Source organism: Bos indicus, chromosome 7, assembly GCF_029378745.1.
Source record: "Bos indicus isolate NIAB-ARS_2022 breed Sahiwal x Tharparkar chromosome 7, NIAB-ARS_B.indTharparkar_mat_pri_1.0, whole genome shotgun sequence".
Classification (NCBI taxonomy): Eukaryota; Metazoa; Chordata; class Mammalia; order Artiodactyla; family Bovidae; genus Bos; species Bos indicus.
The window spans coordinates 35,468,439-35,540,527 of record NC_091766.1 but is presented as its reverse complement, the minus strand read 5'-3'; positions in this window follow the sequence as shown (position 1 = coordinate 35,540,527).

Genomic DNA, 72,089 nt, shown 5'->3' with positions numbered 1-72,089 from the left:
GGAGTATAAAGACAGTTTATAACAGGCAACTATATTCCTAAGACATGGCAGCTTAGTATCTGGTCACCAAAGAAAGAAAATTTCATTACCAGGGGATAATTGCTTCAAGAGTTTCTCAGCCTAGGGGAATATTATCCTAGCATTTCACAGTCTCAAAATCTTCTTTAATGTGTCTTGGGTTGGTTTCCTGAGAAATAGACTCTGATACTGCTATTTGCATGCAGGAGTTTTGTTGGGAGGTGATGTAGTGAGTCATTTAATCTACTTGTAGGACATATATTTTTAGCCTTAAAAATGCATTCCAATATGCATTGTGCATGTGAGTGCATGCCAAGTTGCATCCAACTCTTTGCAACACTATGAACTGCAGCCCACCGGATCCTCTGTCCATGGGATTCTCCAGGCAAGAATACTGGAGTGGGTTGCCATACTCTCTTCCAGGGTATCTTCCCAACCAGGGATCAAAGCCCTGTCTCTTGCATCGCCTGCCTTGACAGGCAGGTTCTTTACACTAGCGCCACCTGGAAAGCCCATAGAGTATACCTAGAATGGTCAAATTCAAAAGTGTCGGAAAGTACATTGGGAGATGCCAGGGGCCAGGATGTGGGTGCTGGTGGTGGGGAAGGGGAATGGGGAATTAGCGTTTATGGGGACAGAGTTTCAGTTTAGGAAGGTGAAAAATTTGGGAGATGGGTGATGGTGAGAATTGCACAACAATGCGGATGTACTTAGTGTCACTGAACTGTACAGTTACATATGGTTAAAATAGTATGTTTTGTATTAGGTGACTTTTGAAAGTGGAAGTGAAAGTGTCTCAATCATGTCTGACTCTTTGCGACCACATGGACTATACAGTCTATGGACTTCTCCTGGCTAGAATACTGGAGTGGGTAGCCTTTCCCTTCTCCAGGGGATTTTCCCAACCCAAGGATCAAACCCAGGTCTCCCACACTGTGGGCAGATTCTTTATGAGCTGAGCCACAAAGGAAGCCCAAGAATACTGGAGTGGGTAGCCTATCCCTTTTCCAGATCTTCCTGACCCAGGAATTGAACCAGGGTCTCATGAATTGCAGGTAGATTCATTACCAACTGAGCTATCAGGTAAGACCCAGGTGACTTTTACCCCAATTTAAAAACAAAAATTAAAACTAAAAAAGAGAGCAAAACAAGGCTGAACAGAGGAAGAAATTGAAACATGACTGGATTTACAAGTGAGGCCTCAGTCAGTTCTCCAGGCTGGGGAACTAGTGTAGCCTTTAAGAATTGTCTCAAACAGTCAGCACTTAATACCTTTCTATTAATCAGTCAGGGACTTTCCTCGTGGTCCAGTGGTTAAGAATCTACCTTGCAATGCAAGGGATGCAGGTTCGATCCCTGGGTCAGGAAGATCCCCTGGAGAAGGGCATGGCAAACCACTCCAGTATTCTTGCCTGGAGAATCCCATGGACAGAGGACCCTGGAAGGCCACAGTTCATGGGGTTACAAAAGAGTCAGACACAACTTACCAACTAAACAAAAAATCAAACAGTCATAAGGGTATAATTTTGGGACAGGCATCTCTCCGACAGAGGACAAGCATTGAGGAGAACTCAGCTGTAAGTAGTCTACAGACAACAAACCTCCCTCCCTCACAGCTGAGGAAATGAGTGTCTTGGTCAGGAAAAATGCATGAGGCAGCACTTCACAGCACCCAGTAGACAGGATGTCTTGACTAGTGGGAAGCGTACTGCCTGTGATAAATATCTCTGTCTCTCTGATATTGTCATCTCTCAAATTAGACTGTGATGAATATATATATATTATAAAGAATAGTTAAAATCCCATGAATTTTATCTTTTGGGAATACTTGGACCTAAAGGGCCATGTTTATGAATGACAGACAAGATGACTGCCCCCATAATATGGAGAGGAAATAATGTATTGATGAGGAAGAATACAACATTTGCTATATTGTCTTCAGTGAATTAACTGGCATGAAAACTTTCACATTAATTGAATAAAGTTGACAGCAATAAAAGTATTATTTAACAGTGATGAATGTTACAATGAACTGTGTTATACAGTCCTGGGGACTTGGATAAGTTCTATCATAAAAGCCTGCTCTCCAGGGGAAGTCATCTGTTCTCAATAATAATGGTTAGCAGTGGGTATCAGAACTCTGAGGACAACTCTCCAAGCCTCTATGACCACAGGCAATATAAATATATGAAATATGACATTGGGGATATTACCTGTACATCATAAGCAACAGTATTTAGTCATTCACTAAGTGAACTTCCTGCAGTGTATCAGGCAATATATGTGTGTGTGCTCAGTTGCTCAGTCCTGTCCAATTCTTTGTGAACCCATGGAATGTACTAGGCCAGCCTCCTCTGTCCATGGGTTTCTCCAGACAAGAATACTGGAGTGGGCTGTCATGCCCTCCTCCAAAGTATCTTCCAGACCCAGGGATTGAACCTATGTCCCTTATGTCTCTTGAACTGGCAGCAATTCTTTACCACTGAACCACCCGGGAAGCCCAGCAGGCAATACATGGATGCCTAAAACAAGATCTTATGGTAAAGTTAATAAGTTCAAAATTGTGTATATATACATAGATGTTGTGTGCATATACAGACATACACAATATTTATTTGATTCTAAGGATTTGTGATGCAAAAAAGTTTAAGATCTAGAGTTACAAAGATAAATATCATGGCCCCTGCCTTTGGGTCCACTATCTCAGTGAAGATACTGCTACTGAGGTGTGCTTGGTCAACACATGCTCTAAGAATGGAACACAACTCCATAAGAGGGCAAAAGGACCAGGAGTTTTAGTTTGTAATTTAAAGACACGAATCCTAGGCTTTTCACTCCTGGCATGAACATGGACAGCCTCTTAATCTTACCGAGTTTCAGACCATTTGTGAGAAATAGGAAGACAAGTGTCTGCCTCATAGGACAGACTTCAGTATGTGCCCAGTTCTGTATGGTGCCCGGTATAGAGTGCAACACACTAGATATTAGCTAGTATAGTAGTTATTGAGGTTTTTACGGTCTCCTCCCTGCCTCTATCAACACTCATTTTTAACATGCAACAAGTTCTCAGGAATAAAAGTAGGGTGAAGTGAAAAAGAAGTCGCTCAGTTGTGTTTGACTCTTTGTGACCTCATGAACAATACAGTCCATGAAATTCTACAGGTCAGAATACTGTAGTGGGTAGCCTATCTGTCTTCCCAACCCAGGAATTGAACCAGGGTCTCTTGCATTGCAGGTGGACTCTTTACCAACTGAGATATCAGGGAAGCCCAAAAGTAGAGTGAATAAGGGCAAAAGAAACAAGAAAACCATCCGGGTCTCAGAGGGCAAGAGTACAAGACCTGCACCCATGCTAATATTATTTCTCACACAAAATATGTCATAATACCTTCTAAGTTATGTAAAGCCTAACATGGACTAAAATCAGTGTGTGTGTGTGTGTGTGTGTGTGTGTTAAGTTGCTTCAGTCGTGTCTGATTCTTTGTGACCCTATGGACTGTAGTCCGCCAGGCTCCTCTATGTCTATGGGATTCCCCAGGCAAGAATACTGGAGTGGATTGTCATGCCCTCCTCCAGGGAATCTTCCTGACCCAGGGATCGAATTTGAATCTCTTATGTCTCTTGCACTGGCAGGCAGGTTCTTTACCACTAGCACCACCTGGGAAGCCCAAAATCAATATAGTGTACTGATATAAAACATAATACATATTATAATTAGAGCCCTCTGGTTGTCAAGGGGTATCAATTGGTGGTTAGAAGAAGCTAAGAGAAAAAGACTATTTTATTACTAGATCAATACTAAAGTCAACCATAAGTCAGATAGTGAACAAAATTGAAAATATAATGAGTAGGTCATAACAGCAGTCTCTTCATTGATATAAGCCTTTAAAATGGAGGCATTGTCCCTTTAAAGAAGAGACAGCGCTAAAGTCTTCCTGTCCTCTTATGAAATGTACAAAGATATACTAAATGGATTCTTCCAGTATGCAAAATCTATTACTTCTAAATATTAAATCACTGCCAATTCAACAATGTTTATTTTGAATGCTAAGAGCATACCATAGCCTATTTGCAATAGTTTAAATCAGCTTTTCAGAATCTTAAATTATTTCATGTCCATGTTCTGCCCAGTGGGATTGGTGTGGGAGAAAAGTAGAGAATGACTGTACTTGGGGAGGACAAGGAAAGGGAAAGGAAGAAAATTCTTAAAGTTTCATGTGTCCTTGGAGGGGCTGATTTCAATCATGCATGGTAGTCTGTCCAGTACTGAATCCATTAGGACTCTTGATTGCCAGCAACAGGAACTAAATCTGATGGATTTAAACAGAATAAAAAATTAAACTATGTACAAATAAATATAAATATTTTATATTTATACATCTATTCAGGGTAACTCACAGACTCAGAATGGCTAAGGAAACATGAATACATGCAGCTAGAACCCTATGAAAAATCATACCGTAGGATCAGTGTGGTGAGAACACCCCTGCAGCTACCTCTGGGCTCTAGACACAGACCCGGCCCAGTACCACCCCTTGAACAGGATGCTGTGGCTGCTTCCACATGACCACGCTTGGAAGCTGGAGGTGGATTTGACATCTCAATGTTCAGAATAAACTGTCTCCTGCTTTTGCCTTTTTGTACAATTAGCTTCGGATTCAGATTCTGATGGGTGAAACCTGCCTAAAGTATTGAAGATCTGCACTCTCCAGCTTATAGATGGGAGGTGGGCTCTGCTTCCTAACGTGACATATGGCAGAGAGTTTAGCAAATGAAGGAAGCAACTGAGAGACTAGAAAGTGAAAGAAGATGATTTTCTTTCAAAGATTTCTTTCAACGATTTCCTCTTGAAGGCCCAAGGAGAAGTACCAGTTGCCAAAAGCCTTCCCTCCCATGACTTCAAAGTTATTTTTTTTTCTATCTCTTCAGCTGTTAGAATATTTCTAAGTCTTACGTAGATCATTTTGATAACTAGTGTGTTTATGAAATTATCTACAGGTTTTAGACAGTTTGGTTTCTTTAAATTTAAATGCCTTGTTGAAGGTTACACACCCAATGGTGAAGAGGAATCAGATTTAAGGCACAGATACTGGCTTCCCTGAATTTAATGCTAAAGACATTATGTCCTCTTTGTGTTTTCTAAGGATAACAATTCATTATTCATTCAAATTGAATTGTTCTAGTGAACAACATGAAAATTATCTTACTTCAGCTATTCACAGCAAACTAAAAAAGCCAAGTGGGACTTCTATTGAATATTATAAGGGACAGATTCCAATAAAGCCCTTATCTCTTGATAACATTCACTAGTAACTCAATTCAGAAATTACCTAACAAAGTTCAGCTGTGAGGCAAGGCATTCAAATGAATTGCTCAAGCATGACCAAAAAGACTTGTGCCAAAAACTGATTCATGACTCTCCAGGGCCTCTCTGAGTAATTTTCTTTGCCTATCACTATGATATATATATATATGTGGGGGGGGGGGTGATATATGCTATCTGATGTGAAAGCCCCAAAGAGTGGATGAGGACCTAACACCTGGTACATCTGTAGTGTTGTAGCCACAACAGGCAGAGGGGTCAAAGGAACCAGGTCAAAGAAATGGTCCTTTGCTTTTTCAGGCTGTGGTCTGTTTTGGAATTTTCTTACCGTTGTCTGCTTTTGTCTTAGAGAATATTTTGCTAGTGTAGGGAGATTAATTCCTAAATTTTAGAAAAAAAAATGTTTCTTCTAAATTTTCATGACTAGCTTTTATTTACCCTTCATACATGAAAATGTGTGTATATGTGGAAGGTAGGCTGCCTTCTGTATGCAAAAGAGTCCTTCACAGAGTTCAACCATCTATCTCACCAGAAGATGGCATTGGGGTTAAAAGCAAGAGATTCCTACAACTAATGGGTGCCATTTTTTCCACATGGATGTGTATCTCCTTTGTGAACCTAAGCTGTGTGTCTAGGAAAAAGAAGTAGGGATCAGACAGCATGGAATTAAGGAAATCCAGACTCGGAATGTATCATGCTTGTGTGCTAAGTTGCTTAGGTCATGTCTGACTCTGTGACCCTATGGACCATAGCAACCTACCCTCTAAATCCAGTTTCATTTGCTACAGAAACTATACAACAATTCAGGAGACAAAGAGGCCAACTCTCTGCCCTGACTTTTCCTGTAATGTAGATCAACTGAAAATTTAACAAGCTATCCAGTAAGCAGGCTGACCTAGGCAGATCATTTAAACACTCACAGGTAGCCCTAAGGATACCGATTTCAGTTCTAAAAAGTGGCTTCCTAACAACAAAAGCTCCTCAACAATGGAGTTGTGAGCCCCTGACCCCAAAGGCATTCTAGCAGAGAAAGGATGGCAGTAGGTTCCACATTCTACACAAGGCCCTCAGTTAATGGATTAATGATGGATAGCAGTCAGTGGTCTGCAAAATGCCTTCTAACCTCAAGGCCCAGTGATTCTAAAAGCCAGCTATAAGAAACAGAGTTGCAATCACACCAAACAGCTGCCAGATGAAACAGATAATGAAGACAAACATCGATGGCAGGGTGGAGCCTGAAGAGCACACTCTCAGAATCAATACCTCAGTTACTGAATGATGGGTGGCCAAGATACTTGCCAGGGAGTTGCTGGCCTCTCCCAGGCAGGTCAACCTCTCTGACTTTTATGTATGTCTATTTGGCAGCTGTCTTAATGTAACTACTGCAGTACTTCATTTGTAACTCTTTGATTTAACTTGAACAACAACAACAAAAATGTATCATATCTGTATAAATTTACCTCTTCTGCTAAGAAATTTTACAAAGGAGCACTGTATTCCTAATTATCCTTATAAATAGCTGTTGCTGTTAAGTCACTTCAGTCGTGTCCAACTCTGTGCAACCCCAGAGATGGCAGCCCACCAGGCTGCCCTGTCCATGGGATTCTCCAGGCAAGAACACTGGAGTGGGTTGCCATTTCCTTCTCCAATGCATGAAAGTGAAAAGTGAAAGTGAAGTAGCTCAGTCGTGTCCGACTCTTAGTGACCCCATGGACTGCAGCCTACCAGGCTCCTCTGTCCATGGGATTTTCCAGACAAGAGAACTGGAGTAGGGTGCCATTGCCTTCTCCTTATAAATAGCAGTACCATCTAATGAGCTCAATGCAACACTGCAAGCTTTTAGGGATGGCTTGAGAGGGAGATGTTTACAAAATAGGATTTATTTCAGTATCTAAGCTCTTACAAACATTGAAATATGTGAGGATCATCTTTTTAAGTAAAAAAAAAAATTAAAATTCCTGTCAATTTACCTCTTTCTGCTTTCACTGGTTGTCCGTTTTTTGTGTGTGTGCCTATATGATTTACCTTTTTTTGTTTTTGATATTGAGTTTGGTAGAAAAGAAGGACTAATGGGTATTATGGGCTCAGAGGGAATTTTATCACCCTGGGCATCCAGTAATAAAACTTTTTTTTTTTTTTTTCCCCTAGCAACCATTTCTTTCCTAAGTAATAGTCAGAAATGAGACATAACTAAAAGGAGGCCACCCATTTTGCCTTCAAACTCTTCCAAAATAGCTCTGATTGCTCCTCCAAACCCAAGCACTTCCTTGGAGTAGGAGTTGCTTTCGACTTGCTTTGATGCAACATTCAAAATCATTCCAAGTTTCATCTGTGAGTCTGAATTTTTAATCTACTGTTAATGCTTCAAATATTTTTTTTCATTCATTAGGCAACATTTTCAAACCACATTTCCCTGTAATTTTTACCTCATTTAACATTATTACTTGAAATTATTCTGGGATGTGGCTAGTTGCAAGAATTTTCCATAAAATGATGTTTTATTGCTCTGCTCAGTTAAGGACACAGGTGATCTTAACAAAGGGAATGCAGATTATAAGCAACATGAAGTATGGAGTCAAGCATATGTGAGAATAAACATATTCATAATGTATAAAAATTCCAACACCATATTCTCCATTGTTAACAGAAATAAAAACTGTGCAAATATTATTCTCATAAGCAGATTACAAAAGACAATCTGTTCCCTCTACCTTCTTCTCTGCAAGACCACTCAGTTCCATTTAGCTGTTGGAAACCCCATGAACACCTTGCGGGATGTTCATACAAAGTACCTGAAATTGCCTAATTCTTTGTCACGTACACCTGTTTCAATTCTGTATTTGAACTTGAAACTGCTTCACCAGGAGTTAAGGAAGAACTAGGAGAAATAAGATAGCCTAAGTCATGTCAAGCCAATTTAATATAATTGGAAGGTAGGCATTAGCCCTAGGATCCAGGGATAGCTATAATTGGAAATAATTCAAAAATTTGGAATAAGAGAGAGAGAAGGATTTAGACACAGTTCAGCTGAATCATTTCAGCCTGAAATGTCGGCATTTGTAATAACTGGAAGAGAAATAGGTTAGGGATTGGGGGAGGGTGGGTGGAGAAGAGCACTTTCTTTGTAGTCATACACACAGCCAATAGGAATCAGCCCTCTGCGCTCTCTTAGACAGTGAGCTCTGATTAACTGGGATATCTCTCTGCACCTTCCTTGAGGGACCCACAGAGGCACTGTGGAATGTACTTTCATTATTCACCCTTTTCTTCTGCACAAGCTCCTCTGTCAGTCACACATGGATCTTCTCACTGACTGCCTATCTCTATGGCATCACAGTTAACTTCCATTTTGTCCCAACTTCAGATCACTGCGTAGTCGGTACCTCTTAATTCTTCTCTGACTCAAGTCTACATGCATTTGTTGGAAGATTAAATGAAAAAATGAATGTAAACGACTGATTCCAGCACCAGCAGTGAGGGACTAGGAAAAGCTAGCTTTAATCAGCAGTACCAGCACTCTTCTTCTTCCTTCTGCCTTGAAAATACTCCTTATATTAGTGAAAATATTCCTTATATTATTGAAAATATTAATGTTACTTCCATTCATTAAGATACATAGATACTAGAGTTCAACTTACTTATTTACTAATAAATTTTCTGGGACAGCTGAACCTCATGGGAGAAGTGGGAGGAAATGACGTACAGTATGTTGTTTCCTTGCTAAGTCATGACTGACTCTTATGTGACCCCCATGGGCCCACCAGGCTTTTCTGTCCATGGAATTTCCTAGGCAAGTACTGGAGTGAGTTGCCATTTCCTTCTCCAGGGGATCTCACGCACTCAGGCATTGAACCCGCATCTCCTGCATTTCAGGCGGATTTTTTACCACTGAACCACAAAGGAAGCCCAACATACAGTGTACCTTGGAAAAAGTACCAAAATCTTTTCCATAAAATTAATTGGAAAATAAAATTGAGAGACATTTTACAGAAGGCAGTGTCACTTTATGATAGAAAGCATCTCTTTTGCAAAAACAGCCTCACTTTTACTGTTTTTAAAATATTTTTCTTTTTGATTTATTTCTCATATTCTCTTAATAGTCTTAAACCAATCATTTGCATCAGCAACTCTTGTTACCACAGCCTTCTGTAAGAACTAACAGGCTAATTTTTAATAAATCTAGAGAAAAGAATGGAATTCTGGACAAATCCACAAAGGAATTAAAGGGGAAATTTCCTAGAGTATTATCAAATGTATTTGAGACTTGAAATTTTAAGTGTGGTCCATTTTATCCACTATCCTTCAAGTTTGCCTTTAGCGAGGCTACTGTCACCAAAGCTTTAGTAGTGGGCAATTCCAGACAAGTTTGCAAATCTGCTGAGGTTTATCTTTGGCACATGTGTCTTCCACTTTAATTGTCTCTTCTCTTTGTGGTCACTTCTCACTCCTAAGTATAGTAACTCAGTCGAATAGTCATTTTTGGCAGTATCAGATCAGATCCGTCACTCAGTCGTGTCCGACTCTTTGTGACCCCATGAATCGCAGCACACCAGGCCTCCCTGTCCATCACCAACTCCCGGAGTTCACTCAGACTCATGTCCATCGAGTCAGTGATGCCATCCAGCATCTCATCCTCTGTTGTCCCCTTCTCCTCCTGCCCCCAATCCCTCCCAGCATCAGAGTCTTTTCCAATGAGTCAACTCTTCGCATGAGGTGGCCAAAGTACTGGAGTTTCAGCTTTAGCATCATTCCTTCCAAAGAACACCCAGGACTCATCTCCTTTAGAATGGATTGGTTGGATCTCCCTGCAGTCCAAGGGACTCTCAAGAGTCTTCTCTTTACATTAGAATTTTAAGCCAGCAAACTAGTTTTCTGAATATTTCAAATTCAAACTCTCCAAAATAGAGGCTCAGATTGATTTTGATAATGCCTATTACAAGCTGTACAGACTTCTAACATCAGGTACCAACTTGTCAATTCACTGGACAATGCAATAGACGTCCACCTTAGGTCATATGCTGTCTTTGACCCAATAAGCTGTGAAACAGGAGAGTGAAGATCTTAATGACTTCAGAGTGAAGAAGGTTAGGGATTTTATTTCATTACAAAGATGAAGGATGGTATCTCTGTAGCAGCTTCATTAATGCTTGTCAAGACTTAAAGACAATCAAGATGTCCTTCAGTAGGTGAATGGATAAAAATAAACAAAAAACTGGTATCGCCACATGATAGAATAGGAAGGGGTACTCAGGGATGAAAAATGAGCTATTAAGCCACCAAAAGTAATGGAGAAAACAAATAAATATTGCTAAGGGACAAAAGCCTATTTAAAAAAGGCTACATAACTGTGTAAGTCCAACTATATTACATTATGGAAAAGAAAACAATGAAGACAGTAAAAAGATCAGTGTTTGCCAGGGGCTCATATAGATAAAGGATGAACAAATCGAGCACAGTGGAATTTTGGAGCAGCAAGACAATTATTCTGTATGATTCTGTAATACATAGTGGATTATATGTCATTATCAGTCAGTTAAGTTCAGTCGCTCAGTCGTGTCCCACTCTTTGCGACCCCATGAATCGCAGCACACCAGGCCTCCCTGTCCATCACCAACTCCCAGAGTTCACTCAGACTCACATCCATCGAGTCAGTGACGCCATCCAGCCATCTCATCCTCTGTCGTCCTCTTCTCCTCCTGCCCGCAATCCCTCCCAGCATCACAGTCTTCCAATGAGTCAACTCTGCATGAGGTGACCAAAGCACTGGAGTTTCAGCTTTAGCATCATTCCTTCCAAAGAAATCCCAGGGCTGATCTCCTTCAGAATGGACTGGTTGGATCTCCTTTCAGTCCAAGGGGCTCTCAAGAGTCTTCTCCAACACCACAGTTCAAAAGCATCAATTCTTCGGCCCTCAGCTTCCTTCACAGTCCAACTCTCACATCCATACATGACCACTGGAAAAACCATAGCCTTGACTAAATGGACCTCTGTTGGCAAAGTAATGTCTCTGCTTTTGAATATGCTGTCTAGGTTGGTCAAAACTTTGCTTCCAAGGAGTAAGCATCTTTTAATTTCATGGCTGCAGTCACCATCTGCAGTGATTTTGGAGCCCAAAAAAATAAAGTCTGACACTATTTCCACTGTTTCCCCATCTATTTCCCATGAAGTAATGGGACCAGATGCCATGATCTTCATCTTCTGAATGTTGAGCTTTAAGCCAACTTTTTCACTCTCCTCTTTCACTTTCATCAAGAGGCTTTTGAGTTCCTCTTCACTTTCTGCCATAAGGGTGGTATCATCTGCATATCTGAGGTTATTGATATTTCTCCAGGCAATCTTGATTCCAGCTTGTGCTTCTTCCAGCCCAGCGTTTCTCATGATGTACTCTGCATATAACTTAAATAAGCAGCATGACAATATACAGCCTTGATGAACTCCTTTTCCTATTTGGAACCAGTCTGTTGTTCCATGTCCAGTTCTACCTGTTGCTTCCTGACCTGCTTATAGGTTTCTCAAGAGGCAGGTCAGGTGGTCTGGTATGCCCATCTCTTTCAGAATTTTCCAGAATTTATTGTGATCCACACAGTCAAAGGCTTTGGCATAGTCAATAAAGCAGAAGTAGATGTTTTTCTGGAACTCTCTTGCTTTTTCGATGATCCAGTGGTTGTTGGCAATTTGATCTCTGGTTCCTCTGTCTTTTCTAAAACCAGCTTGAACATCTGGAAGTTCACGGTTCACGTATTGCTGAAGCCTGGCTTGGAGAATTTTGAGCATTACTTTACTAGTGTGTGAGACTAATACAATTACATTAGTTCAAATCCATAGAATATACAACACAGAGAGTGAAGTCTAATGTAAACTATGGACTTTTGCTAGTAATCATGAATCAGTATAAGCTCAACAATTGTAAAAAAAAAAAAAATTGTACCACATAAGTGCAAGATATTAATATTAAGAGAAATTCTGGCAGGGGAAAACTAGGAGGCATATGAGAACTCTCCCTGCCTTCTGATCAATTCTCTAACTGCTCTAAAAAATAAAATTATTAATTAAAAAAAAAATTAAGGCAGGAGACAGAAATAAGTCCACAGTGACCAGAAGGGAAATATAAAAGACAAGACAAAAGTCTGTAAAAAATTTCTTTAAAACACTACTTTTTTCTATAGGTCCCAGTTTCTTAATAAAAAGTACTGAGTTATGCAACCAATGTGAGTTGTTTTTTTATTTTAAATAATACATGTAAAGCCAATCACATTTCATCATTCCCCTGCTAGCAGATAAAAGTCTGAAATAATATCTAACCATCCAGCAACTTTAAACCAAGAATCTAGCAATAAGCAGAACTGCTGAAACATTAAAATGTCTCAGGTTTCTTTTTTTTTTTTTCAGTTAAAAAAATAGGTTGCTTTTTATCTGAAAATGTAATGGAGTACATAATCAAGCATAATTTCCTAAAAGGAAAATAATGAAATGGCATATATTAATCCTAGAGAAGCTATAAAATATCTTTAGTTGGTCAAGACTTGAAAAAGGCACTGCTTGTGAAAAGAGAAAAATAAGTCTTTAAGTAAAAAAACACAGAAGAAAAACACCACCAGAAAGTAGCAACACTCAGATTTATTTTTTTTATTTTATTTTTAAACTTTACAATATTGTATTAGTTTTGCCAAATATCGAAATGAATCTGCCACAAAACACTCAGATTTAAATGCAGTCCCCTGTCTCACAGTTCGGATCTCTTTTTACCACATCACAAGTGGAAAATAAGGCTGGAAGGATGGTACAAACCTATGAAAAGTAAATACAAATAGAAGAGTCTTAATTACAGAGAAAATAGCATTTTGAACAAGGTTTTTATAAGGAGAGGTCAGGATAGACTGGAGAACAGAAGTCAACCTTGACAAGTACCTACTTGATACTTTTATTTAAAATTAGAACTTGAAATAAAAAGAGGCCACATTAAAAAAAAAGATTTTGAAATATATACCAGTGTTTTTCATCCATGAAGAGATCTGGGAGTTCATGAAAGTCGGCAATTACTATTTGTCTGAGACTTGAAGAAAGTACTCTAGAGCTTATGTAAGAAGTGCCTTTTGAAATGAAGTTGAGTCAAGAGAAGTAATAACTTGCAGGATACAAGAAGTCCTCAAAAGACATATTAAGAAAAATCTTTTGTAACAGAACATAAAAGAGACTTTCTTAGCCAACAGATAGGACAAATAATATTTAGAGAAAGGAAAAAAAGAACAGGATTATTTCCCATCATTTTATTACATAAAGGATATAATATCATGTAGTCTAGCCAAATAAAAAATGTAGTTCCAGAGAATATCTACATAGAAGGGTCTGAGGATTGACAAGATGTTGGAGTGGGGGTGTGGTGGGTATGACTATGTTTTATACAGGATGATATAAGAAGAAAAAAATGATTATCCATGCGAAATAGTGATCTTTCAATTATTTTGAGACAGTCATTAAAAATTGATACTAAAGTTAACTGGCTTTATTCAGTTCAGTCGCTCAGTCATGTCTGACTCTGTGACCCCAAGGACTGCAACAAGGCAGGCTTCCCTGTCCTTCACCAACTCCTGGAGCTTGCTCAAATTCATGTCCACTGCGTCAGTGATGCCATCCAACCGTCTCATCCTTTGTCACCCCCTTCTCCTCCAGCCTTCAATCTTTCCCAGCATCAGGGTCTTTTCAAGGAGTCGGTTCTTCACATCAAGTGGCCAAAGTATTGGAGTTTCAGCTTCAGCATCAGTCCTTCAAAAGAATATTTAGCACTGATTTCCTTTAGGATGCACTGATTGGATCTCCTTGCAGTCCAAGTGACTCTCAAGAGTCTTCTCCAACACCACAGTTCAGAAGCATCAATTCTTCAGGGCTCAGCTTTCTTTTACTCCAAATCTCACATCTATGTATGACTACTGGAAAAACCACAGCTTTGATTAGATAGACATTTATTGTCAAAGTACCGTCTCTCCTTTTTAATATGCTGTTTAGGTTGGTCAACTGGCTTCATTACTGACTGACAAAAACAATTATGGATAAGACTAAAGCAGACTTTCAGCTTCCATTTAGTTCATGGTAAAGTAGAAAAGTATTCAATATCACAGTAATCCAAGTCTATGCCCCAACCGGTAATACTGAAGATGCTGAAGTTGAATGATTCTATGAAGACCTACAAGACTCCTAGAAATAACACCCCAAAAAGATGTTTTTTTCATTATAGGGGACTGGAATGCCAAAGTAGGAAGTCAAGGGATACCTGGAATAACAGGCAAATTTGGCCTTGGAGTACAAAATGAAGCAGGGCAAAGGCTAACAGAGTTTTGCCAAGAGAACACACTGGTCATAGCAAACACCCTCTTCCAACAACACAAGAGAAGACTCTACACATGGACATCACCAGATGGTCAATACCGAAACCAGAATGATTATATTATTTGCAGCCAAAGATGGAGAAGCTCTATATAGTCGGCAAAAAAAAGACTGGGAGCTGACTGTGGCTCAGATCATGAACTTCTTACTGCAAAATTCAGACTTAATTAATGAAAGTAGGGAAAACCACTAGGCCATTCAGGTATGACCTAAATCAAATCTCTTATGATGATACAGTGGAAGAGACAAATAGATTCAAGGGATTAGATCTGATAGGCAGAATACCTAAAGAACAACGGATGGAGGTTTGTGACATTGTACATGAGGGAGGGATCAAGATCATCCCCAAGAAAAGAAATGTAAAAAGGCAAAATGGTTGCCTGAGGAGGCCTTACAAATACCTGAGAAAAGAAGAGAAGTGAAAAGCAAAGGAGAAAAGGAAAGATATACCTATTTTAATGCAGAGTTCCAAAGAATAGCAAGGAGAGATAAGAAAGCCTTCCTCAGTGATCAGTGCAAAGAAATACAGGAAAAAAATAGAATGGGAAAGACTAGAGATCTCTTCAAGAAAATTAGAGATACAAAGGAAACATTTCATGCAAAGATGGACACAATAAAGGAAAGAAATGGTATAGACCTAACAGAAGCAGATGATATTAAGAAGAAGTGGCAAGAATACACAGAAGAACTATACAAAAAAGATCTTCATGACCCAGATAATCATGATGGTATTATCACTCACCTAGAACCAGACATCTTCCAATGTGAAGTCAAGTGGGCCTTAAGAAGCATTGCTATGAACAAAGCTGGTGGAGGTGATGGAAGTCCAGTTGAGCTATTTTAAATCCTAAAAGATGATGCTGTGAAAGTGCTGTACTCAATATGCAAGCAAATTTGAAAATTCAGCAGTGGCCACAGGACTGGAAAAGGTCCATTTTCATTCTAAACCCTAAGAAAGGCAATGCCAAAGAATGCTCAAACTATTACACAGTTGCACTTATCTACAGTAGTAAAGTAACGTTCAAAATTCTCCAAGCCAGGCTTCAATAGTACATGAACTGTGAACTTTCAGATGTTCAAGTCGGATTTAGAAAAGGCAGAGGAACCAGAGATCAAATTGCTAGCATGTGTTGGATCATCAAAAAAGCAAGAGAGTCCCAGAAAAACATCTATTTCTGCTTTACTGACTATGCTAAAGCCTTTGACTGTGTGGATCACAGCAAACTGTGGAAAATTCTTAGAGATGTGAATACAAGACTACCTGACTCCTGAGAAATTTGTATGCAGGTCAAGAAGCAACAGTTAAAACTGGACATGGAACAACAGACTGGTTCCAAAGAGGAAAAGGTGTACGTCAAGGCTGTATATTGTCACCCTGCTTATATAACTTATATGCAGAGTCCATCAAGCAAAATGCCAGACTGGATAAAGCACAAGCTGGAATCAAGATTGCTCAGAGAAATATCAATAACCTCAGATATGCAGATGACACCACCCCTATGGCAGAAAGCAAAGAGGAACTAAAGAGCCTCTTGATGAAAGTGAAAGTGGAGCGTGAAAAAGTTGGCTTAAAGCTCAATGTTCAGAAAACGAAGATCATGGCATCTGGTCCCACCACTTCGTGGCAAATAGATGGGGAAACAGTGGAAACAGTGAGGGACTTTATTTTGGGGGGCTCCAAAATCACTGCAGATGGTGACTGCAGCCACGAAATTAAAAGACACTTGCTCCTTCGAAGAAAAGCTATGACGAACCTAGACAGCATACTAGAAAGCACAGACATTGCTTTGCTGACAAAGGTCCATCTAGTCAAAGCTATGGTTTTTCCAGTAGTCACGTATGCATGTGAGAGCTGGACTATAAAGAAAGCTGAGCACAGAAGAATTGATGCTTTTGAACTGTGGTGTTAGAAAAGACTCTTGAGAGTCCCTTGGACTGCAAGGAGATCCAACCAGTTAAAACTCAAGGAAATAAAAAAAAAAAAAAAACACAAGAACAACAAACCTTGGGTCAGAAAAGATGCCTCTTGGTGATGCTGCCTGGAGCAGAAAAGCAAACACAGTTGTGGAGAAGGCATGAAACCTGGCCTGGAACTCTCTTCCTTCAGGAGCAAAACCCTTGAGCAACTGGGGCAAGGGCATCAAAAAATTGTCACCCAGAAGATAACTGTGAAGAGTCACTGTGGCTGGGGCAAGGGCACAGGTTTTAAAACCTCTGTCTGTGGAGAGAGGCAGATGACTACCCAGGACCTAGACTGTTTGGGAGAGGCAGGGTCACTGAGAAAGTTCCACTCCCAAGGCCAGGGGACAGAGAGGCTGTCTAAGACTATGGATGGAGAAGAACAAAGAATAGCACTCCCTCTCTTCCACAACAGCCTCTGAAGGGTAGGGAAGCAAAGTCTTCTTTCTCAGGTGACTTTCTTTTTTTTTTTTTCTAATTTTATTTTATTTTTAAACTTTACATCTCAGGTGACTTTCTATCGGTCAAGATGGATTTAGAATTTTGTTTTGAATTCTCTTGTGATTCCCACAGCACATTCTCTTGAATATTCATGGTATGGACTCATCACTGATGTGGAAAGTGATCTAAGTTTTAAACACAATCTAGTCATTGGACATTAACAACTTGGTGACTAATGAGTGCATTACCTATTCCACTGCTATACAAAAGTAAGCAAGTTCCAAATCAAACAAAATAAAATAAAAAACAAAATGAAATAACATGATAGGTCTGCTTATTTAGTTATACATTGAAACTTACACTAAAAAGAGAGTTTCTCAAATAGGAGCAAGGACAGCTTAGTTGAATACGTGTATAATGTGCCAAGGTGACTATTTTGAAAGTCAGCTTCTATTTGGACATACATGTCACGCCATTCTCATCACTGTGTTATTGAAACTTCATCCATTTCAACTACTGAGTGTAAACAGTTTGGAGGAGGGTTTTGTTAGCTTTGCTGTTAACAAAAGTAACCACCTCTGACTACCTCAGCTAGTGATCAGCCCTAACTCCTAGATCCCTCCACTGTACTTGTTCACTGCCAGTGATGCCCATTTTGCATCTGTGTTCACTCTCTGCCCAATTACCCAGGCTAGTGGAGGAGAGCAGTGGCGCAAATCATCTCAGAGAGCAGCTGACCATAAAACATTTCCTTTTTGTTTGTTTGTTTTGGAATACATGAAAAACTTTGCAAAGAATATGCCTTCATATTTATAGCTGACTTAGGCTAGCATCAGAGAGAGAAAGAGAGAGAGTGTGAGTGTGTGAGTGAGTGTGTGTGTGTGTGTGTGTGTGTGTGTGTGTGTGTTCTTACAGGCACTCCTGAGCCGTAGGAAGTCATCCAAGAGCAAGGAGGGCAGTGAAGCACAGCTGGTTCAGTGGGTAAGAGTCGGTCAGTAGGAAAACTCTCCAAGAATATCTAAAAATGAGAGTTGCTTTATGTAGTTTTAAAAACTTTGTTTTTATTGCCACTGATATACTGCCTACTTTACATTTTCCTATTTGTACATCATATACTTTAGCCAAACTGGAGTACTATCTTTTTTTTTTTTATTCATGAACTTATTCATTTGTTTATTTAATAAAAATATATTGAGCACCATCTGTCAATAATTACTCTAGGCACTGAACAGAATAATAATAAATATTATTATTTAAAAGTGCTCTGATATACTTCTTTGCTAAAATAATTCCTTATGCCTGAAATTCCCTCCTTTCTGCTCTGGACTCTGAGGCGTCTCCCTTACTTTTAAACACTGATTATTTCCACTTGGGTATCACTTGGTTCAAGAGATGGGGCTCCTCCCTGAGGTCTAGGAGTCAAACATTTGATCCCAGCAGGCACCCTGAGGGAATCCCAGGCCTTAGGCAAGGAATCTCAGGACACATGTCCTGGTCTGCTATGCACTCTGAGGAATGACATCTGGAGCGTGGAAACTGCTACAAAGGCTCAACCACCACAAGAGAGACTGATTACCTGCAGCCAACACTGATCCATGAAAAGCAAGACTAAAATGAGGAGGTTACTTTGAGACTTTGATCAAGCATTTGTTTCAGTGCTTTTTAATGACATGAGCAAATTATCTTGTTTTATTATTTAAATCACTTTAAGAAAGGTTTTCTGTCACTTGCAAATAATGATGTTATAATTGAAAAATACTCACTGCCCTGTAAGATAATACTGATACTTCAAGAGCCATCATAAAAGTTTTCCTGATCCCTGAAACAGAACCCAGTATACTTCCTGTGAAAGGCACTCATGGCCCCACAAACAAAAACTGGAATATGCGCTCCTCCAGTAGCACAACATTTGCTGAAGCCTTGACTTGAATCAGGGGCCTTCCCCGGTAGCTCAGTAGTGAAGAATCCACCTGCAATGCAGGAGACACATGAGACTCGGGCTCAATCCCTGGGTGGGGAAGATCCCCTGGAGAAGGGCATGGCAACCCCCTCCAGTATTCTTGCCTGGAGAATGCCATGGACAGAAGAGTCTGGTGGGCTACAGTCCGTGGGGTTGCAAATAGTCAGACACAACAGAAGCGACTTTAGCATAACATGACTTGAATCAAGGTGAGATGTAGTTTTTCTCCACTGAGCTTTCCTGACACTTCACATGAACCTCTCTTATTAGGCATTGCATTCTACTTTGTTTTAAGATTATTTCTCTGTTTATATTCTTCCTCCTTCTACACTGTAGTCCTTTAATTGAATTGTCCCTGCTGAATTTCATTTGTTTTCTTTTCCAGCTTGCCTCAGTACTTTTAAATTTTAATGCCAATGTCTGTGCCACCAGACTCTCCGCTCAACATAATGTCATTAGAGAAACAGAATAGCTCATTGTCTGTGTCATAATCCAAGATCAATACTTATATAGAGGGTAGAGTAAAACTCTCACTAAATTACACCTCAGAGTTAGCTATTTAAATATTTCATTTTCACTTTAGGTTTCCTGCAACTGAATCAAAACAGAGAAGCACGATCAAAGTTATTCATATTCCTGAAATCAGAGAACCTGAGTTTAAGGGCCAAATCCATTACCTACTAGCTATGTGGGTTTTAGCCAGACACTTCTCTGAGCCTCACATTACCCAAAGAAATGGAGACTGTACTTGATTACTCATTTATTTTGTAAACTATAAACATCTTCCAATTCGAATGCCTTCACCTTTATACTCAACAATATTTGTTGAACTTCTAAGTGCCTAGTCAATGTGAAAGCCATCAGGGATACAAAATAAATGCTGTCAATTACTCCATTTTGGGAAAATAGCAATTGAAGGAAAATTAAAATTCAGAGAGTGGCAACTTGGAAAAATTTCTACATTGGTGATGACATGGACTGCTAGCTATTCATACATTAAAAAAAAAAAATCGATTTCTTATTATGGTACACACAGCAATACCACATTTCCAAACCTCACTTGCAGGTAGGTGTGACCATAAGACTGAGTAATAAGATACGGAAGCATAAGTGGGAAAGGTACATACCATTTCCAAGTCCAGTAAAGTAAGAAGTGGATATACATTCTCTAGCAATATTCCTAAACTGTTAACTGAAAATAACAGTGAATCCCCAGGGGATGGTGGCACCAGGCATAAGTTAGTGAAATCCTGAATAGCTGACTCATTTCATGTAAGAAAGGCATTCCCTATTCCAGGACATCTGGCTTAAATCATTAGGTAATGGAAAAACAAATCTCTGCTGTGTTTCAACCATTAAATATTTGTTGTCATTTTATTACTTAAGACTAACTTGCCTTAATCACTATCCTAGGACACTGATCTTTGGTTTTGTTGAATGGCTACCCACTCCAATATTCTTGCCTTGAAGAGGAGCCTGGTAGGCTACGGTAGGCTACAGTCCATGGGGTCACAAAGAGTTAGACATGACTGAGCAATTAACACTACTTGATTGGCAGTTCCTTCTCATTCTTGCTTCCCTGGTGCCTCAGATGGTAAAGAATCTGTCTGCAATGTAGGAGACCAGGGTTTGATCCCTGGGTTGGGAAGATCCCCAGAGAAGGAAATGGCAACCCACTCCAGTATTATTGCCTGGAGAATCCCATGGACAGAGGAGCCCAAGGGCCACAGTCCATGGGACGCAAAGTCAGACTCCACTGACCGACTAACACTTTCTCAGTCTTTTCTCTGGTTCCTTCAAATCTTTAATCTTTAGATTCCAAAATGTCTCTTGTCTGTAAACATTTTCTATTTATAACTTTTTCCTTGGTGATTACAGGATTTTGGCTTTCACTCTGAGTTAAGAAAGGAAGCCATCCAATTGTATGGATTTAACTACCATCTCCATGATAGTCATTCTTAAATGTTTCTCTCTAGCAAAGACCTTTCCCTGAAGTCCAGACTCAATTATCCAACTGTGTACTTGACATTCCTACTTGGGTAAATCATGGTCATCTCAAACTTAGCATGCCCCAAACTGACCTCCTTATACTCTTTCCCAATCCCACCCCCTGTCTTTCCATGTCAATTGCTTATGCCAAATTCTCATACTCAACTCTCAGCTATATTATTTAAATATATGGAGAATTTAACTACCTTTTCATCACCTTCATCACCACAACCCTAAACAAGCCAATATCACCTCACATTAGATTATTACAGTAGCCTAAGTAGTCTCCTAGCTTTGATCTTTGCCCTTTTACTGTGTGCTCTCAATTTAACAGTGCAAGCCATTCTTTGCTTTCCACTTAAAATGTTTCATTGGCTTCCTGTTCCAAAGTCATACAGTGGTCTCCATGTCCCTATAGTTGGGTCTTTTACTATATTTTTAACCTCATTTTCTACTCTTCTGCCCTTATTAACTATTCCAGCTTTCCTTGTTTTCTAGTCACTCCTCAAGCACTCCAGGTCTCCTTATCCTTCAAGGTCATTGCAATTACTTTCCTTTGTGCCTGATCTGGTTTTTCCCCAAGATGACATGCTTCATTACTTTCTTTAGGCCTTTACTCAAAAGTCACCTCTATCCTATCTAAAATTGTAACCCCAAAGAGTTCTTATCACTCTTCTCTAATTAATCCTTTTGGGTACTTCTGACTAGCCATCATTTTATGTATTTTATGTATTACTTTATTGCCTATCTCTGCTATTCGAATATGGGTTCTAAGAGGTGGATTTTTGCTTGTTCTATTAACTTTTGCATCATCAGAACATAGTTTAATGTCTGATACATAAGAATAGTTCAAAGGATATTTGCTGTGAATAAATAACTGATGGTGATGCTTGCTCCTTGGAAGGATAGCTATGACAAACCTAGACAGCATATTAAAAAGCAGACATATCACTTTGCCAACAAAGGCCCATATAGCCAAAGCTATGGTTTTTCCAGGAGTCATGTACCGGATGTGAGAGTTGGACCATAAAGAAGGCTGAGCACTGAAGAACTGATGCTTTTGAACTGTGGTGCTGAATAAGACTCTTGAGAGTCCCCTGGACTGCAAGGAGATCAAACCAGTCAATCCTAAAGAAAATCAGTCCTGAACATTCATTGAAAATACTGATACTTAAGTTGAAGCTCCAGTACTTTGGATGCATGATGCAGAGAGCTGACTCATCGGAAAAAACCCTGATTCTGGGAAAGATTTAGGGCATGAGGAGAAGGGGCCAACAGAGGGCAAGATGTTTAGCTGGCATCATAGACTCAATGGACATGAGTTTGAGCAAACTCTGGGAGATAGTGAAGGATAGGGAAGCCTACTGTGCTACAGTCCAAGGGGTCGCAAAGAGTAGGATATGACCTTGCAACTGAAAAACAACAAGAGATTGAGATACAGAAATAAATTCAGAAAAGATTGGGATGATGCTGACACGTGAATTTTTTCAGAGTTCCTTAATAACCTACTTCCTTTCTCCCTGGTGTTCCACCTGAGGAGGAAACATGATTTCTTGACTGACCACCAAGAACTTAAATGATCCAGTCTGAAAGTTAGTTCCTCGGAGTGTGAATACTGAGCAATAGAATATGGGAAACTATGGAGAGAATCAGGTGTTTAAATTCCTCCTCTGTTCTCTCTTCTGTAGAGCACTTCAAGGCATGACTTCAACTTGCAACATAATCAGAGAAGTTCTGCAGGCCCAGGAAACACACTTTATGAAGGATTTGCTATCCCCCTTTCTAGTCTGTTGCAAAGAAGGTATCAACCTAACAATGCCTCTCATCACTTGGTTTACATATTTCCTTACCTTGTGCTCCTTTAGTCCTCATCCTCACCATCCTAGACTTGCATTTCTCAAATAAAGTGCTAATACTTTAGTCCTTGTGTCAGGATCTGCTCTCTATAGCACATAAATTCTAATGTTTTTAGTTGGATTTTGGATGAATTTGGTGTTATTCAGTCCCTAGGTCATGTCTGAGTCTTTGCGACACTATGAACTACAGCACACCATGCTGCCCTATCTCCCAGGGATCACTCAAACTCATGTCTATTGAATTGGTGATGCCAGCTGACCACCTCATCCTTTGTCACTATCTTCTCCACCTGCCCTCAATCTTTCTGACCATCAGGGTTGGGTGAATAGTGTTGGGCTTAGGAAGAGGGTTAATAAAATCCATATTGATAAGATTCTGCATCAAGAGTGATAAAAACTGCAAATAAATAGTCTGCTCTGGAATTCAAAGAAGAATGTTTGAATGAGAGGTACAGATCTAGAAAACATGGGCATAAAGATTGTGGTAGACCCTTGCATGCTATGGACTGAACGTATGTGTACCCACAAAATACATATATTAGAAACCTAATGCCCAGTGTGATGGACTTGGCATGTGGGGCCTTTGGGGGGTAGGTAGGTCAGGAGGCTCTGTCCTCATTCATGGGATTAGTGCCTCTATTACAGAAATCTGGAGGGGCTCCCTGCCCCACTCCACCATAAGAGGATACAGTGAAAAGTTTTCAGTCCAGAAGAAAAAATGCTGGCCTGCTGTCACCTTGAACTCAGACTTCCAGCCTCCTGAACTGTGAGAAATAAATTTCTGTTGTTTATAAACCACCTAGTTTACGGAATTCTGTTACAGTAAAGCAAGCAGATTAAGACAGGATAAGAAGAGACACTGTCTATGGCACATGAATTTGTAAGAACTGTGTAGATATCAGAGAGGAATTACTCAAAATATAGAATAAAAATAAAAGAATGGTTCAATAGAAGAGGAGAGAGTTGCAAGAAGGACAAAGTGTACAATAGTGTCAGATGTGTTTGAGATGTCAAATACAGAAACAAGTATAAAATGACAGATTTTGCAATTAGTCTGTTGTGGTTGATATTGTTGGGTGCTCTTTTCACGGAATGGAAGTGTCAGAAAGCAAACTGTAGTAGGTTAAGCAGTGTCAGAGAAGTTGCAAAGTAGAAATTATACATTCCTCTTATAAGAAACATTATTTGGAAAGGAAAGAGGTCACTGGCACTTTCACCTTAGAGAAAAATTTCACTGCCAGCATGCTTTTCTGAATGACATAAAGCAGCAGCGGCATTAAAAAATCATGCAAAGGTTATTAGAGATAGCATCCTTCTATAGCTATTGCTAGCAATAAACCCAGTGATTTTGTTAGCTAGAAGAAATTACAAATCACATATAAGCATTACACTGAGGTTATTGGATATGTTGATACTGTTGCAACAAAGTAATATGGAATTAGTGATTCTCTTTATACCAAAAAATAATGCTAATCCTGGAAGATATTATTTCTACAAGGTACCACAAAAAATTCTATAAAACTACTTCCATTGTCACAGAACAAATCAGTCATTTCTGACCGAGCTACAATAAATATTTATAGGTAATGATAGAGAAGAGGGGATATCATTAAATTCCCAAACCATACAAATCTGTTCAATAACAAATTTAAATCCAGCAGTAGCCATAACCATAAATATACAGTTTATAAAGGCTCCATACTTAAAGTCTGATATGCAAAAAATTTATTCAGGGTGATTAAAAATTTTAAGCTGTTACTAGAAACAGAAGCAGAAGATATTAAGACGAGGTGGCAAGAATACACAGAAGAACTGTACAAAAAAGAGCTTCATGACCCAGATAATCACGATGGTGTGATCACTCACCTAGAGCCAGACATCCTGGAATGTGAAGTCAAGTGGGCCTTAGAAAGCATTACTATGAACAAAGCTTGTGGAGGTGATGAAATTCCAGTTGAGCTATTTCAAATCCTGAAAGATGATGCTGTGAAAGTGCTGCACTCAATATGCCAGCAAATTTGGAAACTCAGCAGTGGCCACAGGACAGGAAAAGGTCAATTTTCATTCCAATCCCAAAGAAAGGCAATGCCAAAGAATGCTCAAACTACTGCACAATTGCACTCATCTCACACACTAGTAAAGTTATGCTCAAAATTCTCCAAGCCAGGCTTCAGCAATATGTAAACTGTGAACTTCCAGATGTTCAGGCTGGCTTTAGAAAAAGCAGAGGAACCAGAGATTAAATTGCCAACATCCGCTGGATCATCTAAAAAGCAAGAGAGTTCCAGAAAAACATCTACTTCTGCTTTATTGACTATGCCAAAGCCTTTGACTGTGTGGGTCACAATAAACTGTGGAAAATTCTGAAAGAGATGGGCATACCAGACCACCTGACCTGTCTCTTGAGAAACTTATATGCAGATCAGGAAGCAACACTTAGAACTGGACATGGAACAACAGACTGGTTCCAAATAGGAAAAGGAGTATGTCAAGGCTGTATACTGTTACCCTGCTTATTTAACGTCTATGCAGAGTACATCACGAGAAACGCTGGGCTGGAAGAAGCACAAGCTGGAATCAAATTGGGAGAAATACCAACAACCTCAGATATGCAGATGACACCACCCTTATGGCAGAAAGTGAAGAGGAACTAAAAAGCCTCGATGAAACTGAAAGAGGAGAGTGAAAAAATTGGCTTAAAGCTCAACATTCAGAAAAGTAAGTCCCATCTGGTCCCATCACTTCATGGGAAATAGATGGGGAAACAGTGGAAACAGTGTCAGACTTTATTTTGGGGGGCTCCAAAATCACTGCAGATGGTGACTGCAGCCATGAAATTAAAAGACACTAACTCCTTGGAAGGAAAGTTATGACCAACCTAGACAGCATATTCAAAAGCAAAGACATTACTTTGTCAACAAAGGTCCATCTAGTCAAGGCTATGGTTTTTCCTGTGGTCATATATGGATGTGAGAGTTGGACTGTGAAGAAAGCTGAGCACCAAAGAATTGATGCTTTTGAACTGTGGTGTTGGAGAAGACTCTTGAGTGTCCCTTGGACTGCAAGGAGATCCAACCAGTCCATCCTAAAGGAGATCAGTCCTGGGTGTTCACTGGAAGGACTGATGCTAAAGCTGAAACTCCAACACTTTGGCCACCTCATGTGGAGAGTTGACTCATTGGAAAAGACCCTGATGCTGGGAGGGATTGGAGGCAGGAAGAGAAGGGGACAACAGAGGATGAGATGGCTGGATGGCATCACCGACTCGATGGACATGAGTTTGAGTAGACTCCGGGAGTTGGTGATGGACAGGAAGGCCTGGTGTGCTGTGATTCATGGGGTCAGAAAGAGTCGGACATGACTGAGCGGCTGAACTGAGCTGAGAAACACTCTAAATCAAGAAAGTGATGACTCTGATGCTGCTTAGTAAAAGAAGTATGGTAACATAGGACTTATGCTGAAGATGAAGCTCCAATACTTTCACCACCTGATGCAAAGAACTGACTCCTTAGAAAATACCCTTATGCTGGGCAAGATTGAAGGCAGGAAGAGAAGGGGTGACAGAGGATGAGATGGTTGGATGGTATCATCAGCTCGATGGACCTGAGTTTGAGCAAGCTCTAAGAATTGGTGATGCACAGGAAAGCCTGGCATGCTGCAGTCCACAGGACTGCAAAATGTCTGACACAACTGAGCAACTGGACTGAACTGAATATAGAATCAAGACTATTAGGTAATGACCTGAAAAAAAAATGATAATCAAAAAACAGCATCTGGATAAATTGAAGACAAAGACTCTTTAGCCATACATGGATTGCTTTCACCAATAAGAAGATTGGAATTCATATTTAAGCCACATTACTTATTATTTGGTGGGTATGTTAATAGAGATGTAGGTCTCCAGGCATTTCCCTTAATAAAAATAGTGCAAGCTCTCATCAGACTCCATAGGAAATCCAACTTTGGATTTCCCTCTCCACATATTTCCAGGAATCCTTATGGAATTTACTCAACATGCATAAACACAAGAAGGTGTAGCTTGTCCTTTCCACCACTGGTCTTCCTGAAGACACCTATTAAGAGATTCTCTGTCAATCGTGTCTTGACGTCATACACCGGTCATCCCAGACTGCCATCATTCCTTCTGTATCATTTTACCCAAATTTAGACACAGATGTCTCCCTAAACTTCGATCAGTCTAGATTTAAAGTAAGACTTGATTGAGAAGTTTAATAAAACTTCCCTGACACTTCAAGATAAAAGGAGGAAATTGAACCTCAGGAAGGAAAATTGGAATTATGATCAGAATTCACAGGTCAAGATACTTCCTTAATATCTTACTTCTGAACCCCTAGTTTATTAAACCCTATAGGGGTCACTAACAGACAAATCTGGGGCTATGACTCAATGAGCCTCCTCACCTTGAAGTCTAGACCTTCAACCACACTGAGGCCCTCACAGAAGAAAGTTATTTGTTCCTAAAAATAGATTGTTTATAGATGCAACACAAACACCTTTTTACATCTTCATTTTCTTGAAATTGCCAATGCCTCTGGTTTAATTAGCATAATGGAAAAGTCCATTAAGCTGTTTTTCCTAAAATAAAGGAATTCTGCCCTCAAAGGTGAACTCAGCTACGTCTTTGCTCTCATCATTATTATTTTTTTAATGGGGGCAAGGAAGTTCAGTCTCAGCTAGAGCAGGCATTACAGCACTATGAAATTTATTTCTTAATTATTTTTCAAACATCAGAACTCAATGTATCAGATATGTGGCAACGGAGGACAGGGACTCTAGAGATGGGGAATAAATGAGATATAGGCAACAAAACAAAGGCAGCAGCTTACTACCTGGAAAAACTTCTGGGTTGCAAGGCCAACAGAGCGGACACAAGTAGATGCCACTGGTTTCCCTGAATTAGAAAACATAACAGAGCTCAGGAACTCAAGGTGACCAGAGTTCACAAGGCAGAGTGCCAGTCTCACTCTAGACACCTTATTTTGGAACATAAGCTTCTGTATAAACATCCAAGCATCTACTTCCGGTTTTATCCCTGTGGGAATTGTCCCCTCAAAATTATCTTTTAGGCAAGCCAAACTACTCGCAGTTCTCTGAGCATTACTTTTTCTCTGTCTTCCCAGTGAGAATTTTTCACACTGCCCACTGCTGGATACCTTGTGTTCACAAGCGAGTATTTACTCAATGGCCAAATCTCGACTTAAACAGTAATACTTCAAAGAAGTCTCCTCTAATATCCTACATCCACCCACTCCTAAAATGCAAAATACCATTCCTCTGAACTCCACTATAGCTGTGGTCCATTAGTTACTGTTTCCCCACAAAACATTAAAGTCCAAATTCCAAGTGCCCAGGTGATCCCAATATAATCACGAGAGTCTGAAAAGTCCCATGGACGGAGGAGCCTGGTAGGCTGCAGTCCATGGGGTCGCTAGGAGTCGGACACGACTGAGCGACTTCACTTTCACTTTTCACTTTCATGCATTGGAGAAGGAAATGGCAACCCACTCCAGTGTTCTTGCCTGGAGAATCTCAGGGATGGGGGAGCCATCTACGGGGTCGCACAGAATCCGACACGACTGACGCGACTTAGCAGCAGCAGGATGGTCAGAGTCAGAAAAAGTAATGCGATGATAGAAGCAGGAAGACAGAGAGTGAAACTGGAAGATGCCATGCTGCTGGCTTTAAAGATGGAGAGTAGAGCTACAAGCAAAGGAATGCAGGCAGATTTTAGAAGCTAGAAAAGTCGAGGAAATGGACTTTCCCAATGATCTACATAAAGAATGCACTCTGTCAGTGTTTTTTTTTTTTTTTTTTAATTTTATTTTATTTTTAAACTTTACATAATTGTATTAGTTTTGCCAAATATCAAAATGAATCCGCCACAGGCATACATGTGTTCCCCATCCTGAACCCTCATTTTAGGACTTTAATATGGATTTTAGAACCATAAGAGAATAAATTTAGAATAAATTTTAACTCAGTTAGGTCACTGAGTTTGTGTGTTTTTTTTTTTTAGCAGTAATAGGAAACAGATAAAATAGCCTATGGTCATTTCTCTTACAATGTTTAGAATGCATTATCACTGCATATCTTTGTTTATACGTATGTCTTTTCTAATGAAATATAAACTTTCTAAAAAATTCTATTGAAGTATAGTTCATGTACAATGTTGTATTAATATCTGCTGTACAGCAAAGTAATGTAGTTATACATATATATTTTTTTCACATTCTTTACATTATGGTTTATCACAGGATATTGAATATAATTCCAGTAGGACCCTGTTGTTTATCTGTCCTATATATAATAATTTGCATCTGCTAATCCCAAACTCCAAACCTCCCTTCCCTTATGACCTTTACCCCTGGCAACTACAAATCTGTTCTCAAAGTCTGTGAGACTCTTTCTGTTTTGTAGATGTGTTCATTTGTGTCATATTTTAGATTTCACATTAAAATGAGTGTATTTTAGGGTATTTGCCATTCTCCTTCTGACCCACTTTTCTTAGTCTGATAATCTCTAGGTCCGCCCATGTTGCTGAAATGGCATTATTTCATTTTTCATGACTGAGTAGTATCCCACAGTATGTATAAGTGTGTGTGCATATATATATAAAGAGAGAGTCACATCTTCATTATCCATTCATCTATTGATGGAAAGTTGGGTTGTTTCCATATCTTCGCTATTGTAAATAGTGCTGCTATGAATATAAGGGTGCATATATCTTTTCTAATTATACTTTTGTCTGGTATAGACTCAGCAGTGAGATTGCCGGATCATATGGCAACTCTTAGATTTTTGAGGAACTTTCACACCATTTTCCCTAGTGGCTGCACCAATTTACAGTCCCACCAACAGTGTAAGAGGCTTCCCTTCTCTCCACATCCTCTTTAGCATGTATTATTTATAGACATTTTAATGATAGTCATTCTGATTTGTGTGAAGTGGTACTTCATTGTAGTTCTGATTTGCATTTTTCTAATATTAGTGATGTTGAGCATATTTTCATGTGCCTATTGGCCATCTGTATGTCTGCTTAGTTTTTCTGTTCATTTTTCAATTGGATTTTTAAAATTATTGAATTGTATAAGCTGTATCTATATTTTGGAAATTAAGCCTTTGTCTATCATATCATTTGCAAACATTTTCTCCCAGTGCAAAGATTGTCTTTGCATTTTGTTTATGGTTTCCCTTGTTGTACAAAAACTTCTAAGTCTGGTTAGGTCCCATTTCTTTATTTTTACTTTTATTTCTATTGCCTTCAGAGACTAACCTAACAACACATCAGTACTGTTTATGTCAGAGAATGTTTTGCCTATGTTTTCTTCTAGGAGTTCTATGGTGTCACATCTTAAATTTAAATCTTTAAGCCATTTTGAGTTTATTTTTGCCTGATGTAAGGAAGTGTTCTGTGTTCTAACTACATCGATTTACATGTGGCTGTCCAAATTCCAAACATTAATTACTGACGAGACTGTCTTTTCCCCATTGTAAGATGTAAAATCAGTTTTTGGAGTATCATTCCAGGGCAGCCCTAAATGAAGAAATGTTATAGAATCACAGAAATATGTATTTTTGAAGAATTTTTTTTTAATCTATAGAAAACAGGTGTGTGTTAGTCACTCAGTAATGTCTGACTTTTGTGCAACCCCATGGACTGTAGCCCACCAGACCCCTCTGTCCATGGAATTCTCCAGGCAAGAATACAGGAGTGGGGTGCCATTACCTTCTCCAGGATATCTTTCTAACCCAGGGATTGAACCCAGGTCTCCTGCATTACAGGCAGATTCTTTACTGTCTGAGTCACCAGGGAAGCTAATGAGAGGTGAACAGGATAGGAAACAGGTGAGAGGCTGTAAATCCATGCTGATCCCAGCCTGAGCAAATACTTCATGCCTGAGAAAAGAAATCTAAGCACTGGATTGTGAGCTGAACTGGGCAGCCTCCTACTGCTGTCTGTCTGTAGATGGATACTTTTCTCACACATCCTTACTACCCAAGCCCAGCCATCACTCCCTGCCTGTGAGCCACTCACCCTGCCCCAACTGTGGTAGCTGCCACCAGTGACCTATTAGTTAGTTCTGTTGTTCAGTCATGTCCGACTTTTTGCGACCCCATGGACTGTAGCACACCAGGCCTCCCTGTCCATCACCAACTTCCAGAGTCCACCCAAACCCATGTCCATCGAGTCAGTGATGCCATCCAACTATCTCATTCTCTGTTGTCCCCTTCTCGTCCTGCCTTCAATATTTCCCAGCATCAGGGTCTTTTCCAATGAGTCAGTTCTTTGCATCAGGTAGCAAAAGTATTGGAGCTTCAGCTTCAGCATCAGTCCTTCCAATGATATTCAGGACTGACTTCCTTTAGGACTGACTGATTGGATCTCCTTGCAGTCCAAGGAACTCTCAAGAGTCTTCAGAAAACATCAATTCTTTGGCACTCAGCTTTCTTTCTCACATCCATACATGACTACTGGAAAAACCATAGCTTTAACTAGACAGACCTTTCTTGGCCTCTGCTTTTTAATATGCTGTCGAGGTTTGTCATAGCTTTTAGGAGAAACAATGGAAACAGTGACAGATTTTATTTTCTTGGGATCCAAAATCACAGATGGTGACTGCAGCCGTGAAAAATAAAAGACACTTGCTCCTTGAAAGAAATGCTATGACCATTTAATTTGTCTGTCATCAGAGAGAAGAGAAAAGGCTGATGCTAAACAAGAAATGCTAGGAGAGAGAAATCGTTGAGGTTGTTTGCCTGTGACCATCAGCAAATGAGACTTTGTTCCCCTTCCAGGGTCTTACTTTGGAATATAGTGGCTCTATAGTGTCACTGCCAAGAAAGGAGAGTATGACACCCTTATATTTTTCTAGCTTCAAAATCACTAGGGAAGCTGAAGTTGTAAATAAAAAATCAGATTTAAATTTTATTCAGCTCATCACTCCCCTTATTGAAGGCGTTAGCAGAGATGACTTTCCAGTCAACTCAGTTTGGATCTGTAAGTGCATTTTCTATGGAAATATAATCTTTACAGTCAGGTTCAAGATGTGATAGCAAGATTCTAGCCACAGTGTCTGTAATGGGTTGAATATATCTTTACTGGTTGATCTATGAATCTCACCATCATTTAAAACATTTTGATGGTACATGACTTTGGGTCTCAAACGGACTACTGAAATATCATACTGCATCTAGCTCAAACAGAGTCTTAATTTCTAAGTAACTAAACACACATCATGCCAAGTAAACAACTTTGGAAAAAGCATATGTTTTTCATTCATCAGAGGCTCAAAATTTGAGCAGAATAAAATTTAAATCTGATTTTTAATTTACAACTTCAACTTCCCTAGTGATTTTGAAGCTAGAAAAACATAGGGGTCTCATACTCTCCTTTCCTGGCAGTGACACTAAAGAGCTACCATATTAGTAGACCCTGAAAAGGGAACAAAGTCTCATTTGCTGATGGTCACAGGCAAACAACTTCAACGATTTCTCTCTCCTAGCATCTCCTGTTTAACATCAACCTTTTATCTCCTCTCTGATGCCAGACAAACTAAATGATTTGGGCTACCACTTGCTATTGAACATCCAAAGAGATTAAATTTCAAATATTCACAAGAGATTGATATTGCTGGAAGAAAAACTGGAGCCAATAAATTGCTAGATTGAGTTTATGGCTCCATATGTAATGTCATCTAAAAGAGTATGCGACAGTTTGCAAAACAAGCAGGCTCCAGGCAGCATAAGCATTTGGCTCAGGCATTTTAACAAGAACGCCAAAACTGGGTTCTTGCATCGGCAGTGCCTCCAACCCTCTCATGATTCTATCACTATTTGGGTGTCTCTCTTATTGTGTTCTAGCTAGTAAACTCACAGCAAAGTGACCCAGCTTAATAGACTCATTCAGCAGTTCACGGCTCAAGAAAACCCCAAATGAAATTACATGACATTTGGAGTAAACATTACAGATTCACTTAGGCAAAATAAATCAGTCTGATATTTCAAGACTCCCAGTAGTTCTAATTCAATGGGAAAAAGAAAACAGAAGGAGCCTGCCATCTCTGTTTCTCATCAGATTATGTACAGGTAGTTGGCATGAGTCACAAAGAAGGCAATGGCACCCCACTCCAGTACTCTTGCCTGGAAAATCCCATGGACAGAGGAGCCTGGTAGGCTGCAGTCCATGGGGTCGCTAGGAGTCGGACACGACTGAGCGACTTCACTTTCACTTTTCATTTTCATGCATTGGGGAAGGAAATGGCAACCCACTCCAGTGTTCTTGCCTGGAGAATCCCAGGGATGGGGGAGCCTGGTGGGCTGCCGTCTATGGGGTCGCACAGAGTCAGACACCACTGAAGCAACTTAGCAGCAGCAGCAGCAGTTGGCATGAGTCAAGTCACTCCCTTTTTTAAGAAGCTGTTAATCATCAAAAAGAGAGAGAGAGATGGTAGTATTTTGAGTACTTTTCCACAACAATTACCTTTTCATTTGTAATTTCAGAAACTAGTTTTCTCTCTCCATCATACAGGTGAAAATGTTTTCCTAACTCAGACATTCACAGTGAGAAGCACAACTTATGTTCTAGTAATGTAATCCACTTATAGTATAGGTAATAGATTTGTTCTAGATATAGATATACTGTCAATAATTAAAGCAAACAAAAATATCATTCAGGCTGACTTTGCTTGGGATTTGTGCTAAAGTATTCTAGGCTTTTATGGTCATAGAGAAATCACTACACTGTTTATACGAATAGATTTTTAGTCACTGATCATATTAAATAAATAATTTCCTAACTTTTCAGAATAGAAACAACTTCAGCAGGACAAAACCCCTTTTCTTTGTCAAGGATACTACCTCACATAGAACAGTGTATGCATTGCTCCTGGTAGCCTCTCCAGGCCCTTCTCTCAGGCCTTGGGAAAGAAAGCTTTGGGCAGGATGTAGCAGAGAAGAGACCAGCAGCTGGAGAAAAACAACCCTCCTTCTTGAGGCTTTGTCTGTTTCTTCTTTGCCCTCTGTCACGTCGGTACATAATTGACAGCAGGTAGCATTCCACTGAAAATGTTCCGACAAGACTGGAGTTGGTGGTAGTAACATAATTAATTCTACCCAAGGTTCTAAAGCCATACAGTTATTCAGGGCACAAAGGCAATTCAAATGTTTTCCTTTTCCTCTTCATTAGTCATACTATCTCATCTTTCAGCGTATTAATTCATCTCGTTAAATTATAAATAACATATGCTTATTTTGGTGTATTTTAGAAAAGGCACTGAACTAAGCAAAACTGATCTGTCCACTTTTTTTTGGAAGGAATCTCTGTGTCCATTTAGACTTAATCTTGTCCTTTTTTCCATTCATATTCCTTCTTCCCTCCTTTCCTTCCTTCTTTTCACAAACATACCCCAAAGGTATCTTTACTCTTACTTCCTATGTCTAACATTTAAATTCTTATATAGTTAGACTGGGTCAAAATAGAAGTAGTATGTAAATATTCTGAGAATTGGAGAGCTAATTAAATGTATGTCAAAGAAAATAATCTTGTAAAAAAGGAAAGTACCATATCCTTTATGGAGCTCTAGCTTCAGAATTGTTTTAGACATCTAATACTTTCAGCTCATAAATTATCATAATACCAAAACAAGCCTGAATTAAATTAATTCTTACTGTTCTATGAATATCTTACTTTCAGAACTGAAACTTACTTAATATTTTTGTTTATAGTAAGATTTTGTATTTTTCCTAATATCATTATTTTTAAAATATTAGTGCTTATGACATTCTAATCTATAGGAAAATTTAATCTCAACTATATTTATGATAAAACTATATTTTTGGAGAAATATATCCTCTTTTCATATTCTCCTACTCTGTGTCATCAATTGTATGGAACCTGTGGAGGCAAGCCCTAAACATTTTCTCAGCCCGTCTAGATAGAAATGTGAGAACTTCTTTCCATATATTCATATTCATATGCCCTATACATACTTTCTGGTATATTTATAATAAAACTGGATAAAGTTTCTAATTCTGCCTTCATTTCCCTCTAAATCTTGATGAATGGATATAACACTTGCACCCTAAAAAACATGAACTGAGTTATAACCTAGCAATATCACCTGCATTTTGTACACAGCAATGAAAAATGTCAGAATTCAGCTGTAGTGCTAAGTCTGCTAACCTGTTAGGTTAGTGTTAAGAAAGGCATTTTCCATCCCAAGGCCTGAGTCTCCTGATATATTAAATAAGAAAATTTTAAAAGCTAGTTTCTACATATACTTTCAACTCACAGATTTTAAGCCTTTTCTTTGTTTTATTGTGTACTGTGGTTTCATTTTAAAAATCAATGTTATTAAAGTATGAAGCAAAAGTTGCTCAGTTGTGTCTGACTCTTTGCAACCCCATGGACTATATGGTCCATGGAATTCTCCAGGCCAGAATACTGCAGTGGGTACTTTTCCTTCTCCAAGGGATCTTCCCAACCCAGGGATTGAACCAGGTCTCCCGCATTGCAGGCAGATTCTTTATCAGCTGAGCCACCAGGGAACACTTTACAAATGCAAAAGTACTGATTTTAAAATGTATCATTCATGAATTTGACTGATATATAGATATATATAACTAATGTTTCATAATATATCATATATATATATATATAACTAATGTTTCAAACAGAAGAAATTTCCAGCTTCTCAGAAAGTGCCCTCAGGGCCTTTTCTGGTGACTACTAAGCCTTCCGTGTGGCTGCCGGCAATCATTCATTGATAGCCCCTCTGACTGTTCTAGAAGAACATGCATATGTAGTCATTCAGGATGGCTTCTTTTGTCTGAATTATACTCAGTATAATCTATTTGAGAAATGTGCATATTCTTATGAGTATCAGCAGATTATTTTTTATTGATGAATTACATTCTTTTTTGTGTATTTACTATATTTTGTTTAACCAATTGTCTGCTACTCTGAATATCTGTATACAAGTTTTTGTGTGGACATATGTTTTCATTTCTGTTGGTCCTTTATCTAGGAGCAGAATTGCTGTAACTCATTATAATTCTAGGTTTAATCATTTGATAAACTGCCCGACTGCTTTCCAAAGTGACTATCACATGATACTTCCCAGTTTATGAGGGTTTTAATTTCTCTATCCCCTTGTCAAAATATGTTATTGTCTTTTTTGAATTGATATCTCATTGTGGTTTTGATTTGCAATCCTCTTATGTCTAATGATACTGATATATTCATGTACTTACTGCCATTTTTATATATTCTTCGGGAAAATATATACTCATGTTATTTGTCCATTTTTAGTTGTGTTATTTCTTTTTATTTTTGAGCTACAGGAATTATCTACATCCTTAACAGATATGTTATTTGCAAACTACTCTCCTATTCTGTGAGTTGTATTTCACTTTCTGGATGGTGTCCTCTGAGTCACCAGAATTTTTCATTTTGATGATGATCAATTTATTTTTTATTTATAAATATGGGCTTTTGTTGTCATATCTAAGAAAGCATTACATCATACAAGACTATGAATATTTATGCTTATATTTTATTATAAGACTCTTAGAGGGTTTTATCTCATATTTAGGTCTTTGATCCATTGTGAATTCATTTTGGTATACGGTGTGAGGTAGGGGCCCACTTAATTCTTTTGTCTATGGATGTGCAATTGTCCCAGAGCTCTTTATTGAAAATACCATTCTTTCTCTGTTGAACTGCCTTGGTATCCTTGTTAAAATCCTTTGATTGTAAATGTGAGGATTTATTTTTGGATACTCAATTCTGTTCCACAGCTCTACATGGCGTATGCTATAACATACTATATTGATTGCTGCACTCTTATAAGTTATTAACCTTATATCTTATGAATTTGCTAAATATATTTACTAGTTCTAATGATTTTGGTAGGATTTTTTTGGATTGTATATAGATATAAATATGGATATAATGTCATCAACAAATAAACAGTTTTTCTTCCTCCTTTTAAACTGGATACTTTTATTTATTTTCATTGCCTGGTTGGAATCTCCATTACAGTTTTAGTTAGATATAATAAGAATAAATACTCCTGTCTTATTCTCAAATTTACAGGGAGAAACATTCATTCTTTTACCATTAACTATGATGCTAAGTGTAAGAGTCTATAAATGTCCTTTTATAGTCTCTTCTTTATTTGTTGAAAACTTTTATCAAAAATTGATGTTAAATGTTATCAAAATAAGTCTATTTGTTTTAAACAAATATAATATTTTGCTTTCTGTGAACTAGGCACTGCTATAAAATGCTTTACAAATAGTATCTCATTTAATCCTCTACCAATTCTAGTAACTTGAACTAGGTTTGAACAAATAATGAACTACTATTGTCCCCATTCACAGATAAAGAAATAGGCATAGAGAGTTTAAGTAACTTGCCCAAAATGACCATTATGTCATGCTGCTCATTTTCCAAGTGTTCCTTGCAAATGGTACAGCCTAAATAAGCACAGCCAAGATTAGTTTTCTCTAACAGTGAGTAAGCAGTTGTGTAAACCGTGCACGAATTGCCAACCACTCAATACATTAAACAAGATAGTGCATGGATAGGGATAAAACAGGTGATAAAGATTCCAATAGATTTCAATAAAGTCATTTGACAATCTGTTTTCCTCATGCTTACTTAGCACAATTCCAAGTACTAAGTCTTGTAATATACTTCTCCATTCTTACTGAAACATACGGGCTATATTAAAAATTTCAGAAACTATTTGCTCAGAGAAACAGTTTATATGAATAAATGATTATATTCCTCAAAAAAGCATACACACACACACAAAGCCTCTGTAACTCATGGTGATGTTTTAGTGATGCATTCAAGATTGGCCTTCCAGTCAACCTGTTTGACATTAAAGTTCATCTCCTCCTCTGGCAAACTGCACACTCTTGGACAAATTATTTAACTTTCTGTTCTACTTGTTTCTTCATCTATACAATTGGGATAACAGAACTACCTATGGTAAGAGCATTAAAGTGAATGCTGAATGGTAAATTGCATCTGTGGTACCTGAAACATTGCTTAGTATGTTCAATTAGTGTCAGTTTTACTTTCACTCATAAATTGTACTAAATCAATGAAACCTATCATAATTTCTTACATTGTTTCTATAGGAAAATCAAATCTGAGTTCCAAATTGGGACACCAGGACCACATTTAAACCGAAACAGAGGAAATGTCATGGCAAATGTTTGGGGCCAAAGTAGAAGCTTTGTGTTATCATGTTGATTTTATTGCTCTATATAATATTGAGATAGTATTTGTAAATCATTTATTATTGAAACTCCTACAACGGAAATGTTAAAAAATATTCACAAGAGGTTCCCATTGAGTTACAATATACTCTGAATTCTCTACTGGTAATATCCTGTATCTATATATTCTTGAAATTGAGCTCTATCAGTTTGATATGATTCATGAATGCATTCCATGTTTGTACTATAAAACCAAGAGGGAAATAATGCCTTCACTTGAAAAAGAATCCTTAGAGATCTGGCTTCGTTATGGGATGTTCTTCTCACTCACATTTTTTTTTTTTGTTTTATTTATATTTCAGTTTCTAGCAGCTACAAAACTGTATTCAAAATATCCAAAGTGTTAAATCTTCTACAAAGACCAGCTGTCTGCCCAACTGCAAGTTTTTAAAATTAAGCTTTCTAGATTGGAGGGCCAAAAAGGAGAAAAGAAGAAAAAATAGAGGGTAGAATAGGTCGATTAAGTACATATGAAAGTCAAAACCCTCGTTTCTATTATAAGAAAACAGCTAAATAGATCAAAATCTTACGAGATATGAATCTAAAAATGCTTCCATATGTTATTTTTTCTCTAATTAGAGTGATGGACAAACCAAGAATGTCAACAACTTCGTATGTTAGTCCAGCTATACTTTTCCAAATAAACCCCAAATTATGTGCTAACAAATGTTATTCCTGCCAAAATGATAATTTTTACCATAAAAATGCCATGAAGAAAAGAGTGAAATTTTTATAGCAGAAAAATTTAGAGCAATGAAGTGGGGATACGATTGATTCTCGTTCAGTATAGCTGGGATAAATATTAAATCTTAGTAATCAGTTTTCTAATAGAAATCTCATTTCAACCTTAATTATATCTATTCTCTTGGTACCATGATGATAAAAATTCAAGGAGAAAAATATTTAAGAATAAGTTGTCATTCATGAAAGAGTTTCAGTCCCTTTGGAATGGATCATGATTCAATGTGACCAGCACAATTATTTCTTGCTAGCAAAAGGATCACTTTATTGGGTGAAACACCTTAGGCTTCTCCCCATCTCATCTACACCTTATTAAGAAAATCCTAAATAATTTTTTTTTCTTTTTGCCTGCTCTTACTATGGTAACTAATAATACTGATACACTAAAGCATAGTGTCTTGAGTTTGCTATAGGCTCTACCTTTAGAAAATAGTAGCATTTTAGGAAACACATTTAAGAAGGGTGGCTTTGTGTATAAAAAAAGAAATACATTTGTTTTGGTTCAAAATATGTATATGTGATATATCTGTGTGTATGTATGTGTATAGGACATGTGTGTGTTATATATATGTATACACACACACATATATATAGACAGAGACTTCCCTGGTGGCTCATACGATAAAGAGTCTGCCTGCAGGCAGTGCGGGAGACCTGGGCTCAATTCTTGGGTCAGGAAGATCCCCTGTAGAAGGAAATGGCAACCCACTCCAGAATTCTTGCCTGGAAAAACCCATGGACAGAGGAGCCTGACAGGCTTCAGTTCATGGGGTTGCAGAGTCAGACATGACTGAGCAACTAACACTGGGAAAGAGACAGAGAAACTGATTTTGTAAACAAACATTTTGGCATATGATTAAATATTCAAATGCTTTATGGTCATTTCCAAACAACAAATTCCAAATGTGTGGAAGAGAGTTACTTGCTGTCATAAACTCAGTGAGGAAGATTTTTTGGGGGGTTACCTACTTTCAGAGGAGAACGATATTATCCAGATGTGGCCCTGGTATTACTGACATCTGCTAAAAGACTGGGTCACTATCAGCTGAAAGACCCACGCATGTGTTAATCAGGAACACACTTGCCGACTTTGGGCAGTGGAAATATTTTAGTTTATATATGGCCTGTATCACTTGAAATGCCTGGCAACTTCAATTATTTCTCCCTCTATTCAGCCCAGCTTCCTCACCTGAAGGGTCTTGTTTTATGGGTACCCAACCCCACACAATCAAGTCAGTAAGTCCTGCTGATGCCTCTGACTCAGGGAGGTAAACAAGCAAGTTATGTTTATCCTGGATCCTCAACTCCTCAGAATGGAGCACCTAAAAGCAAGCAATACTCTTTCTTGCAAACTCTTTGCAGTGTTATCTGAAATGTCTCCCTCCATGACAGGACTAACAATTGGCATGGAAGAGTGAATGCGAGAAATCCCCTTTTGCCAAATCGGTGAAGGTGAGGAGAAACAAAGGAATTAAAAGCTATTCAGAGGACAAGAACCTCCATCCTGCCATATGTACAGTCAGAACCTAATCACTCACCTTGGTGGCTCAGTTGGTAAAGAATCTGCTTTCTATGCAACAGACTCAAGTTCAATCCCTGGGTCAGGAAGACCCCTTGCAGAAAGAAATCGCAACCCACTACTGTATTCTTGCCTGGAGAATTCCATAAACAGAGAAGCCTGGCAGGCTACAGTCCAGGGGGTTGCAAAGAGTTGGACATGACTGAGCGAGTAAACCACCAACCACTCACCAATAATCAATGGAAACAGAGGAACCAGAAGTTGTTCAGAGCAACCCTTTATGGTAGGAAATAATGTTTCCAATATTTTTTTTCTCTCAGTGAAGCTTAAGAATATGTTCCAAGCTACCCACCATAATTTTGTTTTGGTTGGCTATTGTAAATCTAATGTTTCTTATGAACTAAATAGTCAGAATCTCCAAAATAAATACAAAAGATATTGTTAAATATCAATTGTGAACTTTTCATCAGAGTGGGAAATTATTTTAAAAAAAAATATGCATGAATAGTATGAAAGGTACAAGTGATAGTCATTTAGTCATGTCCGACTCTTTGCAATGCCATGGACTATGGCCCACCAGGCTCCTCTGTTCATGGAATTCTCTAGGCAAGAATACTAGAGCTGCCATTCCCTCCTTCTGGGGAGCTTCCCAATCCAGGGATCGAATCTGGGTCTCCTACATTGCAGGCAGATTCTTTACCATCTGAGCCACCAGGGAAGTCCCTTATAAATAGTACAGAACACTATATTTATAAATATATACAATTTATACCTGATTTGAAGACATTTAATTGCATAATAAAAATGACCATCTCTTCAATAATTCTTATTTCTTATACTATACAACAAACTCACTCTATCTCTGCTGCTGCTTCTGTTAAGTCACTTCAGTTGTGTCCAACTCTGTGCGACCACATAGACGGCAGCCCACCAGGCTCCCCTATCCCTGGGATTCTCCAGGCAAGAACACTGAAGTGGGTTGCCATTTCCTTCTCCAATGCATGAAAGTGAAAAGTGAAAGTGAAGTCGCTCAGTCGTGTCCGACCCTTAGCAGTCCCATGGACTCCAGCCTACCAGGCTCCTCCGTCCATGGGATTTTTCAGGCAAGAGTGGGGTGCCATTTCAGGCAAGAGTGGGGTGCCATTCAGGAGTGGGGTGCCATTGCCTTCTCCAATCTCTGCATATCAACACTATCCTATATCCAAGTATGTATGTATGTATGTATGCTGCTGCTACTGCTGCTAAGTCGCTTCAGTCGTGTCCAACTCTGTGCGAACCCATAGACGGCAGCCCACCAGGCTCCCCTGTCCCTGGGATTCTCCAGGCAAGAACACTGGAGTGGGTTGCCATTTCCTTCTCCAATGCATGAAAGTGAAAAGTGAAAGTGAAGTCGCTCAGTCGTGCCCGACTCTTAGCAACCCCATGGACTGCAGCCTACCAGGCTCCTCCATCCGTGGGATTTTCCAGGCAAGAGTACTGGAGTGGGGTGCCATTGCCTTCTCCGTATGTATGTTTATATATGTGTGTATATATATACACATATATACACACACACACTCTCTTTTTTGAATAATTATATTGTCTAATCTTTTTCCTATTGACTTTGCTAATTACACATAACCCTCATATGATTGATCAATGTTTTGAAGGTATGGTAGGTGTCTTATACAATGCTTTAGGGATTCAGGACAGCTTCCTAGCAGAAGCCATTAAAAGTAGTTTTCATCTATAAATTTCCCTTGAGTTTACTTAGTAAGTGCTGGGTCTCTCTGATGTGCAACATCTCATTGGCAGAATCTATTTGCTTTTCTAATTTTCATATTTTTGCCAGGTTTAGCAGGGATAATGTTATCTCTCCACTTCAAGACCTCTTAATACAAAATTAATTGCAATCTTTTCTTTCTCAATGAAGCATAAAGACTTTCTAAAGAAAGCAGTTGTTGCTTGCTAGTTTAACCATACATTTTGAACATAAAAGCCTTTTTTTTAAACTACCAAGATCATATGTGATACAAAGAAAAATTTGCTGGTTTTTGAAAACTGTTTTTAAATCTAGATTAAACCATAGGACTTCTTTGAGGGTTCCTCCATCCTGGGATTTTCCAGGAAAGAGTATTGGAGTGGGTTGCCATTTCCTTCTCCAGGGGAATCTTCCTGACCCAGGGATGGAACCCAGGTCTCCCATATTGTAGGCAGATGCTTTTACCATCTGAGCCAACAGGGAAGTCCATTGAGGGTTTAGACTTAGAGAAGACAATGAGGAAAGATGCTTAGATGGTACAAATAAGCTAAAGAATAATAGAAAAGGATCTAGCAATCAGTGAGTCACTTTTTAATTAAAAATTCATGAGATCCTGTGCAAGCAGTAAAGTACAGAAAGCTAATATTTGTTCATAAAACCATCTCAATGAAAGTTGAATGCAGAATATTAAACTATTAGACTACTTATAAGACAGAGCAAAGGAGTTCATTTAATTCCCTAATAAATGGAAATATAAAAATATACTCTGAAAGGGAATAATATGCAGTCAACGCCTTACAAAAGATACATTGGCCATTGAGATGCAGGATGATTTATATTAGGATAATAGGCTTTTTGTTTATAGATCTTACATTTGTAAAGATATGATTTCTTACTTTTTGCCCACTAAATTCCCCCCAGACTTCAAGCCCAGCTAGTCTTTCTTATTACCTTGAATATAGATCCTTTCCTTTTAATTCCACAGGCATCAACCTAATGTAAATATTGTCACCTCACACCTGAATTCTGATTGTGGCCTCTTAACTGACCTGTTTTTTTTTTTTTTTTTTGGCTCCATCTACCTTTTTCTACCTACCTCCAGAGTAAAACCTTTACAGTAATGCATCTTCCCTTTTATCAAACCTTTTCATATTTCTCTGAATCCTACCAAGCCAAGGAAATGTGGCTTAGTGCTAAAGGTCTTCACTGAACTGATCTCAGCTGACCATGCCTCCACTTCTCCTCCACGCTGTGACAGAGCTGGGCTGCCTGTCAAGACCTGCACACACCCTGTGTTCCCAGCCTGCCTGTTCACTCTGTAATTCCCTTAGCATGAAAGGCTCTTTTAATCTCCTTCTACCTATCTTTGTTCTATTCATATCTTGCAGCCTTCTCAAATTAGATGTCACCTCCATAGACTATATTTTTGCAGCTGAAAATTATTTCCATCTTTTAATCCACAAGCCTTGCTCTGGCATAAGTGAAATTTATCAAGTGTAACTGACCACGGGCTTAAGGTTTGCCTAACCCTGGCACTTTTCATGCTTTATGTCCTCTACTGCTTCTAGATATCCAAAGTATCAAGCCCAAGTCTGTCCCATAGCAGTAACACACTGAATCATTGTTGAATGAATGGTTCATGCAAAATCTTAGTGGTAACGTAATAATGGGAGAAGGCAATGGCACCCCACTCCAGTACTCTTGCCTGGAAAATCCCATGGGTGGAGGAGCCTGGTAGGTTGCAGTCCATGGGGTCGCTAGGAGTCGGACACGACTGAGCGACTTCAATTTCACTTTTCACTTTCATGGGTTGGAGAAGGAAATGGCAACCCACTCCAGTGTTCTTGCCTGGAGAATCCCAGGGACGGGGGAGCCTGGTGGGCTGCAGTCTCTGGGGTCGCACAGAGTCGCACACGACTGAAGCAACTTAGCAGCAACAGCAGCAACATAATAATGAATAATGTACCCTGTAATCATAGTTGGTGAGCTTACAAGATAATTACCAAAAAGTACACTACCTATCCTCCACTTGCTACTTTTTGAGAAATCTAACAAATTGATGCATATCAAGTGCTTACCACACAATTCCTAGTAATAGTAAATGCCCAAAATGTTACTGTTGTTATAAGTATTAGTAATTATATTAGTAGTACTTGTAACAGTATTGTTGTGTGTAAAGGTTTATGTCTGTCTTAATCTGCTTTGCATATGCTCCTACTCACTGAATTTAAAATGTGTTTAATACAAAAACAGAGTAAAGAGAAAGATATTGAGTGTTACATATTACAATTAGCGCTCAAATTAAACACAAATTACAAGTCCATTTTTCAGTTCAAAAGTGAGTTCCCTTTTTACCACCTTTCCTAAAGTGAGATGTCATGTCTAACAAATCTGTAGCAATCTGATGACTAAAAGTGAAAAGTCATCACTGCCCTGTGAAATCCCCACACTTCTTACTCTCCCACTTCTAAGACAGAGCCTTGTCCTAGTCTTTATTTTCTTGTTTCAAATTTACCCAAAGCAAGAATTTTCCTCACCCAAATTACAGTCACTCTTTGGCAGATAGACTGGTTGTACACAAAGTTCAAAATTTCATGATTAAGAATTCTATAGTTTCTGAAAAGAGAAAGATTTTTCTCTGAAAGTTAACTGCTGTAAATTATAGGAGGAGGAGCTGGGGGAGACAAAGATGCCAATGCTCCAGGAACAGACTAAAATTAGAGGCAAGCAAGCTAATGGACAATGATGAACCAGCTTTCCTTGCATGCCATCCTGACTGAAAGAAATTAAGAGGGACTAGTAAAGTGACCACTTTCTAGTCTAAAGTTAGGAAGTTCATGATCTTCCCTGTTTGAATACAGCTTGGCTCTTCCATGGATTATGGTAAAATGTTATATTATCAATACTTCAGTTAGTTCATGTTTTCTAATACTCGGATCAGCTCACTTTCCAAAGAAATAGATTGCCCTAGGAAAAATCTGGATAGAGCAAAGCCACTTCAGAAGTATGTAACTGCTTAACAAGAAGCAAAAGCCTTCAGTTAAGGGCATTAATAACACAAGGAATTTGCATCTAAAAATTCTATCTAAAAAATATTGGTTGATAGAGAATGGGTGATATTTACCTAGACCAGCTTTAGTTGCCCTTAAATGTTTATTTTTCGCTATGATTAATCTTATAGCTTTGAAAAATGATACTGTCTTAGGTGAGTGGGCAACTGGTTAGGGGGACATTTCATTCAAGGACTACAGATAACTATGAGTAATAATAACAACCTGTGTACCAAAGAACACAGTTTAAATGACAATATCACATATCCATTTGAGGAAAGATTTTTTGGGTGCTTTTTGTGTGATGCATTGGAGAAATTAGGAAGCATATTTTATTGTCTAAAAATGTTAAGTTGCATCATTTCTAGCATTACAGATCAGCTTCTTAGTAAACAATCTCCAAACACTCTGCAGTTCATAGTCTAGGCGTACAAAGTTGAATATATCATTAGGATAATTTACCCAACTTAAAGGTTTCAGAGTGTGACCATCTGGAGCCAAACTATATTCTCAGTTGGAAATCCAGTTTCTCTTTCTTATTGAAAACACTTCTCTGTCTTCAAGAAAAGCAGGTTGTTTCATATAATGGGTTCAAGGTTAAATTTTCAATGAAAAAAAAATTAGAAATATTTCTGAGAAGAATTTAACCTTTTATTTGAAAGAGGTAATTATGAAGCAATTTCCCAAGGATACTGAAAAGCTGATTTTGTTCTCTTCTGTTCTTTTTCTTTAAAAAAAAAAAAAAAAAACCTAAAAGGATATCTGTACATCTATACACGCATGTACCAACAAAAGTATAGGTTACAGACTGAGGAATAGTAAGCCAGATCAAATACAGTGGTGATATGGCAGAAGGTAAAGAACAATTTTTCTAAATTTTATGTAAGGCAACTTCATCCTAAATATAAAGTAGTAGTAGAAAACAAAATGCTTTGGGAAATCAAGATTGAGCTAGCCTTATGAATTTGTCACGTGATCTTAGAAATTCATACAACTACTGGATACTACATCAACAAAGCACCAAATCAGGAGGGAGAAGACAATTAAGAAAATTGTGTTTTTAGGCATTTGTATGTGAAAGCACTCATCAGGTGTTACAAACAGCCCCCTCCATGTTAAACATTTTTTCTACCCTCAAGGCATTTATAACCTGATGAAAGGGAATAACATGTTCAAAACTAACATTAATATAAACAAAATAAAACAAATACATAAATAAGTTGTGAAACTGTATTTTAAATATAACAATGCTAAGGAGTTTTAGTCATCAGATTGGAAATTTTTTTTTTTTAAGTTTGATCATATCACGAGTTAAGGAGAATGAGAGAAAATATATTTGTGCAACAAGAATTATATGAAAAGCAGTTCCTTGTAGCTACTCCAAAGAGAAAATTGGCAGATTCTATTAAAATTTTTAGAATAAACACTTTTTGTGATCCAGAAATTAAACATTTTGGTTTGTCTTCTAAAGCAACACTTATCCATGGGCTTAAGGCAACATGAACAGAGATATTCATCGCAATATTCTCTTTAAACAAAACAGAAAATAAAACCAGCTTTATGGCAGATGCAATTTATCCCACCAGGAGTAGCAATCAACTGTTAACTTTGCTAGTACAGACATTTTATTTTGCCTCTTGCGTAATCCTTTGGACAATAGTTGGGCTAATATCAAGTGAAGCTCTCTTGTTCAGTCTCTTTTGACCTCTACTTTTGAGCAGAGTGACAAGAACTCAAGAAAAATAAATTGGGACTCATTGGCTCTCAAAGTATCCTTTCTGACAAGACAAATGCTCCCGCTGCCTCAACTCTTAGAGATGTGCAGACTCTGCTCTTTTTGGATTTGAAAATTTGCCAATAAACTATTAGACTAAATTGTCATGTTTCAAATGCTGCCCAAATAGGATTGCAATCTTAGATGAAATATTTCAGATATAAGATTTATATGGAAAAAAGCAATAGTTTTTCTGTAAACCAGCAAGATAAAATGTACATGGGTCCCATTCTTAAAGAAACTGACAAAATTGCCTATAATTAAAACTAACAATTATATGAAAAAATTAGAAAAGTTAAAATTATAAAAATTAAACACAAGATATAAACTAGCACTTAATTAACCAGAATGTCACACTGTATATTTTTTTTAATGGAGAGACAAAACACATTAAAAAGCCCTTTATAAAAGAATGAACAATACTAAGGTAATCCCACTTAAAAGTTCAGTGAAGTTTAACTTAACAAGTTAAGCTTATTTTAAACATATGTGTGGGAAACGTGTGATAGAAGAGCTAAAAATCTTTTTAATCTGTACAATTTCAGGGTACATAAAATGTAGGATATCGATACATGCAAAATCCATGAAATTTTAAGAGTTTTTTTTTTATAAAATGTCTAAATATACTAAAGGAAAATAATGAAAAGTCAACAAGCATACTTGTCTATTCAGAGAAATTAATTTTATGATTCCTGCAGTACTGCAACTTAGTGAAGTAAAGAATCTCATTAAAGGCTTGGGAAAATCTGCAGAAAACAAAACCACATGTCTTTTATAAACCATGCCCCCAAATAAACTGCAAGTATGTTAGAGCAGCAGAATATAAATTTAAAACCACAATACATTTTTTTAAAAATAGACAGCATTTTTATGATCTTGATTAGAAAGCATCTTTGTACATAAGACCAAAAAAAGCAAACAAGTAAACAATAAAAACCCCCCCAAACCCAGAAATCATAACATTTTTCTATGTAAAAACTTTAAAATTATTTCAAATAAAGCATGCATCATAAAGTAAAGAAAGACAAATCTTTAAATACAGGGTAGAAACAGACTGTGGAGGAGATGGACTGCCAAGCTAAGTAGAGTAAATTTTCATCTGTGAGCAACCAGAAAGCATAAAAGTGTTTTGATAAGAAGACTAGAGTGATCAAAGATGTCTTTTAACAACAGAATTTGTTCAGCCACATAAAGGATGAATTAGAGTCACAGCAGCAGGCCAGGTGGGAGGAGAATGCTGTGTACACAGCTGTTCGATTTGGAGTCAAAAAGATCAATTATGAAGTAGTAACAAGGCAAGACACAGCAAGGGCCACTGTGATGACTACGGGAAGGTGAGAATCGTATGTGAGAATTATAAGACAGGTCCAAGAACTAATATTTCTTGAATATGTGTGTTTATTCAAGATTTTAATTTGCCCAAGGGGACACAAAAATATATTGCTAAGTCTAATCTCTCCAATGCCAAACCTATATATTTCAAGTGAAGTGAAGTGAAAGTTTTAGTCACTCAGCCATGTCTGACTATTTGCAGCCCCATGGACTGTAGTTTTCCAGGCTCCTCTGTCCACAGAATTCTCCAAGCAAGAATACTGGAGTGGGTGGCCATTTCCAACTCCAGGGGATCTTCCCAACCTAGGGAACAAACTTGGGTCTCCTGGATCGAAGGCACATTCTTTACCGATGGAGCTACCAGGGAAGCTCTAAATACCTCATAAATAACCTACCCTTAAGCTAGATGTGATGATCCATGGTCCAATCAAAAAATCAGTTCAGTTCAATCATGTCCAACTTTTTGCCATTCCATGGATTGTAGCACACCAGGCCTCCCTGTCCATCACCAACTTCTGGACTTTACTCAAACTCATGTCCACTGAGTTAGTGATGCCATCCAACCATCTCAGCCTCTATCGTCCCCTTCTCCGCCCTCCTTCAATCTTTCCCAGCATCAGGATCTTTTCAACTGAGTCAGTTCTTTGCATCAGGTAGCCAAAGTATTGGAGTTTCAGCTTCGGCATCAGTCATTCCAATGAATATTCAGGACTGATCTCCTTTAGGATGGACTGATTGGATCTCCTTGCAGTCCAAGGGACTCTCAAGAGTCTTCTCCAAGATTACAGTTCAAAAGCATCAATTCTTCAGTGCTCAGTTTTCTTTATAGTCCAACTCTCACATGCATACATGACTGCTGGAAAAACCATAGCTTTGACTAGACAGACCTTTGTTGGCAAAGTAATGTCTCTGCTTTTTAATATGCTGTCTAGGTTGATACTAGCTTTCCTTCCAAGGAGCAAGCATCTTTTAAATTCTTGGCTGCAGTCGCCATCTGCAGTGATTCTGGAGCCCAAGAAAATAAAATCTGTCACTTTCCATTGTTTCTCCATCTATTTGCCATGAAGTGATGACACCAGATGCCATGATCTTCTTTTTCTGAATGTTGAGTTTTAAGCCAGCTTTTTCACTCTCCTCTTTCTCTTTCTTCAAGAGGCTGTTTAGTTCTTTACTTTCTGCCATAAGGGTGGTATCATCTGCATATCTGAGGTTATTGATATTTCTCCCAGCAATCTTGATTCCAGCTGGTGCTTCAACCAGCCTGGCATTTCACATGTTTTCTGCATATACGTTAAAGAAGCAGGGTGACAATATGCAGCCTTGACTTACTCCTTTCCCAATCTGGAGCCAGTCTGTTGTTCTAAGTTCAGTTCTAACTGTTGCTTCTTGACCTGCATACAGATTTTTCAGGAGGTGGGTCAGGTGGTCTGGTATTCCCATCTCTTTCAGAATTTTCCACAGTTTGTTGTGATCCACACAGTCAAAGGCTTTAGCGTAGTAAATGAAGCAGAAGTAGATGTTTTTCTGGAACTCTTTGCTTTTTTGATGATCCAACGGATGTTGGCAATTTGATCTCTGGTTCCCCTGCCTTTTCTAAATCCAGTTTAAAAATCAAAAAATACCAGGGTTGAAACATAAGACAGAAGTATATGTAAATGGGGTAAGTGCAGGAAGGGGTTAACTCAGCAGGCTGAGTTTTTCAAACTCAATACCTTTCCCCTGAACTCAAAAAAAAAAAGGGGGGAGGGGGCTTGTATTCATGATTGGCCCTTCACCAACTTCTAAGAAATAACCTTGGAGTATTCTGACCAATACAAGTATTGTTTTATATCTGAAGTCTTGGGCCATGAATTAGCAGTTTAATCAGATAGTTTATGCTAACCATGTGATGTATGATGAGGACCTACTTTTACTCTGAGGGGTTGGAGTCTGAGTACCTGATGTTAGAAACATCACTGTTGGATGAAGGAAACCAGTCCCCAGACAACTCCACTGGGAGGGAACATATGGAAGACTATGCCTTGTTTCTCCTCTGCCTTTTCCCTTTGCTGATTTTACACTGTAACTTTTGATAAAATAAACTTTAACCATGAGTATAACATCTTTGCTGATTCCTGTGAGTCTTCTCAGCAAATTTTGGAGACTATGGAAGTCTGACACAGCAGTTGCTCTAGGAAGGACTACTCTCTGATACATATGAATAATTTTTCTTCTAGGATGGCTAGTGAAGGAATCTGAGAGAGACAAAAACAAGAGTACAATGTTTTAGAAAACAGGGAAGATGGAAAGAAGAAAGGAGGGAAAGGAGGTGGGGTGCAGAGAAGGAAGTAATAAAAGAAGAAAAGGAGATTTCAAAGTAAATAAAGAATGAAATTATAGCTTCCCAGGTGGTCAAGTGGTTAAGAATCTGCCTGCCAATGCAGGGGACATGGGTTAGATCTCTGGTCAGCAAGATCCCATGTGCCCTGGAGCAATTAAGCCTGTGTGCCACAGCTACTGAGCCCATGCAACCAAGACCCTGTGCTTTGCAACAAGAGAACCCACTGCAATGAGAAGCCCACACCACGACAAAGAGTAGCCCCCGCTTGCCTGAGCTAGAGAAAAGCCTGCACACAGCAATGAAGACAGCATAGCCAAAAATAAATCAACTTTTTAAAAAAGAATGAAATATAAAAAAACCAGTGATAACTTCATGAAGAAAGCAGTCAGTACAATGAAGAAATCTAATTATAAAAGGGTTCAAGAGTCAGCAGGACATGACGAAACAGGCTTTACATGTAGACTACTCAAGCAACCTGGTGGGATAAAGGAAAAAGACCAGAGTTTGACTCAGTCATAGAGGTAAGGTTTATTTGCTTTTAATAGGATGCTAATAAGACATATAAATTCAATCACAAGACCTGGATTCAATTTCTGCTCTGCCATTTATTTTCTCTATGATTAATACTTGTCACACAATTTCTCTGGACCCCAGTTATCTCATCTGTAATCAAAGGGGCTAATCCTATTATATTTGCTTTCCAATACGGTTATTGCAAAGGTCAAATGACAAGTTCTTTTGTGAAAATGTTTGGGAGAAATCTAAAATACTCAACACTTTTAATGATTATTTTTACCTCCATTTTATGTGTATACATAAAATATAATTAGGCAAAATGTTAAAAAGAACCTAAACCACCTTATTCTCTCTGGTTTTAATTAATGGATATACAATCAGTGCTTGAAGTAATCTACAAAAAAGTATCAGTATGGAGTATAGTTCTTTACTATTGCTTATAAATTACTAGAGTTACTGAAGAAGCATCAAGTTGTTGAAGTTTTCCATCTCTCACTATTATATTAATAGACAGGGAACAATTACAATTTAGACTGGAAATGATCCTCAAATTTCATCCTCCTTTGTGTGGGGAGCTATTATTTAACCATCTAGTAAGAACACTAAATACCAGATAAGAAGATTAATTCTAGATCATTATTGTATAAGAAACTGAAAAGATTGTAATTTGATTTGCCTTCTTCATCAATGTATTCTTCAATAAAATTTGAACCACAACATTAAAAATAATTGTTTTGTGAAATACTCAAATACATACCATAAGTTTAAATATAATTTTTCCTGGAAACAAAGCAGTTAAACTAGCTTATAGCTGAGTGTTATTTTTTAAAGACAATTTCTCTTCTCCTAACTGTGATAGATGCCATTTCTGAAATGCTGTGATCCCATCAACATGAATTTTATTGCCTCCTGAACTACAGAAGAGAATACTGGAATTGACAGAATGGGGATTATAGAAATCTGGATCCACTGTGTGAACTAAAGGAGAAAAAACAGTCTCAACACTCAAAAGGTGGTTATTCAGAAGCAGCTTCATAAAACAAGTTGGCTGATTTCAAACTAGCCTTATTTAAGGAGAGCCATTAACACTTCTTGGAAAAGGGAATGGCTACCCTTTATTAAAATTAAAATTAAGTGATGCCTGCTCCTTGGAAGAAAAGCTATGACCAACATGCTATGCTATGCTATGTACAGCATATTAAAAAGCAGAGACATTACTTTGCCAACAAAGGTCCATCTCGTCAAAGCTATGGTTTTTCCAGTAGTCATATATGGATGTGACAGTTGGACTATAAAGAAAGCTGAGTGCTGAAGAATTGATGCTTTTGAACTGTGGTGTTGGAGAAGACTCCTGAGAGTCCCTTGGACTGCAAGGAGATCAAACCAGTCAATCCTAAAGGAATATTCATTAGAAGGACTGATGCTGAAGCTGAAGCTCCAATGCTTTGGCCACCAGATTCGAAGAACTGATTCATGGGGAAAGACCCTGATGCTGGGAAAGACTGAAGGCAAGAGGAGAAGGGGACAACAGAGGATGAGATGGTTGGATGGCATCATCAACTTGATGGATATGAGTTTGAGCATTCTCTGGGAGTTGGTGATGGACAATGAGGCCTGGTGCACTGCAGTCCATGGGGTGGCAAAGAGTCAGACATGACGGAGTGACTGAACTGACCTGAATCCACTGCAGTTTTCTTGCCTGGAAAATTCCATGGACAGAGGAGCCTGGTGGGCTACAGGTCATGGGGTTGCAAAGAGTCTGACATGACTAATTAACTAAGCATGCATGCCTCTTTAGGTAGCAGTGTAACAATAAAAATGTCATGCTCCTGAAATATCTCAAATTTGCCATGATATTTCTAATATTTCTAATAAAAAATAGTGATAAAGTGAACCTGCCAAGACGTACATGGAGAAAAATTAGTAAACAAGATAATGTGCAGAGACCCACAGTGAAGCACTATGTCATAAATCATGCTGCTATGCTCTTTCTCTGCACATTTTCATATAGTCTTAAAGTGAAGTAGACCTCCAGAATACCTGAATAGAGGTTTTTCCAAATAAGACATACAGATGGCCAAAAGGTACGTGAAAAGATGCCTACCATCACTAATCAGGATAATGCAAATCAAAACCTTAATGAAACATCAGCACACACCCATCAGAATGGCCATCATAAAAACATCACAAATAAAAAATGGTGATGAGGATGTAGAGAAAAGGAAACCCTCACATACTGTTAGTGGGAATGTAAATTGATAGAGCTGCTATCAAAAACAATATGGAACATGCTTAAAAGACAACTACAACTTGATAATTCCACTCCTAGACATACGTATTAATAAAAGGAAAATACTAATTTGAAAAGATGAATGCACCCCCGTGTTCATAGAAGAATTATTTATACTAGCCAAGATATAGAGCAACCAGTGTCCATCAGCAAATAAGTGAACAAAGAAGATGTGGTATATACACATATATACACAATGGAATATTACTGAGCCATAAAAAAGAAAAACATTGCCATTTGCAATGATATGGATGTACCTGGAGGGCACTATGCTTAGTGAAATGTCAGACAGAAAGACAAATACTGTACCTCATCACTTACATGTAGAATCTAAAAAATAAAACCAAAAAATGAATATAACAAAACAGACTCATAAATGGAGAATAAACTTGCTTACCAATGTGTAAGGGAAGGGTGGAAGGGCAAGGCATGGTTAGGGAATTAAAACATACAGACTACTATATATAAAACAAATAAGCTACAAAGATATATAGTACAAGGAATATAGTGAATATTTGATCATAACTCTAAAAAGAATAGAATCTATAAATTATTGAATCATCTTATTATACATGTAAAACTATCACAATATTATAGTTCAGTTCATTTCAGTCACTCTGCTGCTGCCAAGTTGCTTTAGTCGTGTCCAACTCTGTGCGACCCCACGGACTGCAGCCTACCAGGCTTCTCTGTCCATGGGATTCTCCAGGCAAGAACACTGGAGTGGGTAGCCATTTCCTTCTCCAATGCATGAAAGTGGAAAGTGAAAGTGAAGTTACTCAGTCGTGTCTGACTCTTAGCGACCCCATGGACTGCAGCCCACCAGGCTCCTCCATCCATGGGATTTTCCGGGCAACAGTACTGAAGCGGGGTGCCATTGCCTTCTCCCTTCAGTCACTCAGTCATGTTCAGTTCTTTGCAACCCCATGGACTGCAGCACACCAGGCCTCCCTGTCCATCACCAACTCTTGGAGTTTACTCAAACTCATGCCCATCAAGTCGGTGATGCCATGCAAACATCTCATCCTCTGTTGTCCCCATCTCCTCCCACCTTCAATCTTTCCCAGCATCAAGGTCTTTTCAAATAAGTCAGTTCTTTGTATCAGGTGGCCAAAGTATTGGAGTTTCAGCTTCAGCATCAGTCCTTCAAATGAATATTCAGGACTAATTTCCTTTAGAATGAACTGGTTGGATCTCCTTGCTGTCCAAGGGACTCTCAAGAGTCTTCACATCACAGTTCAAAAGCATCAATTCTTTGGCACTCAGCTTTCTTTATTGGAGAAGGAAATGGTAACCACTCCAATACCCTTGCCTGGAAAATCCCATGGATGGAGGAGCCTGGTAGGCTGCAGTCTATGGGGTGGCTAAGAGTCGGACATGACTGAGTGACTTCACTTTCACTTTCCACTTTCATGCATTGGAGAAAGAAATGGCAACCCACTCCAGTATTCTTGCCTGGAGAATCCCAGGGACAGAGGAGCCTGTTGGGCTGCCAACTATGGGGTTGCACAGAGTCAGACATGACTGAAGTGACTTAGAGCAGCAGCTTTCTTTATAGTCCAGCTCTCACACACATTCCATACATGACTACTGGAAAAACCATAGCTTTGCCTGAATGGACCTTTGTTGGCAAAGTAATTTTTAATATGCTGTCTAGGTTGGTCATAACTTTTCTTCCAAGGAGCAAATGTCTTTTAATTTCATGGCCGCAGATACCATCTGCAGTGATTTGGGAGCACCCCCCCCCCCAAAATAAAGTCTGTCACTGTTTCCACTGTTTTCCCATCTTTTTGCCATGAAGTGATGACACCAGATGCCATGATCTTAGTTTTCTAAATGTTGAGTTTTAAGCCAACTTTTTCACTCTCCTCTTTCACTTTCATCAAGAAGCTCTTTAGTTCTTCTTCACTTTCTGCCATAAGGGTGGTGTCATCTGCATATCTGAGGTTATTGATATTTCTCCCAGCAATCTTTATCCAAGCTTGTGCTTCATCCAATGCAGCATTTCTCATGATGTACTCTGCATATAAGTTAAATAAACAGGGTGACAATATACAGCCTTGACGCACTCCTTTCCCTATCTAGAACCAGTCTGTTTTTCCATGTCCAGTTCTAACTGTTGCTTCTTGAACTGCATACAGATTTCTCAGGAGGCAGCTAAGGTTGTTTAACAATTTAAGAATTCTTAAATTCTTAAATTTAAGAATTTATTTAATTCTATTTAAGAATTTTCTTAAGTTATATTTAAGAATTTTCCACAGTTTGTTGTGATCCACACAGTCAAAAGCTTTGGCATAGTCAATAAAGCCAAAGTGGATGTTTTCCTGGAACTCTCTTGCTTTTTTGATGATCCAAGAGATGTTGGCAATTTGATCCCTAGTTCCTCTGCCTTTTCTAAATCCAGCTTGAATATCTGGAAGTTCACAGTTCACATACTGTTGAAGCCTGGCTTGGAGAATTTTGAGCATTACTTTTCTAGTGTGTGTGATGAGTACAATTGTGCGGTAGTTTGAGCATTCTTTGGCATTGCCTTTCTTTGGGATTGGAATGAAAATGGACCTTTTCCAGTCCTGTGGCCACTGCTGAGTTTTCCAAATTTCCTGGCATTATAAATCTACTATACTTCAATTTAAAAAAAAAAAAAAGTTGAGTACCTCTCTAAGGGATCAGTATTAGAGACAAAGCCATAGTACCAAAAAGCAGTGCTGCTAACATCTCTGGTTTCAAGAACAAATTATAGCTCTAGAGTAAAGGCATATTCAAAACATTTATTTTTATTCTCTCTCACAGCTGCAACAAATGGTTTCTCTCTGAGGAAATTATTACTGAGAGTGTTTTAAAATCTCTTAGATCCTAAGAGATGTGTACTGTAAAATATCTGAATAGGACACCCATCTTTTTAAAATATATGGACATTGGCTTACTTAACATTAAGAACCAGTTGTTCAAAAACTGGTATGCAGGTTAATTTTTGCCAGAGCTTAAGTGTCTGGTTCACAGATTTGGCCTTCAGAATCATGTGGTGCTTCACTTCAGAAATTGCTTTTATTTATAAGAAAAAGACTCAAGATAGTCTGGCAGCCAGAAATAATTGTTTTAATAAAATTTCAAGTGTATATTCATGGTATCTTCCCACAGAAAGACAGAATTAGTCAATTCAAACTGAATCTCCGTCCAATGATCCTTTAGGAAAGTGGAGTCTCAAAAAACTAGACTTTAAAATTCTGTTGGAATTTTGGCATAAACCAAATGTAGACTATAAACACAAGTCATCTGCCAATAGTATTTTACTGCTTTTAGAGAACTGCTAGCATGTTGAATGAACAATTATTACACTGATGACAAGTAACAAGTGCTTTCTTGCAATTTTAAAACTCGTGCATCTAGTTTAAAGCTATCTGTTCCTTGCTCCCTTCTTCCCTCCCTCTGACTCTCAACCCTTCCTACCCAACCCTTCCTTCCTAGCTTTCTTCCTTCCTTCCTTGCTTCTTTGCTTTCAGATAGGAATATAGAAGTATATCAACAAAGAATATTTTCTGTAAGAAAGAAATGGGAGATTACCAATAAAGTTGCTAACTGATACCAGCTAATCTACTGGTGTGGTTAAGTAACTATTGAGTAATTGGTTTTTTGGTTTCATATTAGGCCAAACAGATGGGAGGGCTTGTCAACTAAACACATATTTGGATTACCTTTTAAAGGCATGAATTTATTTAAATTTTATTTGTAAATAGTCTCCATGATTCTAATCAACTAATGTCTAAACCATGCTTTCAAAACTTTAGGGCACTTATTTATTTCTGACAAGATACTCAATAAATCTCTAAATATGGCCTCTCGGTTTATGAATATCTCTATGTTCTTGTCAAAACAAAACCTAAATTACCGTGTGCATAAGGAGGGGAATAGCAACAGGAGTACACAGAGATGATTGGATTTAGAAATGTGTAATTATTTTCTTGCTTCCCCCCTCTTCTCTAACCAGAACCAATATGCTAAAAAGTATATTGTTTGTTTTTTATTTTCCAATTAAGTTAGAAGAGCTTTCTGCTCCTCAGAACCACTGCTTTCTATAAGATATGAAAATGGGATGCCCAATCATTTTATCCAAGCACTGGGAAACCTATTACTGATGAAGTCTAATGTTAAAAGCCAATGATCGCAGTATGTCTTGGACAGAATTCTGCCCAATTATCACTGACTCCAGGAAATCCTTGGTATTTTTTTTTCTTAACTGTACTGCCATTAGTGCCTAAAATGAGGGAACTATAAAATTCTTTTGGTCACAACTGATATAATGAAGTGTTTCAGCAAATGTGTGGAGGATCAATAGATTCCCTCCAGAATCTGCTATGACCTTTCTTACTAATTAAGTTGTTGCCCAGGAGCCACTGGCCAGAACTGGGTTACATTTCCCAGCTGACCTTGCAGCTAGGCATAGCCACGTGACTAGTTTTCAACATGGGAATGGTGCAGAATTAGTTCCTACCACTTCTAGGCCGAAACATTTAAAAGGTGGTTGTGCCTCCTCAGCATATTTCCCCCTCTTTGCCTGGAATGTTCATGAGAAGAGGGACCTTGAAAGATGACCGACTGAAGATGGCAAAGCCACTCTCAGCCTGGGCCTCTGAATGACTGAGGAGAGCAGTGCCACCTGTCACATCACAACAGATGATCACAGGAAAGAGAAATAAACTTTGGGCCACTGAATTATTCAGGTCTTTTCGTTATAGCAACTAGCACTGCATCCATGAAAACGTCAAGGAAGTGGATTGTTTACAAGAAACCATCAACAGTGACAATACAAAATGCTGGTGCAGATGTGGAATCACAGGGATTCTTGTTCAGTGCTGGTGGGAATGCAACCTTGTGCAGCCACTCTGGAAGCCCTTTTGGCAGTTTCTAACAAGACTAAACATATTCTTATCCTATGGTGCAGCAATAGCTCTTTTTTCTATTTACCCAAATGAGTGAAACTTAAGTGAAGTCACTCAGTCATGTCTGACTCCTAGCGACCCCATGGACTGCAGCCCACCAGGCTCCTCCGTCCATGGGATTTTCCAGGCAAGAGTACTGGAGTGGGGTGCCATTGCCTTAGATCCACACAAAAAATAGCAGCCTTATTCATAAATGTCAAAACTTAGACGCAACTAAGATACCCTTCAATATTTCTGTAAATAAACTGTGGTATATCTATAGAATATAGTATTATCCAGTGATAAAAAGAAGTGAGCTATCATGGTATAAGAAAACATAGAAGAACTTTAAATGCATGTCAGTAAGTGAAGGAAACCACTATAAAAAGGCTACATACTGTAGATTCTAACAATATAACATTTTGGAAAAAGTAAAACCATAGAGACAGTAAAAAATCAGTGATTGCCAGGGGTTATAGGGAAGGAAGGGTTGAATATGTGGACAATAGGGAAAGTTTAGGCCAGTGAAACTGGTCTGTATGATACTGTATGGTAGATACATATCATTATACATCATCAAATGGGCTTCCCTTGTGGCTCAGTTGGAAAATAATCCACCTGCAATTTGGGAGACCTGGGTTCAATACCTGGGTTCAATACATGGGTTGGAAAGATCCCCTGGAGAAGGAAAGGCTATCCACTCCAATTCTGGCCTGGAGAATTTCATGGACTGTATAGCCCATGCAAAGAGTCAGACATGACTGAGAGACTTTCACTTTACTTTATACATTCAAAAGCCAGAAAATATTCAATGCAAACAAGTACTTAAACCATGAACTTTAGTTAATAATAATGGAACAGTATTAGCTCTTTATTTTTACCAAATGTATGTTATTAATACATGATGTAAAGACAATGGGGAAAAATGTGGGAGAGAGGGGAATGAATATATGGTGGAATTCCCTGAAGGGGAACATATGGGGGAATTCCCTGAAGACCCAAGGTTAGAACTTTGTGCTTTTATTGCCATAGGCCCAGGTTCAGTCCCTGGTCAGGTAACTAAAATCCCAAAAGCTAGGGTATGTGGTCCAAAAAGAAAAGAAAAGAAAAGAAAAAAAAAATTATATATATATATGAACTCTTTGTACTCTTTGTTCAGTTTTCCATAAACCTAAAACTGCTCTAAAATATCTTATTAATTTAAAAAAATCTGTTTTTTTCCATCATTAATACATCTATACTCACACATACACACACATGTATACACAACAGGACTTGCTGAGGAAATAAAGAAGAACATACAAAGGAAACTTAAATTGACATTTTAAAAAGTGATGAAACTGGAACAGGGAAACAAAAAGAGAGGAACTGAAGTATCAATGAGAGAACAGTGAGAGTAGGGAACACATTTATGCTTAGGCACAAAAGAAGATTTAGAGCAAAATGTTCTTGGTTTTCATCTCATCCTCACTGTTTATTGTCTGCTCATTTGCCAGTGGGAAACTCAAAAGTGGTACTAGATTTCTAAACTCAAAAGATCACTAGATTTCTCATGATGTTTTCAACTATAATCACTTAGGCCCTATACCTACAGCCTAAACCACACACAAAAGCAATTTTACCAAAGTAGTATCTAAACAATATCATTTGGTCATTTGTTGCTACAACCACTTTCACTTGTTTATATACTTTATATTTCTATTTTAAAGATAAGGAGCTACAGCTAACAACTTGCCTAAAGTTATGCCTTGAGTTCAGAGCTTGCATTTGAGCCCTAGTGACTTATCCAACATGCAAGCTTTCCGCCTAGATTCCTGGCATTCATCTGTTGCCAACAGTAACCACTGAGCTTCTGAGAAAGACCCTTGGTTAGTAATTCAGTTTCTATTTTATATATAGAATCCCCTATTAACCCTAAGTTTAACCTCACCAACCCCTCTGTGGAGAAGCTGGAGTCAAGATTGCTGGGAGAAATATCAATAACCTCTGATATGGAGATGACACCACGCTTATGGCAGAAAGCGAAGAGGAACTAAAGAAACTCTTGATGAAGGTGAAAGAGAAGAGTGAACAAGCTAGCTTAAAACTCAACATTCAAAAACGAAGATCATATCATCTGGTCTCTCACTTCATGGGGCACAGATGGGTAAAAATTGAGACTATTTTCTTGGGCTCCAAAATCATTGCTGACAGTGACCACAGCCACAAAATTAACAAATACTTGCTCCTTGGAGAAAAGCTATGACCAACCTAGACAGAATATTAAAAAGCAGAGACATCACCTTGCTGACAAAGGTCTGTATAGTCAAAGCTATGGTTTTTCCAGTAGTCATGTATGGATATGAGCGTTGGACCACAAAGAAAGCTGAGGGCAAAAGAGTTGATGCTTTCAAACTGTGGCATTGGAGAAGACTCTTGAGAGTCCCTTGGACAGCAAGGAGATCAAACCAGTCAATCCTAAAGGAAATCAACCCTGAATATTCATTAGAAGGACTAATGCTGAAGCTAAGCTCCAATACTTTGGCCACCTGATGTGAAGAGATGACTCATTGGAGAAGACCCTGATGCTGGAAAAGACTGAAGGCAAAAGAGAAGAGGGCATCAGAGAATGAGATGGTTAGAAAGCACCACTGAATCAGTACATGAATTTGAGCAAACTCCAGGAGATGGTGAAGGACAGGGCCAAAAGACCATTTGCTTAGATCCACAGCAATGAAGCCCATGTGACTTCTTGTATTTGAATGACAAGTTCATCAGAAGTAAGCAGAGCCTCTGAGTCAGCAACAGTTGCTTAAATCAAGCCTTAATAACTTGTACAATTCTCTTTTGAAATCACTTCAATTGATGGTCCCTCCCACCCCACTAGACCTATGTCACATGTTCCACTATTTCTTATAGTCATCACTATGCTAGTTATTGTACCTGAATGTGAATACCTTGGAATCCATTATAAGATATGATAGCCAAGAATCAGAAATCATCACTTTCCCAAACTACGGCTTTTTATGGGGTTAAACTGCAAGTCAAAGATTGTTTGAGCTACACTGAGGAACTCCTAATGAGGCTCTGAATAAAACATACATGCTTATGGAAGACAAGTGAGGCATGTTTATTTCTTGAAATTAACCAGTCAAAGAACAAAGTAAATTTTGTTAGCTCTCCCAGATTTTTAAATGCGTATACAATCTATTGATTCCATGGGTTGCTTTTGGGCTATTTAAAGTCCTAGGGTTGGTTCTGGATGACTTGCGTGGTCTGATTTTTGTTTTGAGGTTTATAGTTTTCTGTTTGGTTAGTTTAAAACTTTTACAGATGGATTTTTTTAGCTTTTGAAAAAATAATTACTCTACTTTTTTTTAGATGATCAGAGAGCATGGAGCATACAGGGTTCCCCCTACTCTGCCCCAATGTGGCTCAGCAAAAATATTGCTTGAGAAGATTTCAAGACTTTTATAGGATATATACAGTTCGCTGAAAATGTTTTTCAGCAAAATAACTTAAGGAAATAAAAAATATCATGAATTCCCAAAATCATAGAAACTTACAGTTATTTTGCTGCAGCCTCAGTGTCTCAAAAGAACCCAAGACAATGGGGGGGAAAAAAGCTGAGTAAAACATCCTATAAGAGGAGTTCAATAAAGGGTGTGTGTGTGCTAAGGCACTTCAGTTGTGTCCGACTTTTTGTGATCCTGTGGACCACAGCCTGCCAGGCTCTTCTGTCTATGGGATTCTTCAAACAAGAATACTGGAGTGGGTTGCCATGCCCTCCTCTAGGGGATCTTCCTGATAAAGGATACCTAGATTGTGGTCAAGGATCTAACACCCGTAATTTGGGTTATTTTCAATGGTTTCAATCACAAAAGCAGTTTGACAACACTGGAGATTCATAGGAGTAAGTGTTATTGCTCCCTAAGTGCACTGATCATATTCACTGATGGTATTAATTCAACCATTCTGAATGTGCACTGATTCACTTCAATATGTTAGCACTCTATGAGTTCCTAACCAGCAGGATCTATAGAGAATTAGACAATATGGGTACAAAATAATGTCCAGCAAACTAGTGCCTATGGGAATACAGAAGTATAGTCCTGGTTTAATGAAAAAAAAAAAAAAAAACAGAGTAAACAGCATCTGAAACTTCAGCAAATCACTTACCTGGTGTAAAATTTCTTCCAGGACAGAAGGAAAATCAAGGGAAAATCAACTTCAGAGTCTATGTTGTGTGTTCTGAGAGTCAGTTTCCCGTGTGAGGCTGGAGAGTTCCACCCACACCAACAATCAATTCTCAGACACCAGCAGGATGTCTATTCTGTCCTACCTACCTAGAGATAGCATCAGATTCCACAGGTTAAGGGCTCAGTCTTAACAAGACTCCCCCACGTAGCACTTTAGACACAAGTTCTGAGCACTAGGTGTTAACCTGTGCTTCTATCCTATGGTCTATAGAATGGAGGTTCCAATGACCCTCTCCTACTCAAGATACCAATTCCAAGACTAAGTTGTTAACCTGTACTTCTGAGCAACCGGCTATAAATCAGAGGCTCTCAAGATCTTCTTGAGTTTGCTTAATTTACTAGAGTGCCTCACAGAATGCAGAGAAACATTTTACTAGATTACCAATTTATTATAAAGGATAAAACCCAGGAACAGCCAGATGGAAGAGACACACAGGGTATGGTACAGGAAAAAATCTCAGAGCTTCCAAATTCACTCTCTACTCCTCACTCACCAACACAGAAGCTCTCCAAATTGTCCTTGTGGGGTTTTATGAAGGGTTCATTACATAGATCATGATTGATTACATCCTTGGCCATTGGTTATTTCTTTGTCCTGGGGGTGGGGGAGTGCCCTCTCCCCTCCCCAAAAGTCAGGGGGTGGGACTGAAAGTTGCAACCCTCTATCACCTGGTTGACTCATTTGCAAACTGCTTCCATTCTTTGGTGCTTTCCCAAAGTGGCCTCTTTAACACAATAAAAGATACTTCAATCACTCTCAACCCTTAGGAAATTACAGGGATTTTGTGAGTCATTGTGCCTGCATGCACCCATGCATGCATGTTGCTCAGACCTGTAGGACTCTTTGTGACCTTATGGACTGTAGCCCACCAGGCTCCTCTGTCCATGGGGATTCTCCAGGCAAGAATATTGGAGTGGGTTGCCATGCCCTTCTCCATCAGCAACTGTGAATGACGAACAAATATATGAGAAATACATTTTGTTCATCTGAATGACCAAATAAATATTTCTACCTGGTAGTCCAATGGATAAGATTCTGCTCTCAATGCAGGGACCTAGGTTCGATCCCTGGTCAGGGAACTAGATCCCACATGCCACAACTAAGAGTTTGCATCTGGCACAGCCAAATAAATAAAAATAAATATTTAAAAGAAATATTTCTTATAAATCACGATACTGCAGATATATGATATATGCACATATTATTCTACACTGGATCAAGAAAAGGTAACTGGAGCTAACTTTTAAGAAACCATTATGCTGCTGATGACGTATCTGTTAGATTGTGTTTAGTTATCTGCAAGCCATGCCCAAAGAGTGGGGTACAACTGAGCGACTGAACAAGCCATGCCCATTACACGCGAAAGTGAGCTCTTAGCTTTTGACCTGTATAGATAAATTACTTCCTTATTTCTCAGCACTATCTCTAAAGACACAGGGATTTAAAATCCAGAAATGGGAAGTTGGGGTTTTTGGTTTCATTTGTAGGCACAACTCATCATATGACTTCAGTGAGCCAATTAACAATACTTCAGAGACAAGGGTCATTTAAGATAATACAGTAATATATGCCGTAGAGAGCTGTGGCATATATTACACGTGGAGAGCTGGACAATTAAAAAGGCTGAGCACCGAAGAATTGACGCCTTTCAACTGAAGTGCCTGGTGTGCACCACAGAACAGGAAAGCCTGGTGTGCTGCGGTCCATGGGGATGCAAAGAATGGGATACAACTGAGCAACTGAACTGACTGAACTGTGGTGCTGAGTCAGACACGACTGAGCAACTGAATAAGAACATAATATGCTATAGAGCCAAAGCAAGCTAAAGAGAAACACCATATGTCAGCTCACTTACCTTCTTACATGAGTTACTTCATTCAAGCACTTCAGAACCCACAGGGCACTCAGGATTATGGTTCATAAATGATAGTTCAGGAAACACGTGAAGGCCCTAAAAATATCTGAAAGGGCCATTTGAAGTAAATGTCCACACTAAATAAAGGAAACACTTAAGTTCTCAGGGAAGAGTACAAACTTATTTCTCGTTTGAAAAATGAAAATTATTGATTTACATATGATTACTATTTCCAAGTTGAGCTCCAAAGTAATAAATATTATCTCATGATTTTTTTTCCAGAATTTTCAGGGGAAGAATAAATTTTTTATTTATTCTTGTTCACACAGGCAAAGAGGGCACATAATGTATAAACAATGACTCTTTCTTTAGTATTTGTGGGTTTTCTGGTTTTGCTTATTAATCACCATCATTTCCACTCACAATTTGAAATACCCACACCTTGAAGAATCATCGAGGCATAATTTTTAGTTCAGTTCACAGATATTCTAACGAAGTGCACTAAACATAACATAATTTCTGAATAAACTGTAGGAAATGTGCACTGCAGCACTGCAGAAATAGCAAAGACCCATGTTGCTGATTCTTTGCTTCGCTGCCTTCAAGGCAAGTCATCTACCAAAGTAATGAGGCAGAAGAGAGAAAATTTAATATTAATTTTGTGAGGCCCATTCAAACCTTTTTCCTCCCAAGAAAATGTTTCTGTGGTTTTACTTAAACTAATATCACCTCTTCAGAGAGATCACTCTTTGGGTTTGCATTTGTGAAACTAGACTACCGAAGTTGAAAAAAATGTCGCACTGTCTAACATGAACCTTAGCCTAGAGCAAAACAACAAAGCCTCTATTTGGTAAAGCTGAACTGCCTTTATGAAATGAGGCAGTTGATTTCTTTTTCAACAATTGATTTTTATTATATTCCACAGTCAGGCCTCTAAGTGAATTTAAAGATTATCTGCAGTATGTGTTCTTAGAAGAAAAACGATTCACTTAAAAAGGTGGTTTTGGAACTGTTTCTGTAAATGTGTCTCACCATTTAATATTATCAGTAAAAAGAAATCCTTGGGCATTTGCAGCGTTGATCAGAGCAAAAAAATGGATAACATCAAAACTGATTTTCATAGCAACATAAATATACTAATTGCAATAGGAAATATGAAGTTAGAATTAATTGTAATATTAGAACATAGAATAGAAAAGAATATTTTTCCTTGTAACTGTGTTTGTGCTCTTGACTCTTCCATTCTTTGTCAACTGCTTCCTACGTCACACTTAATTTCCCCCTTTTTATCCTTGTGTGGAACTTTCTTGTGTGTGAGCAGGAGGAATAGCTGTGATACTCTAAAAATGTCCCATTTCCTACTCTAATATACCAATTTTACATCCTGTCTGCTACAGCTTAAGACCAGACAAGGCCTTTAATGAATTGTTTCTTTTTCAGAACTCACCATGGGCTATGCTGACACTTCAGAAAACAGCTCTGATACATTAGTGGGTCCTTAACTCTGAACTCAAAAAGCTTATTTCTAAACTGAAAATGACCTACCAGCCTGGGGACTTGTGGTCCTTTATAGGATGCCGAGAGGTTGTCTAGGCTTATGCTGGAGCCTATGCAATTCTGGGACCTCTCTTACCTGTCACTCATTATTTTCTAGGAAAAAGTGATTGAGAATAAAATTAGTTAAAAAAAAATCCTATTATCAATTTAATAGTGTAAAAGTGTTATTATTCCTGTCCTCTACCACCATCCAACATAGTGCCATTTCCTAAGTTACTATAGTTCATTAGCTGAAAAAAAGCAGCTCTGCTGGTATAAATTTTTTTTAGATAAGTTCACCGTTCTCAAAGAACAAATGAAAAGGGCAAAGCATGACAATTTCTCATTTTATAATGGGAAATTTATTCAAGACCTTCCCCCCCATTTATCACTGAAGACACATTACAATTAAATGCCTTCATTTGCACATAAGTAGCCTACAAACTCTTTTTTTTTAAACCCCTCAGGTATTTACAGTGTGTTTCTCTCTAGCTATTTTAAGTTTCATTTTTACTCTCTTCACCTATTAAGCAGTCTGACTCAGAACCTGGATTAAGAACAGCAGTGAACAACAAAAGGGCTGTTGCAGAATGATTTTCAGTGTCTTGCACAGGTAATCAAAACCAAAATAAGAAAACAGGTATAAAAGAAAATGCACGTATTTCTACTCTCTGTTATCAATATGCTGATTAATGGAATAATCATTTTTATGACAATGTTGACAGAAAATAGGAAACTAAAAATTATGTAAAAGTTTATTTCTAAACATTCTATTACATCTTTGGTAGAAAGTGACATATTTATTTTTCGTAAAACTGAAAAATCGTATCACCTAAATAGTTTAGAAGCCAAGGTACGCACTCTTCATTACATTATATGCCTTCTCCTTTCATTTATTAATATATAGATGTGGTTGGTTTTGCTCTTGGAATTAAGAAGCAGTCGCCATGGTATTTTTAATCATGTTAATAAGCAGTATCTTTGTAGTTGCCCCTTAGAGGTCTAGAACAGAAATGTACCTTACATTTTTTAGTATAAATATTTCAATTTTACCACTCAGTTTCCCAAGTTGAATTATGAATTACCAATCCTTGTATAATACTATAAAGATGTAGGCTGAGAATTTGAAAATGTGGGTTCTGATACAGGTCTCACTGACTTTGAAAAGGACTAATAACTACCCTGAGTTCTCATATTCTGCAAAGTTCTTTAAAAATATAAGTATTGTTATTACTATATCTTTATGTATAAAGTGAAAGTATCGTGTTAAATGATTTCTGATGATATTATTTGATAAATGATATTTATATGTCAAAAACTATGACTATTTACTCAAATATAAATAGTACTGATTTCTATTATTTCAATTAATTTCAAACAGCATGCACAAGAACAATTACTTATACAAATAACTAAATAGACAATATATTCCATATCACAGAGAATATGCTGAATATTAATATTAATTAATTAATTAATTATTAATTAATATTAATTAATATTAATATTAATATTCAGCATAGGTGCAGAATCTGATTTCAATTTCTCCTGGACTTTAAGAAGATGAAGTTCATTTATATAGGCATTTGAAAGGTAATTTTCCTAGATTTTCAATAAAGTCATGAGTTTTACTGTTTGAACTCCAGGTCAACTCTCTAATAAGTTGAAAAATTAATTTTCAAAAAAATTCTTTAAATTCTTAAATTTATAAAGTTAAGTTTTTTATGTTGGATTTTCCCTGTATTTCTTAATTAAATCTTTACCATTTGATTACTGCTTTACAAACTTTTGAAAACTATAAAATCCTTTTTAAAACAAACTCAAGTTATATAAAAGAATAGTAATGAGAAATGTGTGTGAAACACCATAAACCCCCAGGCAAACTTATTTTCCCCAGAAATGTTTCTAAAGTTCATGAATATATATGGAGTCAGTGATAAAGTGAAGACAGAGGATTTTTGTAGAGAAAGATCTTTCACAGTGCTTTTCCTGTATTCTCCCTCTTCATGGAAGATTCAAGGGAGATATACCTTACACACCTTCACATTAAGGTAAAGCAGGAAACCTTCAGGGGAATGATTTTGAGATCTTGGCCTTGTGAATTCTGAAATGTTGAGGGCTACAGGAATTAACATCTGACCATCATTTATAAAAACTAAAGCAGCTAAGAATTTGCATCTGACAAGACACTGGAGAGTCTCTTGGACTGCAAGATCAAACCAGTCAATCTTAAATGAAGTCAACCCTAAATACTCAATGGAAGGACTGATACTGAAGTTGAAGCCCCAATACTTTGGCCACCTGATGCAAAGAGCTGATTCATTGGAGAAGATTCTGATGCTGGGGAAGACTGAAGGCAGGAGAAGAAGGGAACTACAGGGGATGAGAACATTGGATGGCACCATGGACTAACGGACGTGGTTTGAGCAAACTCTAGGAGATGGTAAAGGACAGAGAAACCTGGCATGCTGTAGCCCTTGGGGTCCCAAAGGGTCAGACATGACTTGGCAACAGAAGAGTCGGACACAACTTCATGCCTGAACAACAACTCGAACAAGAAGATCAAGAGAACAAGACAAGAGCTAACTAGTGCCTGCAGAGACAAAGACAGAAGTATATGGTCCATGTTGGGATCAATCTTCTGTTGCATTGGGACTAATTCTGAGTTAGTTCAAGATGGGTACATGAGTTTCCCATGGAGGAGATGAGGCCATACAGCAGAAGACCTGAGCAGGAACAACCTAGGTACTTATCACCAAATAATAAGACTTAAGAAATTAATGCAAAGATAACACAGGGAATAGATCTAAGTACATTGTCAGCCAGCCAGTCAAGAGCCCTGCGAAAAAACAATGAAGGAGCTATAAGAATACCCCAGGAGAGAAAGATTCAAGTTTAATTTTCAAGACCAAGAACTTCAGCTCTAATCTTTTTTGAAATGAAAATCAGTGGTTTCATCAGTATCTTAAATTTTACATTCTAAAAATTGAATGGAATCACTGTTTCCAACTTAAGATAGTTTCAGGACTTAGCTGTCTGTGGTCTATGCTAAGTCACTTCAGTCGTGTCTAACTCTGTGCGACCCCATAGATGGCAGCCCAACAGGCTCCCCCGTAGAACAGCATAAAAGTGTGGTTGTCCAGTAGCTAAAACTCCATGCTCCTAATGCAGTGGTTCCAGGTTTGATCCGTGGTCAGGGAACTAGATCCCACATGCCAGAGCTAAGAGTTCACATGCTGCAACTAAAGATCCCACAGATCATAGCTAAGACCCAGCATAAATAAATAAATAAGTATTGTTTAAAATTATGAGATCAGCTAGCATTGCTTTCTGGAGCAAGGAAAGAAGATTTTCCCACTGAACCAAACTCAAAGACATTATTAAGATAGAAATAAAATTGTATTTAATTATTCATTAACTGTGCTTGTCCAGGGACCTGCCTACTATCTCAATCCCACTGTGCTCAATATACTTCCAAAGAAACTCTTAATTTCACCAAAAATGATTTGAAAGCCATGCTGTGCACCATCACTATAGGAAACAATATTCTAAATATTCAGAGTTAATCAAATGGACTCTTACCTAAGGACTCAATATATAAAATATCACTGGTACAAAATTTTAAAATTAAGGTATACAATCAATAGTTAAATTTAAATTTTCAATTATAGACTCAAACAGAATTTTTAGATACTGTGAAAATTTGGAGTTGGGAAACTTTCTCCTGACTTAGAAAGTGGGTATATGAGGATAAATATGAATTTATGGGAAAATATGGTAAAAATACGAATTTGTGGGAAAAAAGGATATACTATACACAAATACAAGTGTAACAAGTAGACTTCAAAGCAGAAATAAAACAAAATCAAAACAAGATCATTTAAGATATAGAGTAACTTGTAGGCTTTAACTAATGGAACTGTCTTTCTTATTCACAACTGTGATATATTTAATCCCAATTTAATAAGATTAGCTAACCTCCAAACTAGCAGTTAAGGGCATTTTGAGAAACACAAAATAATTTATATATCTTCTATATATAGTACTTCCTTCAAACAAGTTCAGGTTTAAGAAAACTTTGTTTTTCTAAAATATTTTAAAGAACACAATTAGGAAGTAACCAATGGAAATCAGTGAGAAATGAAGATTTGTTAAACAGTGTTTAATTGTTGTGTGTTAGTTTCTCAGTTGTGTCTGACTCTTTGTGAACCCATGGACTATAGCCCAATAGGCTTCTCTGTCCATGGGATTCTCTAGGTAAGAATACTGAAGTGGGTTGTCATTCCTTTCTCCAGGGGATCTTCCTGACCCAGGAAGATTGAACCCAGGTCTCCTGCATTGGAGGCAGATTCTTTACCTTCTGAGCCACCAGGGAAGTGTTTAATTGCATATATATATTTCAATCCATGTTCCAAGCTTTAGTTACATAGATTGTCTCTAATTGTATTTATAATGAGAAATTAAACCAATGACAACATGAGTGGACTATGCACCTGATTTCACATTTAAAAAGAGATGACCAATATAGCTTAATTGAATTAAACAATAAAAAAGTTTTTGATGTTTTACAAAAACAACAAAGATGTTTCTTTGTGTAAAATAATGTGTTGCATATGAAATCAAATTATTGAGACTCATGGTAAACCACTTCAGCATTCTTGTCTTGAGAACCCCATGAACAGTATGAAAAGGCAAAAAGATGAAAGATGAACCACCAAAGTCAGGAAGTGTCCAATATGCTACTGGAGAAGAGTGGAGAATAGCTCCAGAAAGAAGGAAAAGACTGAGGCAAAGCGGAAACGACACCCAGCTGTGGATGTGTCTGGTGGTGAAAGTAAAGTAAGATGCTAAGAAGAACAATATTGCATAGGAACTTGGAATTAAAAAAAAACAAACAAACTTGGAATCAAAGCAAGTTGGGAGTGGTCAAACAGGAGATGGCAAAAGTAAACATCGACATTTTAGGAATCAGTGAACTAAAATGGATGGGAATGGGCAAATTTAATTCAGATGTCCATTATATCTACAACTGAAGGCAAGTATCCCTTAGAAGAAGTGGAGTAGCCCTCATAGTCAATAGAAGATTCCAAAATGCAGTACTTGGGTGCAATATCAAAAACGACAGAATGACCTCAGTTCATTTTCAAGGGAAACCATTCAAAATCACAGTAATCCAAGTCTATGCCCCAACCACTAATACTGAAGAAGCTGAAGTTGATTGGTTCTTTGAAGACCTACAAGACCTTCTTGAACTAGCAACAGCAAAAAAACATGTCCTTTTCATCATAGGGGATTGGAATACAAAAATAGGAAGTCAAGAGATACCTGGAGTAATAGGCAAGTTTGACTTTGGAATTCAAAATGAAGTAGGGGAAAGGCTAACAGAGGTTTGCCAAGAGAATGCATGGGTCACAGCAAGCACCCTCTTCCAACAACAGAAGAGAGGATTTTACACATGGACATCACCAGATGGCCAATACTGAAATCAGGTTGATTATATTCTTTGCAGCCAAAGATGGAGAAGCTCTATACCATCAGCAAAAACAAGACCAGGAGCTGAGTCTGGTTCAGGTCATGAACTCCTTATTGAAAAGTTCAGACTTAAATTGAAGAGAGTAGGGAAAACCACTAGACCATTCAGGTATGACCTAAATCAAATCCCTTATGATTATACAGTGGAAGTGACAAATAGATTCAAAGGATTAGATCTGATAGACAGTGCCTGAATAACTATGGATGGAGGTTAATGACATTGTACAGGAGGCAGTGACAAGATCATCCCCAAGAAAAAGAAATGCAAGAAAGGCAAAATGTCTGAGGAGGCCTCGCAAATAGCTGAGAAAAGAAGGGAAGCTAAAGGCAAAGGAGAAAAGGAAAAATATATCCATTTGAATGCAGAGTTCCAAAGACTGCCAGGAGAGCAAACCAGTTAATTCAAAAGGAAATCAACCCTAAATATTCACTGGAAGAACTGATGCTGAAGCTGAAGCGCCAATACTTTGGCCACTTGATGTAAAGAGC